The sequence below is a fragment of the Henckelia pumila genome, chromosome 2 (assembly GCF_033568475.1).
Source record: "Henckelia pumila isolate YLH828 chromosome 2, ASM3356847v2, whole genome shotgun sequence".
NCBI lineage: Eukaryota > Viridiplantae > Streptophyta > Magnoliopsida > Lamiales > Gesneriaceae > Henckelia > Henckelia pumila.
Window position 1 is genome coordinate 92,380,178 of NC_133121.1, and position 72,089 is coordinate 92,452,266.

The following is a 72,089-nucleotide window of genomic DNA, read 5'->3' on the forward strand; positions in this document are numbered from 1 at the left end:
AATTGTTATTTCTTTTAGTGGTGCAAATTGGTTTCGTGATTGTGAAATTTAAAATTATTTACATTGAGTTCTTAGTGTTAAATGTTAGATAGAATCCAAAATCAAATTTTCGATACTTTGTGTAGTTAAAAATCAAAGAAACAAATTATTATCGTTTGGTCCCTGAGGACGATACTCGTACTCAGTACATCTTATTATAACTTGAATCGTGCACTTGCGATTAGTTCGACTGGAATTGAGAGATTTTTAGAGCAAATTTAAGTGTTAGTATTCTGTCGATCAAGTTTTTGGCGTCGTTGCTGGGGACTATTGAGATTTTAATTTGTTTTATTTGGTTTTTCTCTATTACAATTTTAATCACTCTTTTCCATCTATGAACTGCAGGATTCTCTTGCAGTGCATGCGACACTCATCTGAAGAATTAGTGCCTTTTGATCCAGAAATCGAGAGAACTTTTCACAGAAGAAGAAGAAGGCAACAAGAAGAAATGGAAGAAGAACAAGAACAAGAACAACCAGTTTACAGATCCATGATGGATCTCGCCTTACCAAACATCAAAAGTTCTAGACCAAGCATCATCAGGCCAACTGTAGCGACAAATCACTTTGAGATAACACCTGCTATTCTTCAAATGATTCAGAACACACTTCAATTTGGCGGGACTGTCATTGATGAACCCTATGTGCACCTCACAAATTTTCTGGAAATTTGTGATACATTCAAGATACAGGGAGTTTCTGATGACGCTATTCGTTTGCGTTTATTCCCTTTTTCACTACGAGATAAGGCGAAAGCATGGCTGACAAATTTACCTGCAGGTTCCATCATGACTTGGGATGATCTGGCAAAATCTTTCCTCACCAAATACTTTCCACCATGTAAGTCAATGAAACTAAGAACTGACATTACAACTTTTTCCCAAGGAGAACAGGAAACATTTTATGAAGCATGGGAGCGCTACAAAGATCTACTAAGGAGATGTCCACACGACCAATTACCAGATGGTCTTGTGGTACAAACTTTTTATTATGGTCTTTCTCACTCTAATCGTACAGTTAGATGCAGCTGCAGGTGGAAATTTACTGCGAAAATCGTCAGAGGATGGTTATGAATTAATTGAGGAAATGTCATCTAGTAGCTATCACCCTTTATCTGAAAGGAGTGCAGCCCGGAAATCTAATGGGATTCATCAGGTTGATGCATTCAGATCAGTGGCCGCTCAACTTGAAGTCATGAACAAGAGAATTGAGGAACTGAGTATAGGAAACTCTGTGATGCGAGTTCAAGAAGTATGGTGTGAAAAATGTGGTGCAGAACATTTTACGAAAGACTGTCAAACATTTTCTCAACCAGAGGGAGTTATGGCAAGTCACATGGGGAATCAAAATCGCCCAAGGAATGACCCATTCTCGAACTCCTATAATCCAGGGTGGAGACAACATCCAAATTTCTCGTGGAGTGGACAGAACAATAAGCCATATGGGAATCAGAACTATGGCAGACAGCCTCAAGAAGGGAAATCGAGTTTAGAGCAGATGATGCAACAATTCATATCATCTACTGAAACCCGGATGCAGAATCAAGATTCTTCGATAAAGAATCTGGAGCATCAGATAGGGCAATTGGCCAAAACAATTTCCAGCAGAGATCAGGGTACCTTGCCGAGTGACACGGAGAGGAATCCGAAGGAGCAGGTAAAAGCAATCGAACTGAGGAGTGGGAAGACAGTAGAGCCTGCACCACAGGTCGAAAACTAGAGGATTCCAGAAATCGTTAATGCAATTGCAGTTGTTAAATAATACAAGGAGACTTGGTTATTACAATTCGTTAATTAGATTAATATAGCTCGAGAGAGTATATTGATAGATTAGGGAATTCCGTCAAAAGCATGATTTGAGAATTGAAATTCAATCATTAGAGAAGAAAAGGGGTAGGTGAACCGAGATCCTAACAATCATTTATTTATTTTCTGAACTTAATTTATTGTTTTGCTTTTAATTTATCTTTTTATTTTAGTTTATTAATTTATTCTCTTTATTGTTTTAATTAACTAAAGAATTATACTTGAGGTGAATTTGTCAAACATCAATCTCTGTGGGACGATACTCGTATTCATGTACACTATATTATTACTTGACTCGTGTACTTTGCGATTTATTCGAGCTTAATTGATAGATATATTTAAGTTGATTTTTAGTGTTAGTATTTGCTCGATCAAGTTTTTGGCGCCAAGTATTCACGAGTTTTACCCAGCAACATGGAGAGCCGTTCTACGCAGCATGAGAGAGATTCAATAATTTGGCGAACACATTCCGGTATCATGATTTCTCCAATTATTTTCTTCTTAAATTTTTTCTTAATGGTTTGGATGCAGTGACAAGGAGATGGGTAATTAATGGAGCTTTGCAAACTGGTTGTCCATTATTTTGCCGAGATGATGACAGTGCGATACACATATTAGATGATATGGCAGAATTTAACTACCACCGGTATTGGGATCTTACACCACAGATTTGGAGCCACCAAGACCCACAAGATACTTGTTACCCAGATTTTTCAGACCAACCATTCGAACTTCAAGAGGAGGAGGTAATTTGTTCTCAATTGATCATGCATTCATTAGAGGATATGGTGAGCAAGTACGTGGCCATGAACGAGCGAGCTATAAAAGATCTAATCAATTATAGATGCCACCTTGAGGAGAAGATAGAGAATCTCAAAATATCAATTCTCCATGAACACCAAGAACATGAAGTGAAGAAAGATACTCAAACAGTGATTCCCCAAATTTGGTTTGATGATGATGACTTAGAGAACCATGATTTGGAATGCGAATCAATTTATGCTGAAGATCAAGATGTGTTTGAGTCTTCTCTTCCCATTGAACCTCAACCGGAAGAAGTTTTGAAGGAGACAATATATGCAGATACACCGCCAACACAAATTTCACAAGAATTTTTTCTCCGAGAACCTACAGAGATGTTCTCCTCCCATGTTTATCAGCTGCTATGGAGTGTTGTTGAGGTGACGAGCATAAACTGCTTACATCTGGCCAAGCTTGAGGGCACATGGAACAAACACCCATTGGTGGTGTCATATGAAACTTACTTTGGGCGTCAATCGCTCTTTGATGAGTGCTTCTGAGGGTCGAGCCGAAGACTAAAAATCAAGCGCTACTTGGGAGGCAACCCAAGATTTTTACATCATTTTTTTAGTGTTAGTTTTTATCTAGTTGTTGTTTTATATTGAGTTGATCATGTTTAATCCCTCAAAATTTTTGATTTGCAAGGTGAAAATTTTGGAATATTGATGGCCTAAGAAATGTGGTGCAGCAGCGGCAGATGGATATACACCACGATGATTGACCAGGGGAGTGTTATTTTGTTTTCATTGCGTTTATTTTTGTTTTGCATTTGTTCGTTCTCATTCTGTTCATTGTTCTAGAGCATTGAGGGCAATGCTTTGGATAAGTATGGGGGGGTGTTATTTAGTTTTGTTTGTGTTGTTGTTTGCATTCATATGGTCTAGTTTATTGCATATAATTCGTATTCATGCATCTCATTATGTTTTGTGTTTATGGTGTGAATAAGTAGAATGATGAATGTTGGCCGATGATGATAGAGTTGTCGAATTTTTTTTTAAATGTTGCTTTTGATTGAACATGAGAAACTTTTGGTTGAATCGTGAATATTTTTAAGCACACATGTTAGACTGGTGTAGTGTAACGATGTAATTGATGATGTTCATATTTTTTTGACCATTGCACGACAATAGATAGTGTCTTTGGATTCTTGATGATTGTTAGACATTGCATGTATGATCTTGGGCATACTTATAAATTTATTTTTTATTTTTGAAAAACTTTTGTTGAAAATTAAGTTAACTCCATCCGGGTTACGAGCAGAGATTGAAATCCTAATCTCTTGTTCTTAACTAAGTATGCGGATTCCATGGGGTCAAAATTTTGAAATTTTTAAAATAACAATTCCATCCGGGCTTGGACAATGATTGAAATGATAATCTTTGTTCCATAGCTAAGTTTGCGGGTTAAATGGGATTGATGCTCCATCCGAGCTATAGACGAGGGGATTGAAATTCGAATCCTATCTTAGTTATAGCTAAGTTTGCGGGTAATTATTGGTTCTTGTAAAAAATACCGGGTGCAAATTTCGGAGGTACGTAATTATTCTCAAGATAATGCATGTTTTGTTTGGGATTGTTGGGATGAAGGAGTGCTGGATTGTGATACTTGCATTGAATTGTAAAAGGTCGCTAAACATTCTTAGGATGGATTCTTTTAAAGTTGCACGAAATTGGAATAACATGGCACACACACACGTTTACGTTAAACTGATAGTGTATTGTGAACATTCAGAAGTTTGTGGTTTTAAATTTTTGAAGTTGAAACTTATTGGAGGCTATGTTGTTCATGATTCATTCTTACTTATGTTTGTGTTTGCATATTGTTTTGCATGTCTTGCTCGAGGGCGAGCAAGATTTAAGTTTGGGGGTGTTGATAAGTGCATTTTGTGTGCATTATTTTATGTCTATTTGGCATGCATTCATATGGTTTCATGTGTGTTTTTATATGTTTTATTTGTAATTAATCTCATGCATGAGCATTTCACTCTCCGGGTTAATTTTGTAGGAAAATGGATTTTTGAAAAATGAATTACGGAGCAGCCTTGGTCAAAAATTCAAATTTAATTCTAGATTGCTCTAAATCCAATCTCCACTGTTCATATTGTAGTACAAGATTTTTTGAAGGTGCTGTCCAAATTTCAACTCAATCCGACGACTAGAACTCAAGTTATGAATTTTACAAAATTGTTGCGCGCTGGAAAAAACAGGGCCGCGCGCGGGCGGCCATTTATTGCCGCGCGGGCGCATGCCTGTTTGAGAAAAAAGTTCAGAACAGAATCCCAGCGCCCGAGCGGTTGTTTTATACCGCTCGGGAGCCCGTGCGTAAGTTGGAAAAAAGATATTTCCGGGTGTTTTACATGAAAAGAACTCTTGGGCACTATAAATAGGTAGAATTGTGACGTTTTAAGGGTTCCAAACCATCATAAACACAGAGAGCAGCCGCCATCAACCAATGAGAGAAAGGAACGTGAGAAGAGGGAGACGGCATGAAGAACTCAAGAACCACAAACTAGTTTTCTCTTTTCCTTTTCTTATATTTTGTTGGAATCAAGGGGATCCAAACCTCGAAACACTGTAGTGTGATTGAATCACCGGACGTATTGAGATTTGATTTATATTATAATTGATTTTATCATGTGTTTTTCTCTATGTTGATGATTAGCTACCCTTAACATAGATTCGTAAATTGTGAATTGCTGTCGAGAGATAGGTTCATAATTAGGACGAATGATAGAATCCATGGACTTAAAATATGCATAGAGATATGGTATTTAGTACATGTTGATAGCCATAGACCACCAGGTTGAAAGCTGTAGAATTCATAGAACGCAAAGCAATCGATCGTGATAAATAATTAGAGAGATTTAATTGTTTCACTGATTTGATTAGTTTGGCATAACCTCGAGAGAGAGTGTCAATATTACAGGGATTTCTGTCAAACTTATGCGCATTAATTAAGTTCCAACCGTCCAGTTCAATTAGGGGGAAGGTGAACCGAAATTCCAAAAAAATACTTTCAAATTGTTATTTCTTTAAGTGGTGCAAATTGGTTTCGTGATTGTGAAATTTAAAATTATTTACATTGAGTTCTTAGTGTTAAATGTTAGATAGAATCCAAAATCAAATTTTCGATACTTTGTGTAGTTAAAAATCAAAGAAACAAATTATTATCGTTTGGTCCCTGAGGACGATACTCGTACTCAGTACATCTTATTATAACTTGAATCGTGCACTTGCGATTAGTTCGACTGGAATTGAGAGATTTTTAGAGCAAATTTAAGTGTTAGTATTCCGTCGATCATGTACATAAGCTAATGCAAAAGGACTTACCCCAGTTGCAGTTCTCTTTGATGTTCTATATGCCCACAATGTTTCGGACAACAACCTAGGCCAATCCCTTGGATTGTCCTCCATCATTTTTTGCAAAATTTTAATCAACACTTTGTTAGAAGCTTCTGCCTGTCCATTAGCTTGAGGGTAATATGGCGAAGAACAGTGTAGCTTAATGCCATAATCTGCTGCAAAATCCTTCACTTCTGACCCTACAAACATGGTTCCCTGATCGGTAATAATGGATTTTGGTATACCAAATTGATATATGATGTGTTCCTTGATAAAATCGATCACATCTTTCTATTCCACCTTTTTCAATGGTATTTCCTCCACCCAGTTAGTGAATAAGTCAATAGCCACAATAATAAAATTATGGCCTTTAGATGAAGACGGATATATCTTCCCGATTAAATCTGTAGTAACCCAGAACTCATTTTAAGATAATAATATGTTAAACATGATTAAGGGTTGATAATTAATCAATTTCGGAGTGTTATTGGACTTTGGAAGAGAATTTGGGCTTTTGACTTTGGGCCGGATTGAAAGCTCCGAACCCAGATCGGAAGCTCCGATCCCAGTCACTTCGGAAGCTCAGCGGAAGCAACGAGATCGGAAGCTCCGATCCTGGAACGGACGTTTCGATCTTCGGCTGCCAGCTTTACCCGATGACTCAGCCACGAGTTTTGACAAGTGTTGATCAGAGGCGAGATCGGAAGCTCCGATCTTCGGATCGAACGTTCCGATCCCGGCGTGTCATGCATGCAAGGCGTGAGCTGGATCGGAAGCTCCCATCCCGAGATCGGTGGTTCCGATCCTGGCCGAAAATTTTGCCTATAAATAGGGCTTCCTAGATTCATTTCTAAATACGAATTCCGAGTTTCCTTCTTCAGTTATATAGTGTGAGATATACACTTGAGGGCCCTATCGGTTATAATAGAGGTTCTGAAATAACCAAGTTGTGGTTATAGTCATCCAAGACTAGCGTCTCCAAAGGGCTATCTACGGACGAAGGTATGGTCCGGGAATCTATTTAAGTTTTGGGAGTACTTATTAGCTTAGTTAAGGCTTATAGAATTTATGTAGTGATACGGTGAACTTTTGAATATAGGCTTGGAACCTAGGATCCTACTATACTTGAACTAGCCTAGAGGTACGTACACATTGACTGAGATTGCCAGCGAGTATACATGTTTATATTTGCATTTATTTGGCATTATTATATGGCATGATATATGATTTACCGCTTTATATATTCATATGTCATGTGCATATACACGTTGAGCCTATACCTTGTTATACCTGACTATAGAGACGCTCAGCTCTATACTCGATAGTCCGTCACTGAGAGTACCGCGATGGCGGGGGCATTTATGTCTGTCTACTCTGGTGTACTTGACGAGTGTGGTTTCACCCAGAGGTTGATCCGTGCGGTGGCAACACTCATGTGACGCCGGTTCTGAGCATGACTTTTCAGATGACCCTTTACCAGTCATCATGTTGCATGCATTATATACATATGTTTACTCATGTCTATGTACTGGGCGTTAGCGCTCACGCCCTAGTTGTTATCTTGGACACCCTATTCCATGGGGAAGGTCGCAGGATGGACAGAGCTGGTGGTTCAAGGCAGGATTAGGGAGCAAGCCTTGAGGAGTTAATTATACAACAGGATTCGATATAGCTGTATAATGTTTACTTTTAAGTATTTCGATATGGTTGTATCACTACTGATGAATAAGCTTGACACTTTTATACTAAGCTGATATGTAATTTATGGTTATGTTTCCGCACGTTTTACTCTGTAAGTTATTTTGCTATATTAAGTTTAATGCATGCTATTAGTTGCTAGTTAGTAGGTGATACCATAAAGGGTCACTACAAAATCCATATCCCAACCTCGGAATAGCCATGGTTTTATAATGTCATACATTTCATCAGCAGGAACCCGTTGAATACTGTCATGTTTTTGGCAAGGTTGACATCATCTAGAATATCTAATAATCCTTCAACATTGATGGCCAATAATACCAATGTCTTCTCATGAGCCACCTGATCTTAATTCCAGACTGATGTGCACCGCATACTCCTTCAAGGACCTGTTTCATGACTTCCATCGCCTCGGGGAACCCAATGCATCGTAGCAGCAACCCACCCATTCCTTTTCTATATATTTTACCCTCAACCAATATATAATAAGGACTTTCATCCTCAACCCATAAGGAACTGACTTCTTGGAAAATTGTAAAGCTTCTTTCAGTTCTTCTCTCCAATCACCTGCCAAATTAGCATCCAAATTAAAAGTTTCTACCTGTAATCCCCTCTGCATAATGGAGGGATGATTTTTCTTCTGAATCAACACCAATCTATGGGTAAGTTCCTCGGAAAATTTCAATCCCAAAGCAATTTGAGCTAATTCATTGGCTTCCCAATTTTGTTGTCTTGGTACATACTGAAAATTTATTTTCTCAAAATCATCAGCCAGCTGGGAAGCGGCTGCAAAATATGGGGCCAATGATAAGCTGGTGCACTTATATTCTCCGGCCACCTGCCGAAGTACCAACCGTGAATCTCCGACCACTTGGATGTTCTTTGATTGCAAATCTTTGAGAATTTCTAAGCCAATCATCAATGCTTCATACTCAGCCTGATTGTTAGTCCAAGGAAAGTCCAAAAAAGATAGAGCTGTTTTTACTCCGGTCGGAGATATAATCACCTACCCCTACACTTGCGGTTCCTTCAGTTCTAGATCCATCAAATTTCAAAATCCATGATGGATCTTCAACCTCATATACTGGAATTTCTATTTCCTCTTGGATTGTTTCATCAGACCCTAAATGGTGAGCTAAAAAATCTATGATAGATTTTCCTTTCATGGTCTTTTGAGAACAATAAACCAATGTAAATTCTGTTAAGGCTAATGACCACTTACCAATTCTACCTGATAATACAGGTCTACTAAGCATAATTTGATTAAATCAGTCTTTGAAACAACAAATACAGTTGACTGAATTAAATAATGCCTCAATTTGGTACATGCATAAAACAAAGTTAAACACAGTTTTTCAATAGCAGAATATTTACATTCCACCTCATAAAGCGAACGACTTAAATAATATATAGCATGCTCCTTATCCTCTTCATTGTTTTGGGCTAGTAAACACCCTATCGATTTCGGAGCGGCTGCAATATATAATTTCAAAGGAACTTCATACCTTGGTGACATCAATATTGGTGGTTTAGACAAGTACTCTTTTATCCTTTCAAAAGCCTCTTGATGGTGAACCTCCTATATGAATTTTTCGGACTCTTTGAGTTTCAGCAGCTGAGAAAATTCTTTAGTTTTACCTGCCAAATTAGAAATGAATCTTCTCAAGTAATTTACCTTGCCAAGAAACCTTTGTAATTCATTTTTACTTTGCGGTGGCTTGGCCTCTAAAATGGATTTGGACTTGTTCTGATCTACTTCAACACCACGCTGGTGCACTAAAAAACCCAAGAAGTTTCCTGCTTTCACTCCAAAAGCATACTTCATTGGATTCAATTTCAGATCATGTTTTCGCATCCGTTCAAAACTCTTTTTCAAATGTTCTACATGATCCTCCGCTTTTTTTGATTTTACTATAATATCGTCGATGTATACTTCGATAAAGTGGTTAATCATATCCTGAAAAATTGCATTCATTGCTCTTTGATAAGTTGCACTAGCGTTCTTTAATCCGAATGACATCACAAGCCATTTAAAAGTGCCAATAGCACTGGGACATCTAAAGGCAGTCTTTGTTGTATCTATTTCATCAATCTTTATTTGGTTATATCTGGAGTAACCATCCATAAATGATAGCAATTCATTGTTCTCCACCGAATCAACGAGCATATCAGCGACCGGCATCACATATACATCTTTTGGAGTGCTCTATTAAGATCCCTAAAATCAATGCAAACTATCAGTTTTCCATTCTTCTTTATCACATGAACCACATTTGAGACCCACTCCGCATATCTGATTTGTCTAATGAACCATGCTTTCAACAATTTCTCTATTTATTCCTTCACCTTTGCTTCCACTTCTTTAGACATTCGTCTTGCTGGTTGTTTATATGACTTGAAATCATTTTTGATAGGAAGACGATGTTCTACCAAATGCCAATCCGACCCAGGCATGTCTTCATAACTCCAAGCAAAGCAATATTTGAATTCTGCCAATAACTCCTTCAACTTGACCTTTAATTCATCACTTAGAAAGGTACTAATATACACAGGCTTTGAATTATCCAAGTCTCCCAAATTCACTTCCTCTAAAGGATCTTGAACTTGAGGTTGGTGATCCTCTAACTGTGATGGTGCAAATGCAAGGTCTTCCAATTTTAATTCTTCAAAATAATCCGGTTCCTCCTCATAAATAATTTCAGATCCATTCACTTCCCACAGTAGACTGTCTCGTATCAAGTTGCTGCACCTGTGCTTTCCTGATATAGGTTGCAACCACCTCTAGTTCCACTTGATGGAACTCAATCATCAACACCTTCAATGAGCGGCTGGATCATCGGCCTAGGAGGTGCAATGACAGTAGTCTTAAGAATTCTATCAAACATTTCATTGGTTTCTAGTGTCTCCATATATACAGATTTGGGTTGTCCACCTTTGTTCTTCCGATAGAATTTAATTGGCCCAAAATCACCATTGTAATATCTGGACTCAAACACACTGGAATTTGCTTGGAAAGGTTGGGAATCTGCTTGTACAATTTCCACATCGTCTCCTATCCAAAACATGAGGAACTGGTGCATTGACGATGGTATGCAATGATTTGCATGTATCCAATCTCGGCCTAACAAAGCCTGAAAATTGGCGAAAGATTTTACCACGAAGAATGCTGAAATCGACGTTTTACTTCCCACCAAAACTTCTGCAGGGAACACTCCAATAGTCTTAGTAGCTTCACCAGTAAATGCTGCTACAGACACCTCTGTATGAATAAGATCAAATTCTTCTTTTCCAAGATTCTTAAACACCCTTAGTGTCAAGATATTTACTGTAGAACCATTGTCAATCAGAACCCTTAAGATTGATTGACCATTCACATGTGCCTTTAAATATAGATGTCTGATGTGCTTGGTCATCTCAATAGCGGGTTTTTCAATAACCACTCTCTTCGGTTTATGTGGTTCCTCTTCAATAGTCACCCACTACATTGTTCCTTAGAAACATCCTCCTGCATTAGTTCCACACGACTAGCAGGCCATTCTTTCGACTTAAACATATCAGGCTAGATCACAAATCCAGTGGCACAATCCACCGATATGGTGAATTCGCCTACTTGGAAACTAATTTTTTTCTTGGTACTCGGTTCCTCTTCAGACAACAAGTCATAATCCTCAAATTCTTTATCCTCGATCGTCTTTCTACCAAATTTGCTTTTGTTTGGTATAAGAGGTTCTTCCTTGGCTCTACATGCCATTGCTTTCTCCCTCAGAAGTCTCCTTTTTTTGTGTTCTTGTGAGTGGCACAAGAAATTTTTTGTGGCGCAGTAACTGTCACTGTCCTTCAGGTTGCACATTTGGTGGAACCACAAATCTAGGCTTCTCTCTTCGTGAGTTTTGAGTTCCCTGGCCATGGTTCACCTGCCTAGAAAATGATCTGTTAGTCTAAGGAGACATTTTTATTGGTTGGGGAATCACCTTGTTGCCCCCTAAGCACGTTCGTCTGGGATTGTCGAAAGAATTCCTTGGCCCATAATCCATGGTTCTTTCTTTATATTCATTCACCTGTCGTTATTTCTGTACCATGTGGGCTTATCTCTGTAATTCTCTGCTTTGACTTCAAACAACATATATTTAGGAACCCAACCTCGCTTCACGGATCTCCTCATATTCATCTCCCTGTCTCGCCGAGACTCCCTTATTTGATTATTGATGTTTCTGAGATCTGGAGTACTGACATTCACTTGCGCCACAAAAGGAAAAGGATCTTCGTCTATCAACATGATATATTTCTTCTCAGGGAACTTCAATACTCCCTTAGTGATTCTATCCTAGACAATGTTCCAGAAAGCCCAACAAGCATTGGTGGTATGATTAAAATAATTATGATACTTACAGTATTCTTTTCCTTTCAATTTCTCTTTTTTTGGGATATGATGATCTGCCAGGAAAGTCACAAACTTCTCCTTGACCAAAAAATCGAAAATCTCTTCTGTTTTTGCCACATCAAAAGTATATTGCATGGTATTTTGACCTTGTATCAGTGAGGAACCTGATTTTGCTGGTTCCCCTATCTTGCGTTTCAAATATGGGCATACAAAGGACCCTGATTTACCAACTTCTGCCAAGGAAACATCCTCCGCATCCTGATAATAAGAACCAACAATAGTTTTATTTCTACGAGATTCCTCCTGCAAGAGCTCCTCATATTCAGCCACCTTCGCGGCCATTTCAAAGAAATCATGGAACTCGGTTCCCTGGAACTTCTTCATCAACTCGAAGTTTAAACCTCGTTGGGCCAATTTTACAAATTCAGATTCTTGAAGGAAAAATTTAAATCGGCTTTTTAACTTCATGAACCGTTCGATGAACAACCATGTTGTTTCTCCAGATTTTTGAGTTAATCTGGACAAATCAGCAATACTAGTCTCTGGTTCAGTTCTATAGAACTGAGTGTGAAACAACTTCTCCAATTCATGCCAGGTGAATATAGAGTTCCTTGGCAGTTGAGTGTACAACGTGAAAGCTGTTCTAGTAAGAGTATTCGGGAACAACCTCATTTTGAATAATGAGAAATTTTCATAATTAGCCAACATGCCACATCGAATAGTAAATCGAGCTATATGTTTTGTAGAAGATTGATCACCATCCCCTGAGAACAATGTAAAATCAGGTACCTTGAAACCCTAGGGATAAGGATTATTAATGTCGATGTTCTCTGGATAAGGCTTGTGGAACTCAGGCCTAACCATTGGCCTAATCTCAGGTCCATATAAATCCTGAACCATTTATCTCAATAATTCCTGATCCACGAGTGCGGGTCCAGTCAATGGATGATGATAAGTGTTTTCCCCCAGAGCATTCAGCATGGGATAAGGGCGAACAAGTGGCTCCTCATACAACCCAGGCCGAGCTCCCGGATTCGTAACTGCAAAACTTTGAACAACATGTCCTATTCCACTGGCTCTATGATTTGGCGGAACTCTACCCCACAGTTCTTCTTCCCTTCTATGAGGAGGTGTATACCTTTCAATTTGGTGAACAAAACAAGAGTGCTCAGGGCGGCGAAAATCACCTGCCGGAGACCCTCAATTTGAACCACCACCTTCATTAGGTTTAGGGCTTTTTTCAGCAATTTTCTTTGGATTCACTGTCGGTTCCTGAGTTACAATGACTTTAGGAAGAGACTCTCCACCAGACTTATTTTTACTCATTTCATCTGGCATAAAACCCATGGCCAATATCACCAGCCTATGAGCCTCTTCCAGACGTTCCATAGTACTAGCAACCATCATATCCATGTCTTCAAACTTTTTCAAAAGCATGGAATAAAAATGCTCAACATGAAACATCAATATTTCCGAAACTTCACCAGGTCCTCCATCTTCGTTAATTTGACGTGGTTTCAACATTTTCACCCTCTATGTGCATAACAATTTCTGCATCACCAACTTGTGAAACAGAACCTCCAGCACCATCTCCTTGCGACGACTTGCCATCGCCTTTCTCTTGGTCTTTACAGGTCTTCGGTGCCATAAGGGTTCCACTGGCGTGCCAAAAATATGTTTGCACACAAAAATTGGGTCGAGCGGGTTGATTGCAGGCGTTCCAGGCACGTGAGTGCCAAATAAGAATGTAAATAAAAATAAAAATCTAACTTCTAAAATTAAGCAAATGATGAGTCCCGATTTCGTCGTCGGTCTCAAGTTTACGGGTAAAACGCCAAAGAACTAAAATAAAAAAGAAGACGAATTATTAATAGCAACAGGATATCAATTCTTTGCTACTAAAAATTCAAATAACAGATGTTTGTCATAATATTCACAAAAAAAAGTGCTGTAAAAGTTCAAGGAACCCAGCAAAACAGGCTGAATATGTACGATAATATTTCTGGATGACTGCTAAAATATGAAGCTGATAAAATATAGAAATATTGCTGAAAAAAACAAAGCTTTTGGAGATGTGTTTGTTGATGAATTGTTCGTGTCCCTTTCCAAGTTCTGTCGATTACTTTTTGTCTCCAATTTTCCATAACTTCCAACTTCATTACCTTTCATCATGGGCCACGTTCACCACTTCCTCTTTCCAAAATTGTTTCTGACTTGGTCTTGAAATTGAATGTAACCCCCAATTTCAATTTTTGTCGTTGAATTTTAATTTCGTGGGCTTCATTTATGATAGGCCGAAATGGTTGGGATGCATGTTTTTCAGGAACTGGGCCAAGGAAGCTCATTATTTTTCGGGCCAATAAAATAATTTATTTTATGGGCTAACACTATCATAATAGGTTGAGATGATTAGAAGATGGATAAACAGCTCACAAATATTTCTTCAAATTTTAAGGGTCCTTGATAGTTTTAGCAATGAAGAATAGATTAGCAAACAACTTTTAATAATAAACGTGGAAACAGTTCAACTGAGCTCAACGAACCTCGTTGTTTATCAGAATCAATAGATCACTGAGAGCTAAAAAAACATAAAATTTGAGGAGGTGTGTACAAGACGATGTGAAAGGATAATAACAGCAATAGTTTTTTGTGGAAGTTCAAATGACAATTTCTATTACGTCTCATCTTTCTTATGTTTTCGGAAAATATCACTAGAAGATTTCGATAATTGCAACTATCTCATTCACCGAAACTTATCAAATGCCTTACTGAAAACTCATGGTACACAACTTCAATACAAATGATAGATTCTATTGAGAAATACTTTTTATTTCCTTTACAACAAGTCAAACTTTTTCCCTGCTTCCATTCACAATCACCATTCACGATATCCCCAACCATCATCGTCACCAACTTCGTCGTCTCCATTCACCAGCAGCCGCCATCGAACCAGACCCACTCACGACCGATCGTCCCAGACCCGAACATCTCTGTCGACGACCCCACGTCCCAACCACTCCGTCCGACCACCATCACCACCACAAATCACCATTTAAAATTCACAAAACTATCATTACCGTTGAGCCGACCAACCCACGGCCGACAAGCCACGTCCAGCCACCCCTTGCTCCACCGATGTGCCCTGTTTTTGTGATTTCTTCTCCCACCCGTCGTAAGAGATTCGACCACCAGGTGTTTGCAATGGGTTGCAGATCGATGCGAAGGTGTTGGATGTTAGCCTTTAGGGTTGAAGAAGATAAACAGGCGTGGCAGAAGGGTGGTGGCGATGATCGATGATGTTGTTTGAGAAAGGATAGAGGACAGTGAAGTGAAGATAAGGGGTGAGAGGCATGAATTGATGGATAGGGTGGTGAGTGGTGGGTGGTGATGGGGTATGGTCGTAGGGAAAGGGATTTCAAATTTAAAAAAAAAAAAAAAAGAAGTGAGAGACACATGGGGCGCTAGCTTCAAGTTCCCCTGCACCCAAACAAAATCGTATGTATATATATGTATATATATATCTATATTTATATTTATATCTATATCTATACTATTATCTATTATTAATGCAAGAATATTTTAAAATAATGGGCCTGTTTTCTTGCCGGTCTTAGGTAAGAAAAAAAAACACGTGTCATGTGCTTTTCTCTACACAGCTAGAAAAATAAAAACGCGCCTAATCACGAGTGGTTGAAAGGATCTGTGATTACCTCTTTCTCCCGCCGTTCACTGCTTTTCATATTTTCCTTCCTCATCCAGTTGCTTACAATTTTTTCGCCTCTCGATCGTTCTGCGCGGTTCTGGTTCTGCTTGGGTTTGGAAAGCTTCGAGTGGGTTTGTTTTCTTCCCTTGTTTTTGTTCTTTTTTTTTTTTCACTTGCAGTCCAACTTTCTCCATGTTCTTTGCTGCACTCGGAGCTGCTTTTGTTCTTGTTGAGGTTTTTTGATTTGCGAGCGTTACTGATTTCCGAACATTTTTTTGTGTTTGTGGATTGTTAGAATGTTGTCGGTCTCTTACGTTCCTCTTAGATCTGGTCTTATTTTCCTGTGGATTCTCTGATTTTTCCTCTTTTTTGACAGGAGTTGTACGATTGTTTGACAAAGGTTGTATGTTTTTTGGTTTCACTTAGATTATGTCTCTTTGGTATTGTGGTTTTTGATTTCCCTTTTGATCCATCCCTGCTACCTTTCATTTCAGCTATTTTATTGTAAGGTATATTATCACTTTATTTTTTGGACTAAGTATTATTAAGAAAAAACACAGAAAATATAGTGTTAATATATTTTCAAAACTGTCGTTCTTCTCCGGATAATAATTGGTTAAAGAACTCATTTTCTTCATGTTTCATTACTGTTTTTAGACACTTACAATTTTTGTGTTTATTAGCGTTGTTTCTCCCGAATTCTTTTGCTGGTTTGCTAATTTTTCTCTCTTCAGACAACCGCTAACAATTAAATATACATTGTTCATCTGTCAATTTTTATCACCACTGTCCAACCATTCATAAAGAAAGTCTATGCTTCATCTTCTTTATATTCATATGATTTTGTTAATTAAAGTCCTATCAGCACGATTTAGTCGGATGATGGCATAAACAGAGCAATAAATACACTTACTTACACTTATATATGAAAATTTATTGCAGATTGTAGAGTGGTTTCCGAGACTTGAACCAGCTTTTTAAAATACAATATTGTATATGATGAAGCCAAAAATCACTTGTGTATGACACGTTGCTTCCGCAAAGTTCGGAGTATCAACAGATCCTTGTATGTTCCCGGTGGAGATCTTCGGTGGGTTGTTCCTACGTCACAAAACAAAATCAGAGGAGCCGGGAGGGTTCCCGGCGAAGGCACTCCGACGCTCAAGTCAGTTATTACTCAAGGAATAATAATCGAGAGTAGAGCGATATAGTGCTTAAGAAACTGTGTACCTTAATAATGAGGTGACTTGAGCTATTTATAGATATTCGGAGTGTTTCACGGGCTCGAGCCTCTTATGAGCTTTTGTAGAATTCAGGGCCTGCTTGAATTAAATATATATAATATTTAAATAATCTTGGGCCTCACAAATATTTGGAGTGGACCTTCATAATTGGGCTCAGGCCCAGTTGAATTTTTAGGTGTAACCTATCATAGGCCCCCCACTCTCGGGCGTGTCGCGCGTATTGAGAGGACCGAGAGTAGATTTTTTATTGGAGTATTGCCAGAAATTTAATTACCGAGAACGAATATTATGAGCCACTGCGAAAATTACGGGGATCGACCTGCCCGGTCAGGTCGGGGGGATCAACCTGGATGGAGAAACCGTAGTAGGACTGTGACGCCATGAAATTAAAATCCTGGCAAAATAATAATAATTACAGTGTAATTGGATAGGAATCAAAATCCTACCAGAATATTAATTGTCGAATCCCAATAGAATTCTAATAATATTTTTAGAAATCCAGTAAAACGCTATCAACTACAGTCATTATAAACTCAGCAGCATAGTATGGTTTCATCATAACCTACTAACGTGAAATTATTTTTCTCTTGCAGTATTTGAGTGCTTGTGTTTGAAAATTAAAGCGAGGGTCAAAATAATCCTATGGCAGGTATTAATCACTTTTCCTTCACGTGCTTTTAATTGTTATATTATAAGAAAAAATTTTATCTCCCTCTCTCCTCTTCCCCTCTCTCCTCTTCCAACGTGAATATGTGTATTTGGAATGTATGAGTCTATGGTGTGTAAATATGCCCTATCTATCCAATCATCCCCACCATCTCCAAGGACCTTCATCCCATCATCGATCGACAGCTAGGTGCGGCGGCGTGGCGACGATGCAGGGCTGGAAAAGAAAAAGCGGCGGAAGGAGGAGAAGAGGCGGCGACGGCGGACCGAAGGATATGCAGGCAGCGGCGCACGGAGCTTGGAAAAGAACTAGTGATAGCCGCGCAGCAGATCTCGGATAAAAACAAGTGACGGTGATGCAGCCGTGACGGGAAGAGGACGGTTGCGCAGCAAATCCGGAGGGGAGGAGACGCAGCGATGCTGATCCATAGAGAATCAACAAATCCGACGGCAACCTAGAGGGATGGAAGGAGGTAGCGGCGCAGCGGCGACGTCGTGGCGGCGCAGCGGCGACGGAGTGGCGGCGCTGGCGACTTAGCGGCATAGAGACGATAAAGGCTTGGGCCGTGAGGGAGATTGGATAGATACATATACATATACATAGACATATGCATGTATACATATATTTCGCTTACTAATTTGCAATTATTGCGTGTTTTAGTGTTTGATAATAATTATTTTACTTTTTTGTTTAAAATCATGAGTATTTGATTTTTTCACTCCAACTTCTCTGTCTAATAGGATCTACTTAATTGCCATGATTGGTAGTTGTATATGATATATATATTTTGTGCAGGGTATCCGCCTCGTGGTAGATAATGTCCTTGTTAAGGGCGAATCGGAGTAAAAATTTATCTCCTTGCACGGAGTATAGTAATAATAGTGATTTTGATGACCGTGTTTCTCCTTTGAGTGATATAAACGTCCCTTTGCCACGTGACGCGGAGATTTCGACTTTCTTAAAAATTGTTAGTGAACCTGACGAATGTGAAAGTAGTAGATCCGGAGGTTCATCGGAGGGGGTTGACAAGTGTGTAGTAGGCAACTCGGAATTTTTAAAAACTCGCGAGAAACTTGATTTATTGTCAAGATATATTATGAAGATTCCTACCAAAGAGGATTCTTGTCAGAACCCGCCCGCGGGTTATTTCACCGTTTACTTGGAATATTTTAATTATGGGTTTTTGCTCCCTCCCAATGCCATTTTGATAGAAATCGTGTGTAGGCTCGGTGTGAGTTTTAGTCAGTTGACTCCAGGGGCTATCCTTGTATTTTCATGTTTTCTTCGTAGAATGAGCGAAATTCAATTGACTCCGAGTACGGAGCTATTTTTCTCGCTCTTCGTGGTGCGTCGTTCCATGCCCGAATCTTATATCTATTTTCAACCTCGTGTGGACTGTAAATTTTTATCCCGTTTTTCCTCTCCAAAGAGTTCGTGGAGATCGGAGTTTTTTTACGTTTGGGATTATAGCGGGGGGGTTCCCACGAGTTGGAGTCCGGGGCCTAGAAAAATCATACTTGGTAAAACTCACCGCACTTTGCAGCTTGACTGTCGATCCTTAGGTATTTTTAATGAAATAATCGATCCTAGGAGTTTGGTTCCTACTGGTAATGCTTTGTCCAAGTTGAATTTTGTTAACTGTAGTTTGCGTCTTCTTGGGATTCTTCTACTCGTGTTAATTTAAAATTTATTCATCATTTTCTCTTTTCTCTCTGTTTTTCTTTTTGTAGGCGATAAAATAAATTTGGCGGAGGTTCGCGCTTGCATAGAGAAAAACGAGGTAATTCTCCCGGGCCATCCGACCGTGTCAACCGTTCTGGTCCTCCATCTAAAAATACTGACACTCGTGACCGAAGGAACGGTGGTAGAAAAGATTATGCTGACCGTGATACCCGTATTAGGGAGAATGATAATGGTAGAATAAATCCAAAAAAAAGACGTGATGATGAACGAACAGTTCCTCCCGACACTCGTGAGAGTCGCCACTTGTTCTTGGAGGGTGTGAATCATAAGAATAATGCTGGCTCTTTTTGGGATTTGAAGGATCCGGAGATTGGTTGGAGAACCGGAGCTAATCTCATTGGAGATCATGACAGGTTGCATCTACTGCCTCAGCCTACCGAAGTATTAACTCGGTCTCTTGCCTCGTCTGTCTTCCAGGTATATTATTATATGTTTGTTACTCGTTATGATTTTTATGTAGTAAACAATACTCTTTATCTATGGGTCTTTGCAGATTTTATCGCTTGCCCAAACTTTTCAATTTCGAGAAGAGAGGTCTCGAAATTCCGGGAAAAAATTTGATGACGAGCTGGCGTCATTAAGGGGTGAGTGCAAAAGACTCGACGAGGAAGGTGCTAAGGCCCGAGATGATTTTCTCAAGTCGCAAAAGGAGCTTGAAGAGAAATCCAAAAAGTATGATGCAATGTGCAAGGATATGGAGCTACTTAAGGGGAAATATTCCCGTGAATCGGAGACCGGTGAAACTTTTCTCAATTCATCAGTAAGCAAGAATCTCTTGCGAAGTACCGGAGAAAAAGCAATTGAATGCTACCGAGAGTCCACAGCTTTTAGAGATGAAGTGATTCAGCGGGCGATCGTTATTCATGATGAATTTGTAGTGGATTGCCGCAAAGAACTACGGAAAACTAAACTAGTTCCAGAGGAAATTATTATGATGATTCACCCAAAAATTCCGGAGCCTAGTACTGCCAGAGTTGAAGATGACTCGGATCTTCCCTTAGGAGATTTACTGGGAGGTCTGGGTGATGAGGAGATGATCGAAGCTTTGCGTTCGAATTTTTAGTTTATACAACCAATAATGACGGTGTGTGTCGAAACTATATGGAGACTACTCTTTGGAGCCGTGGAGCAGTTTATCTTTATTATTTCTTGCCACTTTTGGGCAAGAATTTTTTTGTGACAGAGTCAAAGTCATAGACTTTTTTTGTTCTTTTTGAGTAATTAAGTATTTGTCGATTATCATATCTCTTTTGCATTTTGAATTTGCTATTGCATACTTGTTTTATGAATAAAATATTATCGCTTTAACAATGGAGTACTTGGGAGGGGATCAATCTCCCAAGATTTTGTTTCATGGGGAATTCCTAAACCCACTTGGTGCGTGGTGAGGTATCCCGGGACTTATAATGTTATTATGTCGTCCTGACCTCTTACAGCGTCATAAGTTCAAATGTCCCAAGGGGCTGGCCAAGCCTCTTATTGTTGGAAATTTTTTATGATTGCTAGGGTCTATGACGTTTATGTCGTAAGTAAGCGTTAGTATAGGAGGGGAGATATGATATGATTTCGACAAAGTAATCTGTTTATATAAAAACAATAATCAAATTAGTTGAAAAATGTATCACAAAATTGTAATATGAAAACATAAGGAAAATATGCTAAAAAAGATAAATTTAGCCTATTATTGACGGGAGTTGCAGTTTATGCATAAAACTTCTTCAGGTTGGCCACGTTCCAAGGCCTGGGAAGTATTCTTCCATCTGAATGTTGGAGGCGATATGTTCCCATCTTCACAATCTCAATTACTTTGTAGGGGCCTTCCCATTTCGGATCCAGCTTGCCCACAGACTTCAAGATGTCAGACTTTCTCAATACAAGATCTCCTACTTGGAAAGATCTTGGTTTGACTCTGTCATTGTATGCTTTAGTCATACAAGCTCGATATCTCTCTGCTCGTGTCGAAGCTTCATCTCTCAGTTCATCCACCAAGTCCAATGAAATTCGGAGGGCTTGGTCATTCCCAGATGAAGTGTACTGTTTCACTCGCCATGATTGCTCTCCGATTTCGGCAGGAGCCACAGCTTCCGCTCCGTAGGCCAGGTTGAAAGGAGATTATCCAGTTGAAGAGCGTGGAGTGGTTCGATATGCCCATAGAACACTTGGCAACTCATCCACCCATTTTCCTTTGGCATTGCCTAGGCGTGTTTTGAGGTGCTGTAGAATGGTTCGGTTGGTGACCTCGGTTTGCCCATTTGCTTGAGGATTCCCTACAGAAGTGAAGAACTGCCTGATAGAAAGTCCTTTGCACCAGTCTTTTATCTTCGCTCCAGAGAATTGAGTTCCATTGTCTGAAACCAAGGTTTGAGAAATGCCAAATCTGCATATTATATTCTTCCATAAAAAATTGATTACATCTCTCTCGGATATTTTGGCCAATGGTTCAGCTTCGACCCATTTGGTGAAATAATCCACAGCTACTATCAGAAATTTTCTTTATCCGGTAGCAGGAGGAAAAGGACCTACCAAATCCATTCCCCATTGAGCAAAAGGTAGAGGACTTTCCAGGGGCTGTAAGATTGTAGCCGGCTGGTGATGAAAGTTAGCATGCTCTTGACATGCGTGACAATATTTTGCTAACTCAATCGCGTCTTGCTTCATCGTTGGCCAAAAGTACCCTTGGCGCAATGCTTTCCCCGCGAGAGCTCTGCCAGCTAAGTGATTTCCACATATTCCTTCATGAATTTTACGGAGCACATAGTTTCCCTTAGCTGGCATTAGACACTTTAGGTAAGGTGAAGAGAAACCTCTTTTGTACAGTTCTCCGTCAATGATCGTGAACCGAGCAGCTCTCACTTTAAGTTTTCGAGCTTCGACTTGGTTAGCAGGTAGTTTCTCTTGCTTTAAATAGTCGATTATTTCATCTTTCCAACTAGGCTCTTTGCTGTCAGCACAGAAGATTGTAACATCACTTCCATCAGTTTTTTCCTTGCCATAAGTTAGGAATGTAATTTTCCTACTATCAATGTTGGCCAAAGAGCTTGCTAACTTGGCAAGGCGGTCTGCTGACTCATTTTCCCCTCTAGGTATCTGCTTTATATCATAGCTGTCTAAACGCGAGAGAAGCTCGTTCACTTGAGTGAGGTATTCAAACATTTTATCTTCCTTCGCTTCATAATTTCCCTTAACCTGACTGACGATAAGTTGGGAGTCACTATGTATCGTTAGTCTTTTTGCTCCGACCGACAGGGCCAATTTAATTCCCATGATGAAAGCTTCATATTCTGCCTCATTATTCGTTGCACGGAATAGAAATTTGACAGCATATTGAAATTTATCTCCCTGTGGGCTCTCCACAATTATACCTGCACCGCTTCCTGTAGAGGTTGATGACCCGTCGACATAAATCATCCATGTTTGGGTGGAGCTTTCTTCTTGAGTTACTGTCATTTCTACTAGAAAATCAGCCAGGATTTGTGCTTTAATCGCTGGACATGGGCGATATTCAATTCCATATTGGCTCAGTTCAACAGCCCACTTAACCATTCTTTCTGATGCTTCAGGACTCGAGATAATTTGTTTGAGAGGATGATTGGTGAGTACAATTATTGGATGAGAGTGAAAGTAAGGACGTAATTTTCTCGCTGCAATTACCAAAGCCAGTGCCAGTTTCTCGATTTTTGTATATCTTAATTCTGCTCCGTGTAAAGTTCGACTGATATAATAAACTGGTTTGTGCTCACGTCCTACTTCAGAGACCAATACTGCACTTACCGCCTCCGCAGATATTGCCAGATAAATTAATAGGGTGTCACCTTCGTTTGGTTTTACCAACAACGGCGGAGAGGTCAGATGCACTTTCAACTCGTCAAATGCTTGCTGACACTCTTCTGTCCATTGAAAACCTTTCCCACTCCTCAACATTTTGAAAAATGGTAAACCCTTGTCTGCAGATCTTGAGATAAATCGGTTGAGGGCGGCCAAACGTCCTGTCAACTCTTGGATGCCTTTTACACTCTTCGGAGGATTCATGTTTAAAATTGCTTTGATTTTTTCCGGGTTGGCCTCTATTCCTCGTTCTGACACCATATAACCGAGAAATTTGCCCCCTCGTACACCAAAAGTGCATTTATCCGGATTAAGTTTCATCCTGTATTTTCTGAGTATACTGAAACATTCCTCAAGATCTTCCAAATGATCATATGCTTGAATACTTTTGACGAGCATGTCATCTATATAAACTTCCATGTTACGCCCGATCAAGTGTTCGAACATGGTATTTACCAGACGCTGATAGGTAGCTCCAGCATTTTTCAAACCAAACGGCATTACATCATAACAATAAATTCCCCTATCGGTGATGAAACTTGCTTTTTCCTGGTCTTCTGGCGCTAGGCCGATCTGATTGTATCCTTGATATGCATCAAGAAAAGTGAGCAGCTCGCATCCTGCTGTCGAATCGACTAACAAGTCAATTCGAGGGAGTGGAAACGGATCTTTGGGGCATGCTTTGTTGAGATCAGTGAAATCTATACACAAACGCCACTTTCCTCCAGGTTTCGGTACTAAAACCACATTTGCAAGCCAATCTGGGTATGAAACTGGCCTGATGTACTCTGCCACTAAGAGTTTCTCCACTTCCGCGGCTATATGCCGATTTTTCTCTGGACCAAATGCTCTTTTCTTTTGCTTCACCGGTCTCATTTTCGGATCAACACGGAGGTGATGAAGCGCATATTCATGAGGTATTCCTGGCAGATGCTCATCACCCCAAGCAAACACGTCCAAATTGCGACCAAGAAAATTTTTCAACTTCTCTTCCAGCTCAGGAGGTAATTCGGTCCCGATCTTTAGGGTTTTCTTGGGATCAGTTGGAATGATTGCCACATGTTTCAGAGTTTCGGTTGCTGTTATTCTCTCTTTGCTCTCAGCTTCTTCATCCACCAAATGTATTCCATTTTCACGCAAAAGCTTTCCGGGTTTTGGTGGTTTTTCCTCACTAGAGACTTGTCTTTTCCGATTTTCTGACGAACCCCGCAGAGTCACTACATGACACTCTCTAGCTAGACGATGATCACCAAGGGCTTCTCCTACTCCTCCTGGAGTCGGAAACTTCAGCTTCATATGATATGTCGATCCGATGGCTTGGAATATATTGAGACTTGGTCGTCCCAATATCACATTGTACGCAGATGAAGCTTTTACCACAAGGAATTTCACCATTTTAGTAGACCGCTTGGGGTAAGAACCCAAGGATAGAGGAAGCGTTACCTCTCCCAAAGCTTCAACTATTTCTCCGGAAAATCCGACTAGTGGAGTGTTGACTGGAGTTAACTGTGCATTACTAACACCCAACTTGACGAATGCATCATGAAAAATTATGTCGGCCGAACTTCCTGAATCCACTAGAATTTTCTTTACCCAAAAATTGGAGATTGTGGCTGAGATGATTAAAGCATCATTATGGATACCCCGAGGGTTCTCCAGATCTTTGTCACTGAATGATAATCCATCTTGGATGGTTCCAACTTCACATATTGACAAGGATGTGGGGCTGGATAAATTGTTGGTTCCTTTTGCTGCTCGCAGAAGAGCTTTTCTTGCATTGTTCGAGTCGCCACAAGCAGGCCCCCCAGTGATTACGGCGATTACCCCTCCCGAGGGCAAATTTTCATCCGCTCGTTCATGCTGTTTCCCAGTTTCGTCATGGCGCTTTTGATAGTCATGTTTTGGTTGTTCGTCCCGACGCCTGTCATCTCGTTTTTCACCGCGGGACTTGTCCACGAAATTTCCCAAATGTCCGCGTTTTATGAGTTTTTCAATTTCTGCTCGCAAACTGAAGCAATTTTCTGTAGTATGGCCTTTATCTTTATGAAAATGACAATACTTTTCCGAACGTTGGCGCTTTGGGTTATTCTGCATTGGGCGAGGGGGACGCAACAATCCTTGTTTTTCAGCCACTACCAGTATATCGGTCAGACGTGCATTGAGGGGTGTATTCTGGAGACGGGGGCTCTGTGCTGTTCGCTTCTCGTCTCGCTTTCTAATATCTGGTTTATCTTCTTCTCTCTTTCTTTTATTCAGGTAATGTGGTTCAATAGATTCTTCAACCCGAATGTATTTCTCAGCTCTTTCCAGTAATTCCTCTAGGTTTTTGGGCGGCCTTCCCGCTATTGATTCCTTGAACTTCCGATGACGCAAGTTTTTCTGCATTATTCCAGCTAACAAATCATGGTTCACGTGTAAGACTTCGTGCACCGCATGAGTAAATCGCCGAACATAGTCCCTCAAACATTCTCCTTCTTTTTGAATGACTGTGAACAAATATGCTGTTGTTTTTGGGTATTTTTTGTTAATTGAGAATTGCTGGATGAAGCAGTCAATAAGTTGCTCCAAATTGGCAATAGATCCAGAGGGTAACTTGTTGAACCATGTGAGTGCTCTTCCTGATAATGTTGTTCGGAAAATTTTACAGTATGCAGCATCTGTGATATCATACAAATCCGCTTTCGCGTAGAATTTGTCAATATGGTCTTGGGGGTCACTCGTTCCATCGAACTCAGGTAAGCTGGGGATTTTGACTCCCTTTGGTAATGCTTCAGATAATATGTCATCAGTGAAGGGGCTTCGGCGTGATGGCAAAATTGCGGACATATTCTCTCCAATTACATGTGTGCGAGATCCATCCTTCCGAGCTGGATTAGTGATCTTGTTTTCGCCAGAAATGTCATGAACTGTGTGAACACTTGCTTCACCGTCTTTTTGAGTAGTAATTTTCTTGGTCCCCCCTTGATCTTTATCATTCACTTTAGATTTATCTTTATTTGGGTCTCCGTTATTAGGGTCAAGAGATGACGAGCCTTCAGTCTGAGCCTTTTTCTTGCTGCTTTTGCGCTTGCGGGTTTCTAGGTACTGAGCAACTGCATCTTTTGCTGCGAGTGCGGCTGTGTTTTCCATTAGCGCAGTCAAGTCTTCACGGGTGAGAGTAATACTCGGCGGTGCGTTTCCATTGTTAACATTTCCTTGAGACATTTTTGAAGTAATATGTGTTCTCAATGACGTAGTGAACGGGTTCCCACAGACGGCGCCAAGCTGATGAAGCCAAAAATCACTTGTGTATGACACGTTGCTTTCGCAAAGTTCGGAGTATCAACAGATCCTTGTATGTTCCCGGTGAAGATCTTCGGTGGGTTGTTCCTACGTCACAAAACAAAATCAGAGGAGCCGGGAGGGTTCCCGGCGAAGGCACTCCGACGCTCAAGTCAGTTATTACTCAAGGAATAATAATCGAGAGTAGAGCGATATAGTGCTTAAGAAACTGTGTACCTTAATAATGAGGTGACTTGAACTATTTATAGATATTCGGAGTGTTTCACGGGCTCGAGCCTCTTATGGGCTTTTGTAGAATTCAGGGTCTGCTTGAATTAAATATATATAATATTTAAATAAGCTTGGGCCTCACAAATATTTGGAGTGGACCTTCATGATTGGGCTCAGGCCCAGTTGAATTTTTAGGTGTAACCTATCAGTATAATTCAAATTTGAACGACTTTAATCGTAACAAAACCTGATTAGAAATAACACATATTGCCAATTGTTTTTTGTCAAAAATAGTACGCTATCCTAAATGTTTCTTTTTTTTTTTTGAAACCTAGCTATTTTAAATGTTCTTTTTTTTTTAAATTTTGCTATTCTAAATGTTTATCACTATGATATCAAACTGTCGTAATAAATGTATATTATTCCCAAAACATGAAAGTCATATATACGAACTACAAGACACGAGCATTAAAATTGAGAGACAAATGTCAAAAGATGTTGAAATATAATACCTGCACATTCATATATATTATTTAAGGAAATTAAAAATAGTTGTAGTATTTGCGATGACATAAAAACTCCGAATATAACGTGAAAAATAGGATACTTTAAGGATTTGGATGATGATATGCATGTCATGACATGAATGCATGAGGGAAGTTTGGTCAAGCCCAAAAACATGAGCCCAAAATATTTGTGGCCCAATGACATGATATGCATGACATGAATGCATGGTGAGGTTGGTCAAGCCCAAAAAAGATGCGCCCAAAATATTTGTGGCCCAATGATAAAACAACAGCGGAGTCCACCTCGAGCCCCATTAATCTTAGCTGGAGCATGGAGTGCTCAATTAAATTTCCGAACTGAAGAATGAATTTTCCGGTGGGTTTTGATGCTAAATATCATATTTGTTTTGTGAAAGGTAACCACATGAAATATGTCCAAGCCCAATAAATTGGGTTACGACTAGGTGAGGTCTTTTCAAAAAGTACAAATAGATCCATCTGAACTTGCATTTCCTTCATCATTTTCATCCTTTCCTATTCTTCTCTAATTTTATTTTACATGCAATCAATGGTGGAGCCATAAATATAAATAGCTAGAATTTTAATCTCTCGAATCCTTTAATATCAGCAGACTGGGCAATAAATCTAAGAAAACAAGTCGTAGAGAGAGGAATAAGCCCTCATCGAAGCACTAAAAAATAGCCGTCCACAAAAGGCTCGGGAGCGAGAATAATTTTCGTTGTGGTGGATAAATATGAGAACGTTAATCGATAAGTTTAGTAAATGGTATTTTTGCTGACCGGTAAAATACATATATCGATCTATAGTTTTATCAAGTGAAAAAAACAACGTACATATTATCATATTTGATATATCATTCACACCAAACAACACACTTTTGAAATTTATTATTTAAATTATCCTTTCATGTATCTATACTATTATATAAAAGATGAACCTATTATACTAACTAACTTTGAGGACACCAAAATTTCTTATTCCGTAATTATCCTTAATCCATTATCTCACTAAACCTCCCACTTACTCCATTTTTTCTTTTAAAAAAATATTACATATAAAAAAAACCTATATTTTACACATGCAAAACATGTGCATTTTTCACTAGTCAACCAAATTATCAATCCATCACTTATCTTGTTACAGCAACTAAACGCACCGTAAGTTTATTTGCTTAAAATTCGAATTTTTGATTCAGTAAACCTTGAAATTGGTCTTGTTTCGAATTTCTTAAGCAATCACACTTGAATACAATTCTTTTTTAAAAAAAAAAGAAAGAAAAAGAATTTAGATTTTTAGGCTTTTACTCTTAGAATTCGATATCGGAGAGTTCGTTTACCAAATTTACTACGTTCATATTTTGAGGCTCACAAAAAAATTTGCAGTATTAGAATATGAGTCCGAACTCTTTTCTGAACTATTTCCTTATAATTGTTTCTCACTCCGCATATATATAGCCGACATTTTCTAAAGCCTAACCAACAAATAAAACGTTGGATATTTTGACATATATCACAAAATAATATCAATTACATTTTTTTTTTTTATCACCACAAACAAATTTTAAAAACATATTCTTAAAGATTATCCCAATACATAATAATACATAAAAATTGAAGTCAACCATGGAGATGGAGTTTGATCTCCCCCTTTTTTAACGGCGTGGAGCCCGCCTCTCAATCTACCTCCATTTGACCCACCGACACCAACTTTTATTATTATTATATCCCTTTTGTTGAAAGATGTGTAAGAAATCTAGAGGAGTTTTGATACGGGAGTTACCATCACAGTACAATATCGATTAATGTGACATTTATTTATTTAAAATAAAGAATGAAATCATCAACAATATTTATATAAATGCTTATTATAATTGATCAACATATCAAAACTCTTTGATATATATCTTGATATGGAATGAAGTATAAGTATGTCATCGTCATGATTATCCCAATACACGTTCAATTCACATTTACAAATTAGGCATTTCACTTTTAATAATAATTAATTAGTAATAGTAATATGTTTTTTTTTATATTTTCGTTCTATTTTTTCCATGTGAACACGATTTTAAAAGGATTGGGCCGAGTTTAATTGCAATTCAATTAAGAGAACGGAGAGTAATTACCTGTTTGTTAGCTTTTTGGCTCATCCGAATTTTTTAAAGAAAAATGTTATATGTATATAGAAAGTTACACGTTGGGTTACACATTCTACATGAAATTACAAAATTATCTCTCTATTTTATTTGAAAATATTATTTCCAAAATACATCAAGGATATTTATGTAATGTCAAGTGCAACGTGTAACCCAACGTATACATGTAGCATCACTCTTTTTTTAATAATAAATATGAGATCCGATAGAAATTAATATATTTAAGTGAACATCTGAATTTAAAAAAAAATAAAAAAATTCAACAAATACCATAAAATTATTTTATTTTTTCTTTGTTTTTTAATTAAAATATCTCGTATAAAATACACTTTGGCAGGTGGGGGTGGGGTAAATAAATGAGTCGTTGAAATATATTTATGGCAAGCTCTCTCTCTCTCTCAGCTTCTTCATCACTCAACAGTCGTCCTCAAGTAGAATATTAGATCTGGTTGCGCGTTCAGTTCACAGAAAAACTCTCTTTTTTATGTGAAAAATCTTTCCAAACTCCCGCTTCAATGGCTTCCAGATTGTTGAGGGTTATCGTATTTATTTTCGATTTAATTGCTTTTGGCTTGGCGGTTGCTGCTGAACAGAGGAGGAGTACTGTAAGTTCTTTTTCCCACTTTTTTTTTTTTTATAAAAAGTAAGATCAAGGGTTTTTCTCTTTTGGTTTCCTGATCCGTTTTTGTTGGTTTAAGAACTGAACGTCATGATGTGAATTTCTTGTAATGGGTTGGGAATTCTGAATGCATGTGGTGTGGAGAGTTAAACAGAGGTGAATGCAGTGCTTGATGTTATTTGGCACTTGAAATTGGGAATTTTGAGTATTTGTCGGTGAATGTGGAGTCTGAAGCGCAGATCCACTTGTGGCTAGACCAGAGAGAAACGCCACGCCTTTCAGTTGAAAACAAATTTGAAATAAACATTTAAGTTTGGGATTTTAATATAATGGCATTCTATCGTATTCATTCCATATAATCTTGCATCGATTGAATATGTGTGGCGTATCAGTAATATCTACAAAGTTTACAGTTTATTAATGATTTCTTCAGACATCCGTTATTTGTAATCAAGGATTTTGGTTGCATCTTTGTGTCTGAAATTTGAAACAACACCTGTATATGCACTGTATAGTTGACGATTAGCATAGGAAACTTCAGCAGGTAATGCAGTCTCCTCCTTTATCTTGAAACTGTGGAGTCGAAGGCATGCATTGAGCCACAAAACAAAGAAAACTAATGTTGGCATAAATCCAGTTAACTCGGTTTAAACTTGTTTGGGCATAAATTATCTGCTAGACACTAAAGTTAGGACCTTAGCTGTTGGGGATCAAGCTTGGGAGTTTGCTGTGCTAAGTATTCCAATATGCACGTCTGGAGATCACAGTCGACTCAAGTTTAAGTTAATTTGTTTTGGGTTCATATGTGTATGCTATAACTTTATTTTCTATGGGTTTTTAATAATGTGATAGGAACTCTCTCGAGGTTGATCATTACATTGCAATGTCCAATGACTAATTAAAGGAAACCACTCAACATCATGTGGTGAATTAAAAATGCCAAAAATATGGTTCAAACTGCTTATGCTCGTATGATTGTGCATATTATCTTTCTCTACCTTAAGAAATAAGAAACATGTAGGATAGTTATTCCTCACATCCTAAGAGCTTATGGACACAATGCCTCCACAACATTTGACTTGTAAAAACTTGATCTGAAGTTTGTAAATGATGGTAAATCAGTTATACGTGAACTAAGTTTGGATGTCTGCTCGGCTTCCTTCTATTCATTGATTATAAACTGGCATCTGAGCTTGATACTATGTTACCTTTCTTTCATCTTGTTTTTTTTTCCCTCTAAATTTCAATGTCTTATAACTGTCGACAGGGAGTGGTAAAGGAAGATAGTGAAGATAACTATAAGTTCTGTGTTTATGATTCCGATATTGCAACTGGATTTGGTGTCGGTGCGTTTCTGTTTGTCCTAATCAGCCAGGTAATTATGATGATCGCAAGCCGATGCTTCTGCTTTGGGAAGTCTTTAAATCCTGGAGGTTCAAGAGCTTGTGCATGCATTCTTTTCATCATTGTCTGGTACGCACTCATCACAAGCATATTTGATATGATAATATTTTCTGATGAAAAATGGAAAACTATGAAATGTTGGGAACACTACTGAGGGTGCAGTATCACTAGAACAATTCATGTTCTCTCAGCATCCACTTTCACACACTTGATAAATTATGGAGTGAAAAATGGTTTCCATGTCATATTTTTTCACTTTCATATTGTTAGGCCTTAAATTCAATGTCGAAGCCACTAATCTATTAGATAGAAGATATTTAAGTATCACTGACAATTGATAAAAACCGGCATCAATGGAGGCCTATAATGTATGTCTTCCACCGATATTAGTATCTCATGCATGCGCTTAAAACTCATTATAAGAGCATAACAGAAATGAATATGCTGGTTGATCTGAAGATGCTGTTGTGGAGTCTTCCATGGGGTAAATAGTAGTTTCCGCGTCATTATTGTGCCGATGCTGGTGCATAAATTGTAAAACTGCTGAAACTTTTATCATTGATGCTCTCAAGTGGCATTACATAAAGTATCTCACGAGATTTTCTTGACGTACAGTACAGACTACATTGTGTATTTTATGCTTGACCAAACAGATTAAAATCTTGTGCAGGGTGACATTTTTCATCGCGGAGTCGTGCTTGCTGGCGGGTTCAGTGAGAAATGCTTATCATTACAAATACACTGTAAAATTTTTCGATAACCCTCCCACTTGTGAGACTGTGAGAAGGGGAGTATTCGCAGCAGGTGCGGTTTTTGTTCTGTTGTTTTGCCTAGCATCGGAGTTTTATTATGTCAATTACTCCAAGTCTAGGAAAAGCTACACGCCTTATGGTGGTGGAGAAGCCGGTGTTGGTATGGCAACATACAAGTGAATCCGAAATCAAATAAAAAACTATAAATGTATGGTTCAGCTGCGCGATGGTTTCATGTATGCCGAATGTAGCGGAACAAGCATGTAATATTGTCTTCCTTTTCTTTAGTTTGAAACAGTTTGTGTCCTGAAATGGATTACCGTGTTTTAGATACATTTATTCCAATGAATCTCACTTTGTGTGTGGTATTTGTATGACTGGTCCACAAGCAAAAGATGTGATGTATATACATTTTTATGTGGAAATAGAGAATAGTGTGATGGCTTTTGCAGTTCTCTTTATTGTTAAATTAAATGTATCTGAAAATATTTTAATTGAAAAGAGAACGAGGAAACTAGCGTGGATCAATCTATCTAATTATTAAATTTAGTTGATCTTGACGATATAAGGCTGTGCACGGATCAACGTTCGAAAACAAACTGTAAATTAACCGATAATATGATCAATTTTATTTTATTTTTTAAAAAATGTGCACGTTATAAGCGTAGAAGTGTGATTTGAGATTTAGTCTATGCCAGCACATGGACATTTCAAATGCAAAAAAATGCTGCATTCAAGGGTTCAATTTTTTTGTGAACATCTCAAATGCAAAAAAATGTGGGCCGTTGGATTCCTATTCGGGCACTATCTGAATGAGGTAGCATAGATTAAACCATGATTTGCATGTGAGAATAATTATCCTACATGTTTCTTGTTTCTTATGGTAGAGAAAAAATAATGGTTTGTTTTGATTTTTAATTTTGTGAGACCGAGAAAATATGATTTGGTTCAAAATTTGATCAATCAACCTATAGTTATTAATTTATTATAGTCAAAAGCTTAACGCATTCTAATTTTTGCAAAAACGCCGCGCGATATTTTAAAATAAAAATATTAAACATAGGAAATATTCAATTGTTTAAATGATTACAGATTCAATGTTAGAATAAGGAGAATATTTCATGCTAATGATGCGCTTGGTAGGTGTGATGAGATTACTAATGTAAAAATTATAATATGAATAATAATGTGTTGTATAAGGATATGTTAAATTATATTAACAAAATATACATGTTTGGTTCGTGTGATTATGTCCCGGATAAGAATTATATATTTTTCGAATGTGCCAAATTTACCCCTTGACTGAATCAAATTCACGTTTCACCCTAACTCAACTCATATCCCGAGATACTCTCCTCTTCAAAGAACCCTGCATCTTCGCATCTCTTCCATTTTTACATCTCAAACACAGCGGCTTCACATCTCAAACACAGCGGCTCGCCAACCTTGAAATCTTGCTCCAACTTATGCTTCACCTGCCCTATTTTTTTTCGTATTGTTAAGAGAACGCTCGGAAATGGATGATTCGTGAAACAAAATTTGTGTGGCCAACTAATTAAACACACGGAAAGATCACATTCTTTCCACTAAATTGTGACGTCCAAGAGGGTGAACAATAATTAAAATATGGTAACAAGATCTTACCCACTGATGCGCCGATTTCAGAGCGAAATGGGAAGAAAATTCATTTCGTAACATGCATCAACCCTTCTCCCTTTTGCCAAATACGGCTGAAGAAATGATAGAAGGTAAGTAGGGCGGAGGGTATTTTGGGTAATTGTTTCGGTTGTCAATGTTACTGTAGAATGGAGGATTGGAATACCTTATCTGCAAGCCGGACTTATTTCACCCCTTTTCAAACTTCAACAGTGCACAATCACGGGCTTGGTGGTATCCAGAGTTTTACAAAAAAACCAGTCAAACGCTTGACTGCAACACCAATTCCACGCTAATCCTATCTACCAAACGGGCCAAGGATACTACCTTATGATAGATCTAAGAGTGATCATTTATCAATATATGTGGGGTCCTATCAGGGGCGGAGCTAGAATTTTAATTCAGTGTGGACGATTATAAACTATAAAAAATAAAGCAAAAAATAAAACAAAATATTCTAAAACACCACAAAATAATTACCATAAAATTTTTTCTTAAAAAATTTATCTAAGTTATTAACTATGTGAAAATGACTTTATACTTTCTTCTTAATCTTTGTAATGATAATTTTTTTAATCAATAGTTTATTGTTAAAAAAATTTCAAAATATTTTTCATTTTCAACTTATTTATTGAGACATTAGCTAGGGTCGAAATTCATAAAAAAAACATTAGATTTTGCTCAATGTTTTTTGATCTTTTTTTTCTTTCTTTATTCAGCACAAAACATCATTAAATTTTAATCTTTACATGTTATGCACATATGCCACTCAATGTGATTTAAAACTAATGATTATGTGCATGAAATAAATATGTATCTACGTGGTTTTTTTTTAAAAAAAAATATCTGAAATATAACATAAATCTATGTCGGATATATATTTTTAATTCCTAAATCTTAGTAAAATTTATGTATTTAATTCTCATGTTTGTTTGTTTGTATGATGTGATTATACAAAAATTTGGGTAAGCCTTTCTATATCTCACACATTTGTAAAGCTTATTTCTTTTTTTATGGGTTGAAGCCTTTTTTTTAAAGCCTATTTCTACTAAAACATATTAGTCATTTTATTTTTTTGGGCCAACCTATATGACTATATAGGCTTTTTTTTTGGAGGTCCAGTATGGACAGCTGCCCACACTGGGCCTACACAAGCTCCGCCCATGAGTTTTATAAAAAATAATAAACCTTACATATATTGATAAATGTCAACTCTTAAGGTCCTGTTTGGTACGAATGCTAAATCCTTGATTAGGCCGCAATCCCACGTTTGAATGGATTTTTGTACTTGGACTCTAATTGGGATTGACTAAAATCTACTGTTCAAGCTTGACAGCTACTCAACCACTTCTCGCGTTGATAAATTTTGTCTGTCTACAGTGCCAAGGATTAGACATTGCACTTACCAAAATAACCCTGAATTTAATTTAAATAATAAAAAAAGAAAAATACTACAGCCCGTAAACCTAAATCTCTTCTTCATTCTTGAGTTCTTCAGCGCTGAAGATGATTCATGATTTCAGTCATCATACGAGCCAACTAAGGTGTTGATTTCATTGCGGCATTTGAAGAATCATCCTTCTTGTGTGAGGTAACATATCTGAAAAAAAAATTAAAAAAAAGAAATTCAAAATTTACTGGAAAAATCATCGAGCAAATTCTTGAGCATAGGCGTGCCATGTCCGAAGTATTGTCACCGGCGAACTCAGATTTGTGATGAAAGGAAACGATTTCCAAACCATCCCCTAAACCCAGAAAAAATCTTTCAGAAAAAAACAAAACGAAGAAAAATATCAAGGGTCAAAAAATGCTTACAGCTACATATTGAAGGAATCCGAGATGGAGTGCAAGAAATTGGCTTTCGTCTTCATCTTCTTCAGATATCGAACGGTCAATGTGCTTTCATCATCATTTTCAAATCATTTGTTCTTTTTCATTATTTTTGTGATAGGCGTGCAGTAGGTGGAAATCTAAATATTATTATTATATTAAATTGTATGGGTGAGAGATGAGAGAATTGGGTTTCGGGTGAGGGTATTTTGGGTAATAAGAAATACACACTAAGGTCATCTCCAACCACAAATACCATTTTGGTGCAAATTTTGCACTAAAATAGTGCAATTTCTGCACCAAACACAATATCCATCGCCAACCCATTTACACCAAATCTTACACCAAAAGGAATATTCTCGGAATATTCCTTTTATTTCATATATATTAATTAATTTTATTCAACATATTTTTACAAACTATATAATTAATTTTGCGATTATAAAAAAATATTTTATCGTTAATAAATATTTTTACATATTATCTAAATAATATTTTAATTAATTAAAAAATATTTTATTGTTAATACATATAAATATTAAATTTAAAGTTTATGGTTTAATTATTATTATATAAATTAATTTATAGATAATACAAATTAATATATGATAATTATTAAAATTGATAAATATGTGTACGACTTCAAACATAAGACAACCACAGAATTGATACAACTTAAAAAATAAGACGAATACGAAACGGATACAACATCAAACATAACACATACAAATCACAAACATAATACAAAATATAATTTCAAACATAAATGCTTAGACCGTTCGAGTACAACTTCAAGCATTTGAACTACTATATTCATCTCACAAATGCTCAATTAAAGCATTCCGCAGTTCGTAGTGAGCATCTTTGTCTTTTATTTTTTTATATCGATTGAGAAATTTTTGAAACTTCATATTATCATCGACAATCATTTCGACTTCTGGAGCAGGTGTTTCTCGCGCATCTTGAATAGGTGCACTGAGATCGCGTTCATCTTCGATAATCATGTTGTGCATTATGATACATGATGTCATTATGTCATGTAAATGACATTTTTTCCAACCACGTGCTGGTGACGCCACGATAGCAAATCGTGATTGAAGGACTCCAAATGCACGTTCAACGTCTTTTCTGCAGGATTCTTGCTTCATTGCGAAAAATTTCTTTTTTGGTCCGCGTGGATCATGAATCTTTGCACAATAGTTGACCATTTTGGATAAATACCATCAGCTAAGTAATATCTCATATCATATTATTTTCCTCCAATTTTGTAATAAGCAGTAGGAGCAATACCTTGTGCAAGTTTGGAGAATAAACCAGACGACTCCAACACATTTATATCATTATTTGTTCCGGGCATTCCAAAATATGCATGCCATATCCAAAGATCGTAATCAGCTACTGCTTCTAAAATGATTTTCGGAGAACCACTACGACCTGCATATTGGCCTGCCCAAGCCGTTGGACAATTTTTCCACTTCCAGTGCATACAGTCGAGACTTCCTAACATCCCTGAGAATCCTCGTTGTTCACCTATGTAGAGTAGTCTGGCAACATCATCAGAAGTAGGTGATCTCAAGTATCGTTCTGCAAAAACTTCCACTATAGCACGACAAAACCGTTGCATACACACAATTGCTGTAAATTCTCCAATTTTGATATATTCATCAGTAGCATCCGCGGGTAAAGCATATGCTAGCATGCGCAAAGCGGCTATTGTTTTTTGCAGAGTTGATAGACCGAGCCGGCCCACACCATCAGCTCGTTGAATGAAATAAGAATCATGATTCTTTACCTCATTTATGATACGAATGAACAAGTTTCGAGACATTCGAAATCGTCTTCGAAACATTGTTTCATTATATCTTGGAATTTCAGCAAAGTAATCGTTGAATAAATTACGATTGGCGACTTCTCGATCACGATGGATGACTACGTGACCTGGAATCGAACCTTTGTGTGTGGCTTCTTGATCATTTTGAATGATGTACGCAGCAACCAACTCTTGCTCTTGAGTAATCACATCTAAGACTGCTTTTCTTTTATTTGCAAAACTCTCAACAGCATTCAACCACTCATTTTGTGTTTCATCTTCTTTGTCCGACAACGACAAAGAAGATGAGCTAGTGGAAGATAATTGTAATTCTGATTGAGAATTCATTTTCAGTATAATGAGAATGTGAAATGAGTGGTGTGAGAAAATAATATGATTACATCACATTATATAATAGTTGTGAAGAATGTAACCGTTGGAGAGATCTAAATCACAACCGTTAGATTGATTCTACACGGATCAAAATCTTGACCGTTGAATGTGTGTTTTCAGATCTAAATCACAACCGTTGGATTGATTCTACACGGATCAAAATCTTGACCGTTGAATGTGTGTTTTCAGATCTAAATCACAACCGTTGGATTGATTCTACACGGATCAAAATTTTGACCGTTGAATGTGTGTTTTCAGATCTAAATCACAACGGTTGGATTGATTCTACACGTATCAAAATCTTGACCATTGAATGTGTGTTTTCAGATCTAAATCACAACCGTTGGATTGATTCTACACGGATCAAAATCTTGACCGTTGAATGTGTGTTTTCAGATCTAAATCACAACCGTTGGATTGATTCTACACGGATCAAGATCCTAACCGTTGAATGTGTGTTTTCAGATCTAAATCACAACCGTTGGATTGATTCTACACGGATCAAAATCTTGACCGTTGAATGTGTGTTTTCAGATCTAAATCACAACCGTTGGATTGATTCTACACGGATCAAAATCTTGACCGTTGAATGTGTGTTTTCAGATCTAAATCACAACTGTTGGATTGATTCTACACGTATCAAAATCTTGACCGTTGAATGTGTGTTTTCAGATCTAAATCACAACCGTTGGATTGATTCTACACGGATCAAAATCTTGACCGTTGAATGTGTGTTTTCAGATCTAAATCACAACCGTTGGATTGATTCTACACGGATCAAGATCCTAACCGTTGAATGTGTGTTTTCAGATCTAAATCACAACCGTTGGATTGATTCTACACGGATCAAAATCTTGACCGTTGAATGTGTGTTTTCAGATCTAAATCACAACCGTTGGATTGATTCTACACGGATCAAAATCTTGACCGTTGAATGTGTGTTTTCAGATCTAAATCACAACCGTTGGATTGATTCTACAAGGATCAAATCTTGACCGTTGAATGTGTGTTTTCAGATCTAAATCACAACTGTTGGATTGATTCTACACGGATCAAAATCTTGACCGTTGAATGTGTGTTTTCAGATCTAAATCACAACCGTTGGATTGATTCTACACGGATCAAGATCTTGACCGTTGAATATGTGTTTTCAGATCTAAATCACAACCGTTGGATTGATTCTACACGGATCAAGATCTTGATCGTTGAATGTGTGTTTTCAGATCTAAATCACAACCGTTGGATGGATTCGATTTCAGTATAAATTGGCTACATTACTCTCACACAAACTCAATCCAATCATCCTTTTCAAGCAACACAATGACATCCAGTGCTAGAACTGCTTCTTACACCATTGAAGAAGATAAGCATCTGTGTCATATATACCTTGACATATCACAGAATCCTATTGTCGGTATCAATCAATCAAAAGATCAGTTATGAGCTCGCGTTGAAGAAGATTACAATAGTAGCAAACCAAACACCGTACAAGTTCGTAACAAAAGATCACTGCAGTGCCGCGTGAAAACTATACTCCGTCAAGTTGGAAGATTAAGAGGATGCATTCGCCAAATCGAAATTCTCAAACCAAATGGTGCATCTGACGAGGACATTGTGAGTATTATTTAGATATATTTATAGTTTACTATAAAGACTCTAATATGATTTTTTTTGGCAGTTGCACAGAGCAAATGATCTGTTCATGCAAGATCCTAATTACAGCAAAGGATTCAAGTTTGATCATGTATGGCCAATTTTGAAAGATCTTGAAAAATTTTCTAGTGACATCCATCCATCGAGCTTCGAAACTCAAACCAAATTCACGAACTTGGATTCATCACAGTCAGAAACTCATACACCAGAGACTCAATTATCAGGTTCTGAAGGATTAAACTCTTTTACTATTAATTTAAGTAGTGATGAAAATGTAGGTGACACTTCATCCGACCGACCTATTGGAGTTAAAAAGGCAAAATTGAAGAAAAAAAAAGAAGAAAACATTGCAGAATTGTTATCGACGATGAAACAAGGGCATCGCAACCTTGTTGAGGTCCTACAACAGGGATCTGCTTCACTCCAACAAACTTATGATATGAAAATGCTTGAGCTGCACAATAACGCATTGAAATTAGAAAATCAGAAAAGTAAAATTGAAGCTCGAAAACAACAAGTGGCGTTGGCTGCACTTCAAGAGGAAAATAGAGTTTTGTATATGGATTTGAGCACAATTGGCGATCCAGAATCGCGTGAAATTGTGCGAGCTGAACGAGCAAAAATTATGCAAAAAAGAAAACAATCATCTGAACAACAAGATCGTGACATGCTTGGAAAATATTTGGGTGATATTGGAGGATCTGGATCTAATTTACCACCGTATTGATTATATGTTTCGATGTTGTCGTTTTAATTGTAGTTTGAATTATGTGTTTTAATTTGCATGTGTGTTTCCATCATGGATTTTAATTACGTATTTTTAGTTTCATTATGTATTTCAGTTTGTATTTGTATTTTAATTGTCAACTAGTTGTATTCCTTTATGTATTCGAATTTTATATTTGTAGTCCAATTTATATTTATAGTTTAAATATTTGCATTTTCATTACAAAATACAATTATTTATAAAATAATTATTTAATAATTAATTAAATTTTAAAAATTAAATTAAATTAAATTAATAATAATTATTTATTGATTACATTAAATGATTATATATTAATTTTTTTAAATAATATATTAGTTATTATAATAATACCAAAAACATTTAAATAATATTTAAGTATATTTAAAAACAAATAAATGATAATAAAAAAAATTAAAAAAAAAATAAAATATTTGCGCCCCCCATTGGAGCTCCTTTGCTGCACCATTTTAGCGCAGCGTTGGAGCTGCTCTAACTTATACCACTTTTAAAAATTATATCAAACATAATATTAACTATCAAATATATTATACAACTTTACTTATCAATCACTTAACTATCAACTTATTAATCATTTAATAATCTCATTCTTGTACCAAACGGAGCCTTAAATGTATATCAAGACAATGTCCTAACTAGCCGGAATAAAGCAATCGATGATACAAACAAGGTTAAATGAGAATAGTTTATAGTTGTAGGGAGTACATTGATAATAATTTGTTTTTCGAGGGGTTAAGTGGACAACGATCATAATTCACGGGGCAATAGGTAATTCTAACCCTCATTTTGGAACAGTTTTTGGGCCGGTTACCAAGCCCAATTACATACATGAAGCCCATAAATTCAGGATCCCGATCCAATTTGAGAGGGTTTAGGGTTTAGCCTGAATCCGATTTCCTCTACTTCTCCTCTCAATTACCTTTTCGCATACTCTGTTTCTTGGTATCTTGGAATGGGGAAGAAGCGAAAGCACAGTGAAACGGAGGCTGCCGCCATTGCAAACAACGATGAAATTGCAGAAGAAAGGCCTAAACGGACTCTTCTTGGCTTTAAAGACAGTAATAGGGATATCAAAGAAAACGATATTGCTCCTGCTGGTTTCAGGAATAAGGAGAAAGTATTGGTCACTTGTTCGCGCCGCATCAGTTTCAGGTTTAGTGTATAATTTAAATTCAGTTTTGGGTTATTTGGCTATTTTGTTTGTTTGCTTGATTATTGATTTGCTTGGGATTGGGGTGACCAGGTATCGGCATTTGATGTTGAATATGGTGGATCTTTTACCTCATTGTAAGAAAGATAACAAGGTCGAATCGAAGAATAGCAAAGGCACGGCTTTGAATGAGCTGGTCGAGCTGAAGAATTGCTCTTCTTGTTTGTTTTTTGAGGTGCCAAGTAATACATTATTTTTATTTATACTTCTTAATATTTTTTTTTAGGCTGTGGATTGGGCCGGTTGAGCTATTATTGTCTTGGTAGACTCATTACCGAGCTTGGATGTGTTTGGAGTTGATAACATTTTTGTGTAAAGCTGCCATTTTTTTCTCCTTAATTCTCAAATGTCTTATTTTCACTGGTATCGGCATGTGATTAGAAAATTAAGGTTGAGACTTTGAGTATTAATGTGCCTGTGCTTCTGGTTTTGCATTCACATTCTCGTTTACACTTTTTTCATTATTTTAATTCAGTGTAGGAAAGGTAGAGATCTCTATTTATGGATGGCCAAGTGCCCCAATGGCCCGTCTGTCAAGTTTTTAGTTAATGCAGGTATGCATTGATTGTTTTAAATATTGGACGATTGGTTCATTTTGTAAATGGATGCCACCTCCTTTCCCATCTTATTTTGTGAGTTATATTTTTAAGTGCACACGAAGGAAGAACTGAAACTTACTGGAAATCATCTCAAGGGTTCTCGCCCCATCCTGACCTTTTCGTCGAATTTCGATCAAAAGCCTCACTGGAAGCTGTTAAAGGAGATGATTATGCAGGTTTGACTTCCCATTATATGGATTCGCTTTGTGCACAAAACATTTGACATTTCACATATATGTATTTTGTTTGGATGAATTTGGAAAATGTAAATTGTGTCAGCGTAAAATAGAAAAATTGCTTGGATGATAGTCACCTCAAATGTTAAAATGAAATTCGTTCATTGTGATTACTTTTTGTTTCCTTTCTTTTTTCTTTTTTCTTTTTTGTGTATTTCGGTAGAGTAGGATGATGTTGAAGATTATTGTGGGATAGCTGTAGATTAGATTGTATTGTGATGCTGAAGATTGTTGTGGAATGTGTTAACATTTTATATACATTTTGCAATTGTTTGATATGATGAGTGACATTGGGAGTCATTTGATGTACTTGATTTTTTTTATAACTACTGTCAAGCACAAGTACACTAATTGAACATCGCACAATTGTTCCCTGTTTTATTTGGAATTAATTGGCATTCAGTTGATGGCTATGTTCCTTTTTAAGCCGAAGTTTCTGAATTGTTCCATTTGTTTCTCATTACTTGTAATAAGTTACTTTATAATTCTATGCATGTGCATTTTCAATTTCTTCGGTTTTGATTTCCTTTATTCAGATATTTGGCATCCCAAAGGACCACCGAAAATCTAAACCTTACCACGATCACATCTTTATGTTCTCGATTGCTGATGATCATATATGGTTCCGAAATTATCAGGTTGGTGATACTTTGTTGTGGACAATCATAAGTTGATCTTTTGACGATGTAAAGTAGTGAGGATTGAATATTTTGCGGATGATGAAATGTCCAGCCTTTAGACTTTTTCTTTATTAGGTTATTGCATACGTGATCTCTGTTTTATAAACTCTGTGATCTTTAGCATTGAAGAACATATCCTGCTTAGTTTGATTGAGGATCAGCTTCAGTCTTGTTTGTTAGTCTGCCACTACTACAATTTTCTTTTTTCAGTCCATATTACGTAACAACAAAGTTACATGTTATTCCATTTAGTACTCGAATGATTAATTATCTTTTTCTCTCTGCTTTTCTTTTTTTCCCCTACACAAGTCCCGCAGCGTACTATTACGAATTTTGTACCATATAAGGTACCTTCAAATATTCACATAACAATCTATCTTTTTTGTTCTTTTGAAGATATCATGCCCTCATATTGGAACACAAAAAGTTGATCGCAAGGATTTGGAGAAGATGACTTTAGTCGAGGTTTGTAACAGAACGCCGTGTTTTTGTATACTACATGATACATGTGCTATTTCTATTTGATTATCAAATGGTTCCTCTCTGGTAGGTTGGCCCAAGATTTTGTTTGAAGCCAATTAAGATATTTGGTGGCAGCTTTGGGGGTCCAACCCTTTATGAAAATCCATTTTATGTTTCGCCAAATCAGGTTAGTATTGTTTTACGGTTCTTTGTTTTGCCTATTCAGTATTGTAGGTTGTTTAATTTGGCACTATTTGTCAATCATAACTTGTAAATATGGAATTTCTTGGCATATGATTCTTACCCCTCAGAATTTATTTGGGATGAGTAGCGGTTCCGTTTGGTTGAATAAACTGAATTTATTTCTGAAAGAACCGAACCAGCTGAAATGAACTCTCATCCTAATCCTAAATAATCAAAATGTCAAACGAACCAAGTCGAAACTTGCACCCAAAAAAAGTCCCTCTAAACTCATTATTCAGAAAATGTAATCATCAATTTACTGAAATAAATAAATTGGTTAGTTTGGTTGAACTGAAATTTTACATACTTATAATATTTAATGATCTTTTTACAAACCAATATAGATTCGCTCATTGGCGAAGAGGCAGAAGGCCGGTAAGTATGTGAAGAAAGTTAAAGCCAAAACCCGGAGGAAGATGCACGAGCTGGAGAATCCATTGGAGGTTGACGAGTTTGCTGATATGTGGAAGCAGTGAGAAGCCTACGAGCCAAATGGGACTTGTTTCTTGCTGATACACAACTACCATTACTTTACCTTGTAGCTTCTTTACTTCGACGTTGAAATAGGCCAAATACTGTTACGAGCATGGCAACCGGCATAGATATGGCTTCTTTAATGTGCGAGGAAGTTGAATGCAATCATTGAGTGTGTGGCATATCTTTTCATTTTTTGGAAACCCGATTCTCCACATCTACCATGTGTAGCTCATACTGACCATGGAGCCATGGTTTGTTGTGCGTGAAGCTCATAGTTGTCTTTTCCTGAATATTGAGAATATGAGATGTATGACCGACAATAGTCTTGTTAAAAGTTTTGAGTTCTTGTATCCTTCTGGGATAGAAGTGTGTTCCTAAATCAGGGCATTTCATTGATGAAACCGGCACACATAAGGTTGCATTTTATGCTATTTCCTTGAATTTTACGAGTTTTTGTGGTATATGAAATTTCTAACCACCATTACGAAAAGGTAAAGAACTCTGGAATGGTGTAATTATGGATATTTATGGTCCAAAATCCTGGCGGGAAATGTACAATTCGAGCATTTTTTGGGTTCCAAAAATGATTTTCAGACCAATGATTTAGTCCCATTTTCTTTATTTATCTAAGTATGAAAAGGGGGAAAAATTGCATCGCCAGTCTTCTCTCTCTGCCCACGATCGATCATATATGCTAGCGATTTGATGCATTTGCATACTTATATAATCGTTATTTAAAAGTGTTAATGGAAAATTGGAATGATATGATTATTTAGTTTAAAATTTTAAAAATATAGATAAAAATAAAAAAAATATGTTATTAACATATGATAGATACATACGATGGAAATTAACTGAAATAGATTTAATAACATTTTTTTTTATTTTCTTAATTTTTTTTTTTACTAAATAAAAAATAATAATATTTTGTAATTTAAGAAAAAAATATTTTTGGTTTATAAAAACATACTGTGACATCAAAGTTAGTTAATCTAATCTTTCTCAACTTTAATAATATATTATATGAATATATATACATTTAAAATCCTCGCATCATAAAACCAGTGTTCACTACCAACCTATCCGAAAAAGAACCAGTGTAACAGTGTTCACTAATGCAACACCGAAACTGCAACAGAAGCTCATTTCGAGTTGTTCATTGCATCAATCTCTGCACTTCATTCTGATCATTCAGAGTTTCGATCAGCAACGGGGGAGCGTACTGAGCAGTTCCTTGGTGTTCATCTGAATCTTGACAGAAAGAGAGAATGATTGTATCAATCGACATCTCTACGACCCCGAAGAAGAGAGTGGCAACGATATAGCCAAGACCCCAGCATACCTGTGTAATATGTAAAGTTAGAGCGACTATTCACAGTTTCACACAATAAACTGAAATAAACACAACCACCGGTGGTTAAATTTCTCCCAAACTACCGTTGGATAAAATTAAATACAGCCATCTTTGCGAGCACACTTGTATGATGATTGACACGGATAAACTCCTATTCTTTTCTTAGCACTGCCAAGCCACATATTGTATCATGGGAAAGGTACAAATTAAGTTGAAGATTAAGTAACAATACAGTAGGTTTCTTGCGACCAATGCTTGAGGTGCATGACTGTCAGGGGGCAAAAAACTCCCAGTCGACCATCTGCTGTGCACGAGACCCGCATGATCCAATTGTAATCATGGCAAACATTGACGAAAAATATATTCTACTCCTGAGTTTCATAATAAGATTTGAATCAAGGGTAAGATTTGGCGTGACATACCAGTACAGGAAACAACGGAGACGATATCTTGTTGTGTGATGATTTATATTTGTGCATGTCCAGCATCAGAAACGCAAAAAGCGCACTCATAAGGCTAACACATAACTTCCCAAGGAAGAGAATCACGTCACCAATGACATTCACCTTTCCGATTCGCAGGATGTTACTCATTATTAAGCCTGTCGCAATTTCAGAAGCTTTAAAGAACCCTTTTCCCGTTATTGCAATCTGGAAAAATACTCATCACCATACGCAAAGAATTAAGGTATAACAAAGAAAACAAGTAATCCTTTAAAAAGAACAGTAATAAACGTGATATTTCCGATCAAGCCAACTGCACATTCTTGATGTTTTGTGATCCCCAGTAAATTCTAAAATATCACTCAGATTTAGTGAACTTGTATCACGCATCAGGCCCAAGAAATAAGGGCTAAAAAAACGAGACTCCACATAATGTGTTTTTTTAACAGCCATTTCTAATTTCCTGATGTTTTTGCTTTATCGATAGAAAAGTACGTCCAAGTAAAATAAAGACTATCAAATCTGTCAAATAAACTGAGATGAAAAATTAAACACGGACTCACCATGATGTAAGCATTCCTGTTTACAGATTTGATGATCCATCCAATACACCTTAGGCAACACTGAGAAGAGTGAAATACAACCTTCCCAAACCAGCTTCTTGGTGTAGAATTGATAAGTTTAAGTCTGCGACGGAGTGCTTCAAGCATAAAGCGGACGGATTCAAAGAATGACAAGATTAGAGAACCGAGAGCAATAGATCCAAGGCTGTATCGTGCAAGTCGCTTCATTGAAGAGAAAACAGGGAGAAAGGGTATCTCTGGCTGCACATAAGAAGGGAAAAAAATTTAGCATAGGATAGTATATTTTTTATTTGTTAAAATTCTAGCATCATTACGTGTCTTACCGAAGTTTCTCCACCGACCCAATAATAAGAAGCCACAGATCCCGCAATAACTGTTGAAGAACATGCTATGAAAAATTGGGTAGCCCAGAAACCGCCGAATAGATGGAAAAGTATAGCTGCAGCAATATGAGAAGTATATTGGATACTATATCCACAGCAACTGTTACAGCTCAATCTTTTTGCTTTGAGATCATAAGCACAGCAATTGGCATCACAGTCATTTTGAACAATACTTCCCGAACTAAAAAGATGGAGGGCAGCCGACAGCCAAAACATGTAAAAAACTGCTAAAATGGCATACGGTATAACCGGAAAAATTATCAGTGCCTGGACTTCTCCGATGACCTTTGCAGCAACCTATGAATTTTTTCAGTTAAATAATAAGAACAAAAAGATTATGCTTTACAAGCATTCAGTGCAAAGTTAAAACAAATTATCGTTATTTTTTGCTTTCTATTATACCAAAGGCAATCGTTATGAGAAACAAATGCAACTAAATTTTTTTAATTTGTGCGGCAGCTCTAGTGCCGCCTCTCAGAAAGCTGAACTACAAAAAGAATTGAGGCAATTGTTGCAATCTTACACTTGATATTATGGTCACACTTCTTGAATTAGAGGGAATATTAAAATATTAACTCATCACTTCTTGAAATCTATGACCAGACGTTTACATGTTTGAAATTTTAATCTAAGATAACATTACTTGCCTTGAGGACAGATGTTGCCATGAGGATGCGACGTACTATAGCAATAGAAGATAAGAAAGCAACAATCATCACAACGGTCATGAAAACAGCGGCAACATGGAGATGATTGACTTCCTGGTTAAAGGACAATCCATATAAGAAGATTATAACCAAAAACCCAAAATGTGGGCCAAGAATGGAAGTGAAAGACAATCCAACTTAAACGCAATGAAGCTGGTGTGAGAGCATTTAGACTTCAACATCCTACCCTTGCAGATACATTGTAATACGGGTCGTGCTCTCCGATGATGGGGGAGACAGCATCATTTCCAATCCATCCAGCTGAATATCAACCAAAAAAGTATTTGAATAACCATTTCTCATTTATAGCTTCTAAAACACAGAAAATTTCCAATCACACCAAATCACGAAGAAAAACACACCTATCTTGGTTCACTCCACACAAAAAATTCTAGTGGGGTTAGTATGTATTTGCAAATTTTAACATTCATGTCCTTACAAAATGATTTTTATCACAATGAATCAGATAGACCCAGAAAAGTTAAATCCTGGTAGATTTGGGCCCACGAAAAGATCAAGAGAAGAAATATAACCTTTCAAGTAATTAAACATTGTCACAGATATAGTAAGGATGTTGAAAAGAATGACGGTAATCCACGGCATTCCAGCAACAAAATGACGGATCATCAAAAGCCATAGGATTGATAGAAATAGCGGCAAAAATCCTCCACAAACAAGTAACACAGGCCATGATTTTCCAATATCAGCTACATATCTCTGCAGACAAAGAGAGAGGGAATATATTCTCAGTGTATAAAAAGAGAGAGAATATACTCAGTCCTTAAACACATCAATGTAATGGAAAACATAATCCATAGATTGAGTAAGGTTCCAATCTCTGTTTTTGTATAGAGTTTCAAGTTCAACTTCCCTCTTTGATTTTATTCTTGCTATGGTGACACTGAAAGAAAGCACGGAAAATTATTAAACCTTTAGTACTGATGACCGTGAGTTGACTGATCTGTGAATAGCTTTATCAATTGCAATGTCTTCTATGACTTTCACTCCACCCATCTCCTCCCAATGCTTCAAAGAAATATTTGATGCACGAGCAATGAACTGGCAGGTCCAATACACTGACAATGAATATCAAATAATCGCAGTTAAAAACCCAACCTTTTGGAGCTACTAATCAAGAAAACCCAAACCATTGATTAGCATAAGTAATTGAGAAACATCATTCCAATAAATTGTGATATTTTCTTGGTATTTTCAAATGCAAAAGGGAATGACTGTAACAATCAAATCACCGTTGACACTTGGAAATATAACTGGATAGCATGGACCCTGGAGCTGAAGAGAAGTGTTCCTTAGTTCTGGAGTAAGATCTGCAAAATAATCATAATTTCTGTCGATCCAATCATCAACTGAGAGATGAATATCTCCTTCTGGATAGTCACAGACCCAATTTAGTGAATCTTCAGATGGGATAGGACAATCCATTAGGCAAATACTCCGAGCATTTGAGAGCTGGAATTTGGTATCCTTTAAACCACTTTGGTAAACTTGGTTGGAGTTCAACCAATACCGGAGTTCCAGTTCTCGGAGATCAAGATTACCATGTTTGTCGCCACACACATTTCCTTTATAATCCAGCCCATAATTTAACCTTCAAGCATGAGAGACATATCAAACATATAGAGAGAGAAAAAAAATCAAGGAATTGAAACAAATTTATCATCAACTGATCAATGCGTTGAGAATTTTCCAGCTGATCCTCTGTTCCTCCCAAAGCTCTTACAAGTTAAAACTTAGCAATCTCAGCTCGTAGGGAGGCCACAGATAAGTGAAAAGAACTTCAAGTATTAGAAGCAATATTTTTCCAAAACATAAATTCCAACTAAAACGCATTTCATTGCCCATTTCAACAAAATTCATCTCCCTCCACCACGGTTACTACTTATCAACAAGAAAAGCATCCAAAGTTGGAACAGATCAAATATCAGTAATTACTATAGTCATTACAATATGGTCAGCAAATTCACATTAAAAAAAATCTCACTAAAGTATGCACGCCGCGGCTCCAGAAACTCTTAAACAGGAAGGAAAAACCAAGAATCCAGTCTCAAACCCTACTCTTGAAAAGCTAGGAACCAAAAAGAAAGATCGCAAACTTCCCAGTAAAAAAGAAAACCATACAAACACTGAATAAAACTCAAAGCCATGAAACCAAAATCTAAAGATGCAGTTTTTTGCTCAAGAAGAAGGCAAAAGACGCCATCTTTCGCACAATGAAGACTTAAACACCAGATCAGAACAGCGTAAAGCTAAACAAACCCATCTTTAGAATCAAGAAAATGGTAAAAAGAAACAACTTTTTCCCTCTTTACCTCAATGGGTTTCCTAGATTGAAACCAAAGCTGGAGTTCACAATCATTGCTACCCAAAATCCAATGAACATAAAAAGAAAAACCACATCTCTGCATTTCCTGTTGTGTTTGATTATATCATTCTTTCCATTCCCATTTACTGCATTCCCATCACTTGAGGGGTATCCTCCTATAACCGGCCCCAATGGCCCTCTCATATTTACTCTGCTCAAGTAAAACCTTGCAGCAAATGAACTTTCAGAGGAAAAACGGAGAAATAAATGGGTGTGTATAGAAAGAAAGAAATGGGTGTGTATAGAAAGAAAGAGGAATGGAGAGTGGAGTGAGGAGGAGCAAAAGGGCCGTGCGAAAGGGACAAGAGTTTCAAAGGGGTTTGTGGGAATATTTTTCTGCTAAATTTTCAAGAAATGTATTTCTTTAAAAAAAAAAAAAGCAGCTTTATTGTAATTTTTTTAAAAAAAAGAAAAAAAAAAGGCAGCTTTACTGTAATATTTTTTTGAAAAAAAATTTAAAGACAAAGTTATTATTGATGACAGATAAAACGTTCGACAATATTTAAATGCTGAATTGTTAATTTATTTACTTTGAAAAAAAATTTAAAGACAAAGTTATTATTGATGACAGATAAAACGTTCGACAATATTTAAATGCTGAATTGTTAATTTATTTACTTTTGTGCAATCTAATTACTGGATTATATGATTTACCACTATTTGAGCACTGATTATGACATCTAAAAATTAATGTTAATAGTGTGAGACAAAAAACCAAACTTATTATCAAATTATAAATAAATAATTAGGAAGCCGTTGAAGTCTTAGCACAATAACTAAGGTCTCGAGATCAATTGATTTCGGGTTTCGATCTTACTGATTGCGGATAGTTTTGTTTAAGTTTTGTCAGTAGTGCAGATAGTTACATAAATATTATATATTTGTAATTTGAATTAAAATTATACTTGAACTCTTCAAATAAATAAATAATCAACAAATTTTGTAATTTTGTACTTTTATGAAGACGAAGATGGTGTTTAAAAATGTTTGAAAAAGTACTTATTAGCTTTTTTTTAGTATATAAAATTTTGAATCCAAACACAATTTAATATTGTTTTTTGTCATGTATTTACTATGTATACTAATATCTGAAAGTAAAATCAATTTCAGATATTTCAGGCTGCTAAGTGAAATGCAACAGTGATTACGTTACAAAAATGCATGTGTGTAGATCCGACTCGGAAATTAGCATACTTAACTATGGAAAGAAAATAAAATAAAAATTCAAATTATATTAACCTAATCGTCTCTTTTAATAGTGATATGATGATATAACAATGTTTTGTCATCATTGGATTTTTAAAATACACATATGATAAACCAAAAAAAAAAAAAAACACACACACATAAGTCTAAAATATCATCACAAACACGTTGATGGATATTTAAAAAAGAATGGTCCATGACCCTTGTCCCCCAAGTCATTTACGACTTATCTATGCTAACAAAGTGTTCAGTAGTTTGTTTATGCTACATTAAAAATGTTGTTTCTGGTGTTATTGTAAACATTTAATGTCCATAGTTATTTGTTTTATTTTAAATGAGATATTCACGTGAACATTTTTTGAAAAATAGATCATTAATAGTGACATTTCTTTGCTGTCATATGGTCATAGTCAATGCCTAAGCTAGAAATTGACTAATAAGTGGTTAAAATTAACATGTACAAATGAGAATTGATTTTTGGACTAAAACTTTGGTTAAAAAAATTCATTTGTTCTATGATAGAGGGAAAAAATATTCGTTTTCACTAAGATACCTACCTATTTCCTAAAGCAGACTTGGCTACAACTGTTAATTTAATTACTCACATGGGTTCAAATCAAATTTTATGGACGATGTTTTGACCCAAACCGAAAAATAATATTGGTTCGACATGGATAGTTGGTATCTCACTGTCGGGTTGAAAATCAATAAGTAAATCATATACTTGTGCATTTAACATATTATAGAATATAGAGTATTATTTTCCGTATATAATATTACCGAGTATAAACCGTCCCCAACCAAAGAGACTTTTATTATCATCACATTGATTTGAATTTTATGTTGTCTACAAATGTTAACTTAATAATGTCGATATAAGATTGTTGACAAGACGCATTTATGAACTTCTTGCATTAAAAATCTGGTTGGTTAATTTTTTTTTTTCATAAAGTCACATATTTGATAAAAGATAATAATCTCATCAATTAATAATAATGTAAAACCTAACTATGTGTCTATGTCATTAAGAATTTAATCCACCGGTCAATAGTTTGATTGGAGTTATTCTCCAAAATTTTCCCAATTGGACCCACCACTCGACACAAATCTCAATAAAAAAATGACATTTCGTGTTTCCATTTTCTGTGTTTGTTAATTTTATACATAATAATCTTACATATGGACTAGTGTCTATATCGATTTTTGTTACCATGAAGAGTTGGTTTTTCATGAGATGGTTTTTGTGAGATGGGTTGACCCGAACCATATTTAGATTGAAAAGTAATATTATTATCATAAAAAATAATATTTTTCATGAGTCAATAGAATAGAAAATTCGAATAATAAAATTGACTCGTGAGACGATCTCATAAAAATTTTGTGACGAATAATTTTATTTTCTTCCCAACGATAGGATCATGAATAGTAATAATAAAAAAATTTAAAGAGGGTAAAAAATAAAGAATGTTTGTGATAGATTTTAATTTTAAAAATTTCCCCGTTAGTGATGATAACTGGTAAATGATTTTTATTTTCCGAGCTAAATCATACATTTGGCTGTACGTTTGAATCCAAATCTGTGGAGGATTCAAAAACAGGTCATGATGAGATCAGATACAAAATCTGGGTTAAGTTTAAATTATGAATATAATCTCAAATATCGTTTTGTTTTTTGAATTCAAATGTCTGGACATGTGATAATCAAATGTTTGAAAAATTTCTGCCTCAATTATGTGCTTTAATTTATTGAAACAAAAATACGGGTAAATTTTGTAGCTCATATTTGATGGCAACAAAGAAAAAAAAATCCGCAACAAAACCTTCTTTGTTTCGTAAACTTAATTAGTTAGATGAAGTATTTTTTTTAATACTAGAAAACTTGTAATTCTCATTAATATAATAATTTCAAGTTACAAATTTTCCAACCAAATCAAAAAATTCTCCTCCTCGCTTCTCGCAAGAAAGCGGAACAAAGACGAAGCAAAACAAGCAAACTAAAGCAACAATTTTGTGTATCCTCCAAAAGGTCATGTTCGATAGACAAGGAAGTCCATGCAATGAAGTGGGCTTAATCCTTACCCATTTCATTTCTCGCCCCTTCAAGGGACGAGAAAGTTGCATGAAAATTGCTCCTCGTGCAATGTTGTAAGCAGGCCCGTACGGATTTCTCCCGTGTGGTGAAGTTCGTCTGCCAAATTTTTTGCTTTTTTTTTTTAATAAAAAATTGATCACATCCAACGACTAGATTAATCTGGTCGTTTTAAATTATTAAAAATAATTTTAAAATTAATGTAATCATAAAATTTAAAAAAAAAATAAAAAAAGTAAATGATATGATTTTGTCGTTGTATATCAATGGTCAAGAACATTTAGCTTTTAAAAATTTATAAAAATAAAAAAAATCATTTTAAAAAATTTAAAATCGAAAAAAAAAAATTGCATAAAAATCTTCGACGATTATAACGATTATATTTTTCTATCTACTATAAATTCACTTCATTGTAGCTTCAAAAAAAAATCAAATTTATTCCGCTTTCATTCTGAAAACAATCCAATTTATTTTAAACAATTAAAAAAAATTTCAAGGGCGATTTATTTTTCATGGAATACAAGAGTTTTTCTTCTTCTTGTTTGATCATCACCTTATCCGATGAAATTTTCGATCACACGGTTGATCAATTTTTATTCACGACAAGACGACAACCAAACTATCGATTTTTGGTGCACACTGTTTTTTTGCTTCAAGTGAGAGAGTCAAGCTGCAAACATGGATACAAAATTAAGGAAACAACAAGATCGAGAACTTATTGTCGGGATGAGAGATTATATACTATATATATACTGTATTTTATGTAAACACACAAATATAAACACACACACAAACCTGAAGCGTGAGGGTGGGAGGGAGGCGGCAACGGCGGCGGCGCAGGGAAAGACCCATCACAAAGCTCCAAGGAAGACATTGGCGAAGAAAGTTGCGCTAAAACCGTCGCTATGTGTAACGATTTTTGTGACGGTTTGAAAAAAGCGTCGCAAATATTATAGACGGATTATTTAAACCGTCGTTAATGTTGGTGACGGTTTGTCAAAACAGTCACTATGTAGATCCGGCCTCTACAATCAATTTTGTGATGGTTTTTCTCAGAACCGTCATAAATAACGATTCCTTTTACCTAAATCGTCTCAAATATTTGTGACGGTTTTGATTAAGCCATCACAAATAGCGATGGTTATTTCAAACAGTCACAAATGAGGTAATCGTCTCAAATATTTGTGACGGTTTTGATTAAGCCATCACAAATAGCGATGGTTATTTCAAACAGTCACAAATGGAGACGATTTTAAACCGTCACAAATAGCGATGGTTATTTCAAACAGTCACAAATGGAGACGATTTTAAACTGAACGGTAACAGTCACAAATGGAGACGATTTTAAACTGAACGGTCACAAATATTTGTGTAGCGACGGTTTGTTCAAACCGTCACAAATATTTGTGACAGTTTTTTCAAAACCGTTACAAATAGCAACAATTTTATTCAATTCGTCACAAATAGCAACAGTTTTAACCTAAACCGTCACAAACATTTGTGACGTTTTTGAGTAAATGGTCACAAATAACGACGGTTTTTTCAAACCATCGCAAATATTTGTGACTGCAATATCGTCACAAATAGCGATGGTGTTAAAAAAACCGTCGCGATTGGCTAATAAACCGTCGCAAATATATATTACCGACGGTTTAATTAAAACCATCGCTATTCATCTCGTTTTTTTTAGTGCACCAACCTATTTCCCAAAGCAGACTTGGCTACAGCCGTTAATTCAATGGCTCACATGGGTTCGAATCAACTTTTTTATGAACTATGTTTTGACCCAAACCGAAAAATAATTTTGGTTCGACGTGGATAGTTGGTACCTCATTGTAGGGTCAAAAATCAATAAGTAAATCATGTTCTTAACATTTTACATATTATAGAATATAGAGTATTATTTCTCGTGGATAATATTACCGAGTATAGACCGTCCCCAACCAAAGAGACTTTTATTTATCATCACATTGATTTGAAATTTATGTTGTCTACAAATGTTTACTTAATAATGTCGATAGAAGATTGTTGACGAGACACATTGTTGAATCCTAACTTTTGATGATAACAAAACAATACTTCGTTGTTTTAGTTCGGCCGTCGCTTACGTGTAAAACAGGAGCTCTAGAGAAGTCTACTGACAGCTGACCAAGAGATATCTACTAGAATGAAAGGTATCAGCTGATCTTAGCACGCCAGCCGTTATCTATCAACCGAGCTAAGAACATCAACCGACGTATGCACAACTGATCTGGGTTATCAAAGCAAGGATATCTACTGAACTCACAAGTTGACAGGATATCTATCGTACTCAAGAAGTCACGAATTCCCAGTTTATCAGAAGGTTGACAAGACAACTTAAAAGCAAAGGACGAAGCATTTAAGGAGCCGTATGATAAAGTAAGGAAAGCCATAAATAATATTTAATGTGGACGACACATTGAATAGAAAATTTAAGGCGCTCCTAGTACAAATATTCAGAAGATATTATCGCATATCACAAATCAAGGACTGATATCTGACACTCTAGACGTTTTCCTATCGTTGTCAAAAGAAAAGAGACGTTGAGCAAAGCTACTATAAACATCAAAGTCTACTCAGATAAAGGAGAGCCATACTTACAAAGATTTTCATACTTGAGCACTTGAAAACACTTTTTGAATACTCGACTGCTCACTCAACCATTTGCTAAAAAGCTTATCCGATCTACAAAGAGATCTTTTTAAGGGTTACTCAAATCCAGCCGTTGTTTGAATAACACTATCTTCTACAAGGATGTGAGATTTTAAGCATTCAAGAAGCTTAGAGCGCTATCATCATCAACTGAAGAAAGTTTGATAAGAACTTAGAATCTTATCAGTGTGAATCTAGGAGTTCCATCTTGGGCATTTGATAAGTCCAAACTTGGATGTGGTGTATTGCACGTCGTTGTAATAACCAAAGTCTTCTAGTGTTTCCTTTCCGTGAGGAAGAAGGGGTGACGTAGGAGATTGAGCTCCGAACATCCATAAGCATATCATTGTTCACTTACGCTACTGCATTACACGATTCCATCATTATCATCTAGTATAGCAAGAGTTGTTTCCGCACTACTTTCAGTAGCTCTTATATCTCTAGAAAGTTAAAGAAAAATCGATTGAGTGAACTAACATTTGCTCAACCATATTGCATTAGAGTCAAATATTTTTAGAGTGTGATTCACCCCCCTCTACACACACACACGATCCCCAACAAGTGGTATCAGAGAGGGTGTTTCTTTTAACTGTTGATACTCATCATGACTTCACTAAACAAAATCTCTATGTTTTCTAAAGAAGATTATGATGACTGAAAAATTCATATTCAGTCACATCTTTTTGTTCAAGATGTTGATATGTGGTACGTCATCACTGACGGACCCATGAAGATTCTAAAAGTCAACACTGTTGTAGCCATATCAGGAGGTGAACCACAGATGGTTGAGAAACCCAGAGCAGAATGGAGTAATGAAGACAAAAAGAAAGCAAATTTTGACAATATGGCTAAAGATATACTGTACAAAACGCTGGACAAAAACATGTTTAGAAAGATCAAGACGTGCTCAACAGCCAAAGAAATTTGGGAGAAACTTACTCAACTGTGAGAAGGGAACGATCAAACTAAAGAAAACAAACTCACTGTAGTCATTCAGATGTTTGACAACGCCAAGATGAAACCAGAAGAAACAATGACTGAGTTTGATGAAAGATTTAGCAATATTATTTGTGAATTAATTGCTCTTGGAAAAATCTACACTAATCGTGAAATTACCTTGAAGGTTATGCGAGCATTACCCAGAGAATGAGATGTCAAGACCATAGCTATGAGAGAATCAAGGGATCTAAACAAACTGGAGCTTCATGATCTATTTGCAGTTCTCAAGCCATACGAGTTTGAACTCGAAATCAAAAGAGAGGAAGATGCATCTGTCTCAAATCCCACCAAAGCACTGACATCAACTATCTCACCTCAACCGACCGAGGAAGCATCAAAAAAGAAGACAGCTGAGCAGATGAGTGGAGAGGCGATGTCTCTCTTCATTAAAATGTTTGGTAAATTCATGCGTAAGAATAACACAAAGTTTAACAAATCATATTATAAACAAGACCATACATAGGATGGTCCTGCATGCTTTAACTGTGGCAAGCAAGGCCATTTCATTGCAGATTGCATTAGGCCTAAGAATGATGAAAGGAAGCAGCATGTTGAGAAGAAGAAAAACAAGGAAGGAAGAAGAACATTCCGAAAGAATAATGAACAAAAAGTGCTAGTTGCAGACGAAGGAAAAATTAAATGGGCAGAAACAGAATCTGAGTCATCTGATACAGATAGCTCATCCGAAGAAAGTGAAGAAGAACAAGTACAATGTCTTATGGCTAATTCTCAGAGTGAAGAAGACAATACTGAGGTATTTAACTTTAACTCGTCTGAATTTACACAAGAAGAACTTGTTCAATCACTTAATGAGATGGTCACTGAGTATAAGAAGCTTTCTACATCATTTGAGGGAGTAAAAACAGAAAAGGCATGTCTTATTGATAAGTCAAGGGAATCTAGCTGTTTACAGCAAAAAGAACTTGACGGTCTAAGGACGAAGCTAAACCTGTTAGCAGCTGAGAATGATGATATGAAACGAGTATTCCAAGCTACTTTGTATGAAAATCAAAAGTTGCTTAAAACAATCAACTCTTGGAATAAAGCTTCTACCTCGTTGGATAAGATACATGAGAACCAGAAACAAGCAGGTGATAAAATCGGTCTTGGATATGGATCAAATGAATGTATTCTTACGAAGGAAAATACTCAATCGTATTTTAGTGGGAACGGTCCTAATGTAATAAGATTTGTTCGATCTAGTACGATATATGAACATGCTGAACCTAAGATCTATGATGGATAGTCAAGTCGATATGAGAACAAAGGTAAGCATAAAGGACTTGGATATGTGGAGCCCCAGAATCCAAGGAAAAGAGAGACATGGAACAAATCTAGATTGAGTGAACAAAGAAAGGGAAACCAATCTAAGTTCAGGCAATCAAGGTTTGAACCAAGTCAATCCAAGTTCAGGCAATCATCGGGTGACACAAAACCAGTACTTCAATTGCATGTCTGTTCAAAAACGATACAGACTGGATAAAAAAGATCAAAAGTTCAAACAGCACACTGTAATATCCAGACCACACACCAGTACAAATCGTACACCTCGACCGACTCACTTTATAGATGCACATACGGGTAAAACCATTAGAGTAATTTAGGTGTGGGTCCCGAAAGGACTAATCCAGTTCGGACCCAAATATATAAGGGTACCATGGTTATATATTCTTCTTGCAGGTACTATCAGTAAAATCAGTCGAGAAGAATAGTTCAATGGAAAAGACAACGTGGTATCTTGACAGTGGATACTCTAGGCACATGACTGGAAATAAAGAATTGTTATCCGAAATCATACAATACAAAGGGCTTAAAATTATTTTTGGTGATAATTCAAAGGGTAAGAGCGTGGGTAAGGGTAAGATTACTCATGGTAACATTATCATTAATGACGTTTTGCTTGTTGATAACTTATGTTATAATCTGATCAATATTAGTTAACTATGTGATAATAATGGTTACATTTTTGAATTTCACAAGCATACATGCATGATCAAATCTAGTAATGGTGAAATCATGTTAACCGAACTAAGAGAACAAACCACTTATAGGCAAAATTGGCAAAGTGAACAACCATCAGTTCCTACGTGTTTTGTTGCTCAAAATGATAAGCAGTGGTTATGGCATAAACGGCTCAATCATTTAAATTTTAATTTCATTAAACATCTGAGCAAACATGATTTGGTTCTTGGTCTGCCCAAAGGTGATTTTAAAAAGAATAAAGTTTGTTCGGCTTGTCAGCAGGGCAAACAAGTGAGAGCTACTTTTAAAACCAAAGGGTGTATATCTTCTTCTAAATGCTTAGACCTATTACACATGGATCTATTTGGTCCTATACCGGTCAGAAGCCTAGGGGGAATGAGATATACCTTAGTGATTGTGGACGATTACTCTCGTTTCACTTGGGTAATTTTCTTATCGTCCAAAGATCAAACAACTACTCACCTGATAAAGATTTTTAAACGTTTGCAAAATGAGAAACGTACTGGGATAGATCGGATCAGAAGTGATAGAAGCAATGAATTTTTAAACAAAACCCTCGAATCCTATCTAGATGACCTGGGAATCAAGCATGAGTTGTCTGCTGCTCGAACCCCACAGCAAAATGGTGTTGCTGAGAGAAGAAATAGAACTCTTAAAGAGGCAGCTAGAACTATGATTGCTGATTCCAATGTATCTCGAAGACTCTGGGCAGAGGCAATTAACACAACATGTTACACTCAAAACAGATCTATGATTAACAAGAAGCACAACAAAACTCCATATGAGATCTGGAATGACACAAAACCCGATGTTTCATATTTTAAAAGTATTTGGCTGTACATGCTTCGTTCATGATAACGGAAAACACCGCTTAACGGCCTTTGATGCAAAAGAAGAAGAAGACATATTAATTGGATATTCCTCAGTCAGTCGAGCTTACAGAGTTTTTAACAAAAGATTACTGACGATAGAGGAAACTATTCATGTTATTTTTGATGAAGCTACTATATGTGCAGATAAGTCTCAAACCAATATCAAAGATCTAGCAAACAGGCTAGAATCAACTGTTCTAGATGATGAAAGTGACAGTGATGAACTTCCCATCATAAGGGGTGAACCAGAAGAAGTAATCATCCAACCCACTAAAGGAAGAATAGATCAAGATCATGGAGAATAGAGAATCAGAGAAGAAATCATTGAACCCGATAACACAGTTAAGAATGAGGATGACACTCCAACAAACCAAGGCACAAATTCCCTTGGACCAGATCTTCGGTGGAGTAAAAGTCATCCACCCGAGCTGGTCATCGGTAACCCTATTGCCCCTCTCCGTACACGTAATCAAATGATTAACAAACTACTGCATGCAGCTTTCATTTCACAGCTAGAGCCTAAGCACATAGATGAAGCCTTACAAGATGCTAGCTGGATTGAAGCAATGCAAGAGGAGCTAAATCAGTTCACTAGAAACAAAGTTTGGAATTTAGTTCCTCGACTGGAGAACCAAAACATTATAGGCACCAGGTGGGTGTTTCACAACAAACTAAATGAGGATGAGACAGTAATTATAAACAAAGCCAGACAGGTTGCTCAAGGATTTAGACAAAAGAAGGGTATTGACTTTGACGAATCATTCGCTCCAGTAGCAAGGCTTGAAGCCATCAGGATATTTCTTGCCTATGCTGCTTACAAAAACTTTAAAGTTTATCAAATGGATGTTAAGTCAGCTTTCCTCAATGGGCTACTTCAATAAGAAGTGTATGTTGAGCAACCACCAGGTTTTATCAGTTCCTCGACTCCTAATTATGTTTTTAAGCTTGATAAAGCTTTTTATGGTTTAAAACAAGCAGCAAGAGCTTGGTGTGACACCTTATCACAATTCTTATTAAATCATAATTTTTTAATAGGAACAGTCGACAAAACTCTCTTTAAATTTGTTAAAGGAGATCATATTTTTCTTGTTCAAATCTATGTCGATGATATTATATTTGGATCAAATAATCCTGTTTATGCGAGAAGTTCTCTAAGTTAATGCAGGAACAATTTGAGATGAGCATGATGAGCGAATTGAATTTTTTTCTCGGGCTACAATTAAAACAGCTTGAAAATGGCATCTTCATAAATCAGGCTAAATACACCAGAGAACTCATCAAAAAGTTTGGCATGGAGAATTTCTATGCCATATCTACTCCTATGAGTTCTTCCATAAAGCTTGATAAGGACGAGGCAGGAGCACCAGTTGAGGTAACAATGTATCGAGGTCTCATAGGTTCATTACTTTACCTAACGACCTGTAGGCCTGATATTATGTTCGCTGTATGCCTTTGTGCAAGGTTTCAAGCAACACCAAAACAATCTTATTATATAGCTGCTAAACGGATTATTAAATACCTTAAGGGTACTACAAACGTGGGTCTTTGGTATTCCAAAGATTCAGAATTTAATCTTGTTGGTTATTCAGATGCAGATTATGCAAGGTGCAAGATTGATAGAAAAAGTACTAGTGGATCTTGTCAATTTCTGGGAGATAGACTTATTTCATGGTTCAGTAAGAAGAAAACGTCAATTGCCACTTCTACAGCCGAAGCAGAATATCTAGCAGCTGGTAGTTGTTGTGCCCAAATATTATGGGTACGACAATAGCTTCAATACTATGGAATACAATCTAGTGAAGCCCCCATATTCTGCGACAACATTAGTGCAACTGCAATCACTCAGAATCCCGTGATGCATTCAAGAACAAACCACATTGATGTACGACATCATTTCATACGAGAACATGTGCTAAAGAAGGAGATTCAGATGATTTACATATCTACTGACCAGTAGGCAGCAGATATATTCACCAAGCCACTACCGGACGCTAAGTTTTCTTATTTTCGTAACGTACTTGGTTAATAGAATTGAGTTAAAGATAAGCATGAATTTAGGGGGAATACTGCATTTCATTAAAATAACTTTATTACATCGATGCATAGAGCAGTTTACATTAACCCCCTAATGCGTCTATATTCATAATGAGCCACAGAGATCCTGCTCTTCATCTCATGACTCTACTCAATCATCCAGCGAGTGAGTGAACCTTGACCATTGCAGACATCATCCTCAAAGCAGATGTTCTGCATTTCATCTCTCTCCGCCAAGAGCATCAAGAGTCTCACAGTAGAAGACCTCGGCACATCTTGAGTGCTCTGGGTATGCAAGGTAAGTTTGCATCACAGCAACCCCTCAGCAACGCGTGGATGCATAAGAGCTAAGCCAGTAGGCAGGTCGCGACGTATCTCCTCCATAAGAAACCAGATACGCATGCCTCTCGCAATTACCCTATTTATATACACGATTTTTTTTTCTCTCGAAATCAGACTCATCCATCGTGATTTTCTTTGATTAATCTAAGTTGTGTTTTTTCTTTTGCCTGAGGCACCATATTTATAGGCGAGAAAATCAGAAGGCCAAAGGTCCAGTAGTTCAATAGTCTCCTACACTGAACCGTCAAGAATATCTTTACAGGATATTGGCTCAGACCTTTGATAAGCCTACTTTACCGATATTCTTGCACTAGGCATTTAATCAAAACTTAAAATAGTTACTTTTTGCACCGTACTTTTCTGATTATTGTTTCATCTTTTAAGCTTATTTTATCTGCAATTCATACTCATGAATATCCGCCTTTTAGTCGTATCACTCTTAATGTTCAGACATCGGCTACATGAAAAGGTGTGATATCAATATTTCTTTTATGAATGCATTTGTTACTTATATCTTTTTTGACAGTGAATCATTCCGAGTAAGATAAGCATATGCAAAATATTTTCATTCCTACTAATATAAGTTTTACAGGAGAATTTGATTACATAAGAGCCTCAAAGGCTGACACTGCCTTAGCAATCTCTTTCTCTACTGCATTCTTCCACGAGAGCATGAAGAACGTAAGCTCTCTGGTAGGAGAGCGAACTTAGCCAATGTCCTCTGGCCGGATAAGCTCCAGTCCTTCAAGCTCCTTGTAGATCAAGATCAAGTACAAGCCCTCCGGACTGAAGATCTTCACCGGATCAGTCGACCCCAGATTTTCTTCATAATTCCGCATCCGGACAACACAGTCTCTCTTAGGGTCCATCGAACCCTGTGGATGAACAGCAGAGAGATAAAGACGCAGCTCTTCAAATACATCCCATTCTTCAACAACTTGGCCAAGCACCGTATCCTCATACTCGCAAGATCTAACCTTGGTCAAAGCAGCGTTGAACTCCACATCCAAATCTCCTCCTGGACCCGACATCCTATTTTTTTCTCTATTTTATGCGTATATTTTGATGCCCTACTAATTTGTTGATCATGTATTTATAGGAACCCAAGGAAGGTGAAAGGTCGGCAGATATCAATTGTATCTGTTCATTATCCACTGATATGCTTAAACGTCAAATCATATTTTTCGGACCTGACGGCGTATCCGAAACACCACTCACTGATGTCAGAAGATCAGTCGCATACAGATATTGGACTTTGGAACCAACCGCTTTATTATTATATAATATTTATATATACACTTTTTGCCTTATCCTTGTTTTACCGCGCGTTTGTTTTTCAAATTTCAAAATTAAAAATTTAGGTGACGTGAACACCGCGGCTACCCACACACATAACACAAACATATATATTTTTCGCAACAACTCGAGTATCGATTTCTTTACAAATCTCTTCCACTAATACTAATCCTATTTCTTGATTTCAGAATTCTTCAACATGTCTATCCAAAAAACATGCTTGAGAATCAACTTTGACGAAATCCACTCCATCGAAAATGCAAAAATCTCTGCAATGTTATACATTATTGAAGCGTCAGGGCTTCGCAAATTTCTCAGCTCTAGCTCTATCGTGGACTACGATCTAGTCGAAGAATTCTTTGAATCCGCCGAATTGCATCATGGAAGCATCGTTTGCATCATCAAGGACGGAAAATAGAATTCAATCAACACTTCTTCGGTGAAACTTTTGGGTTGCCCACCAGTAGTTTGATGAAATATGCAGATCTACCCGACGGGAATGCCTCTCATTGGGCAGCTCAGTTCACATTGAATGGCGCACCTATTAAATTTAATGGTCTCAAACAAAGCATGAAGCCCGTATATCGACTGCTAGCCAACATTGTAGCAAAAACACTTTTGGTCAAAGCTGGATCTTATGACAAGATCACTCTTGAAAAATTTCAGTACATGGCCTCCATTGCCTCTCAGCTGACCTTCAACTGGTCATCCATTCTCTACTCTACTCTTTGTGAGATGATTCGAGGCAAAGGAAAATCCGAAAGCTTTGTACTACAAATTTGCCATCTTCTTGCAGCCTTAGGTGTGGAATCCTCCAGTTTTGAAGCCTTTCATGTCTCCAAATGGCTCAATGCGGTTACCATCCCTTTGTTCTTGCAAAAGAATCAAGTAACTACTGATCAACTAAGGACCATCAAACGGAAAATCGGAGCAGAAAAACAACAAGTTGCTGTGGGAACTACAACTCTTCAACATAAGCGCTCTCGAACTACCAGACGCACTATAAATGTTGACTCAGATCTGGATGATGATGCAAGTGACAATGCTCCTTTGATTCAAGTCTTCGGTGGCTCTTGTCCTTCACCAAGGAATAAAACGACTCTCAAGCCATCTCAACCAAAACCTAAGAGGATAAAGTTGCTATCAACTATTCACAATCCAACCTCTTTTGTGACAGCAGACCCGATAGTAGTCTCCGCATCGATGAATCTTGCTACTCAGACAACTTCTATCCCTCAGCTGACATCCGAGCCAGCTGAAAGCACTACAGTTACTATTGCACCAATCTTGGTGGCAATATATTCTTCATCAGTCGATGCAATCTCCATCTTCAGTAATCAAATCCTCAGGGCTCAAGATCCAATAGTCAGCACTCCAGTTCATTCACTAAAAGGAATCACTCTCACTGAGCCCTCAACCTCAGCCTTCAACGGAACCTCGACCGACGTTCAAGGAAAATGCAAAGGCATCTTCATACCACCTCCTAAAGCCCAATCTGTTGGAAAAATGGAAGTCTTACTCATCATCTCCGGCATTCTCAGAGCTGTGTGATTTAGACTTCAAGAATTTGATGAATGGATGAACTATCGCTTCAACGTCTCATACTCTCAAATTCTGCACGAGAACAAGTTGGCATAACTCTCCAGGTTAGAAGATAAAATGTGCATCCTTACAGCAACTCCTCATCTTGAAACTGCTCTTAGCAGATATAAGTTGGTTGATGTTCAACTCCACGATAGCCTCGCCCGATACATTCTTTTTCAAAGAGACCAACACTATCAACCGATGAGCAAGACATCCAAGGATGACAGTGAAGTCATCTTGCATCTCAAACAGTCAGTAGATGTCACTGAAACCTTCTTACGGGAATATCGGCTGAAGCACTCCATTCCTCACCCAACCGAAGAGTACCAGCACATGTACCGTGAAGAAGTTCAGGCGATGATTCCAATCTTGGATTCTCACAATAACTCAGAACCGCCCGACTTCATCTTCACCTCAGAGGAACAAGACTTCATTGCACCACAAGAAGAATGGCCTTCGACATATTTTTCTTTTATTTCAACCTCTGACGAACCAACGACATCATACACTGCTACCGCTTCAGAACCTCCACTGATCCAACCAATTTGTTACACCTTAAACGCATACAAATCTCGTGTGATGAGATTAATGTTTTTAATACATTAACAAGTCTCATAATATTATGTTTTGATGATTACAAAACTCGGTTAATTGTTACTAACCATTTAAAGTGAGATTTTGCAGATTAGATTTATTGACAAATAAATTATTGGAAGTTATTTTGAAGCTATCAATGTATTTATGAAGTCTCATATTGCTCATATAATGGACACAATGTTATGTGGATGCCATGAAGCATTGTTATGAGGATATGAAGAAAGGGACAAGAAGAAGCCAAAGTATGGAATAGCACATTCCAAAAATTACTGGGCATTTTCTAGGCATTGAAATCCGATCTCCACCGGTCATAATCTTGATGAGGAATTTTTACATGTACTGTCCATATTTGAGAGCAATCCAACGGCTAGATATGGAGGTATGATTTTTCCACAAAAGTTGTGCAGTACCTATTTCTGCAGAACTTGAAGCGAAGGATGAAGAATCAACTTTTGAAAATTACTGGACGTTCTTGAGACATCCAAATCAAATCTCCACTGATCAAAATCAATATCAGGAGGTTTTCAAACTTATATCAAAATTTCATATCAATTCAACGGCTAGATATGGAGCTATGATTTTTCCACAAAGGTTGCACAGTACCTATTTCTGCAGAACATGAAGCAAATGATAAAGAATCAAATTAAAAAAATAACTGGGAATGATTGAGACGTCTAAATCAAATCTCCACCGATCAGATTTTAATTAAGGATGGTTTACAATTTATGTTCAAATTTCAGATCAATCCAACGGATGGATATGGAGATATAAATTTTTCAAACTTGTTGCACAAAACAAGTTCGAAAACTTGATGAATCGACTTCCGAAAATTACTGGAAATGTTTGACTCTTTAAAATCAAATCTCTACCGTTACGAATGAATCCAACGGTTAGATTATGTGATATGATTTTTCCACAAAATCCGCTCAGTGCTGGGAAAAAGTAGGCAGCGGCGCCGAACACTTTTTGTCACTCATTGACTTCTCAACACATGCTCCATGCACTCAAATCAGATTCAAATCTTTGCCAACTATAAATAGAGGTCATCCAAGGTCATTTGGAGACATCCCAACTCATCTCTTCTCTCCTTTGCAAGCAATTTCTCACTATCAAAATATTTGTGTGATATATTTGAGAGTGTTTGTAAAAATAGTTTGTGAGTTGGTTGTGCTATTGTTGTAAACACTTGAGTGTGAAGCCAAGTGTGTTGTGCTATCGTTGTAAGCACTTGAGTGTGAAGCCAAGTGTTTGTATTGTGGCTATCATTGGAGCCCTTAAGGCCAAGAGTATCGAGTTGTATCGGCGCGGTGATCGTGTCAAGTTTTACGGCTATCCTTGGAGCCATCAAGGCCAAGATGTTGAAGTGCTAGTGGATCCTTGGTTAATCGATCTTAACCAAGAAGGGGAGACGTAGACGATTTATCGTCGAACTTCCATAAACATATCCTATCTCATTTATCGCTTTATTTCTTTTACGCATTTATTTACCGTATTTATTTTTTATTGCTTTAAGTCTTCCGCTTGCGTATTTTCATAATCGCTTTAAATTGCTAAAGTTGCCAGTAGAACCTAAATTCCCCCCCCCCCTATTAGGTTCTAACAAGTGGTATCAGAGCCACACTTTTGAAAAATATTTCAAAAAGGCTCTATGGCAAATCTAGCGAGCGATTATGCTCAAGGGTAATCAATCAATCGTCCTCCTCTTTTCAATGGCATAAACTACGGATATTGGAAAAATAGAATGTCCCTATATATTCAATTCGTAGATTATGATCTTTGGAAAGTTACGGTAAAAGGTCCATACAAACCAATGAAAGAGGTTGAAGGGATTAAAATTTCTAAGCGAATGGATGACTTTACCAAGGAGGACATGCGATTAATTTCTCAAAATGCTAAAGCTATGAATATTTTACATTGTTCTTTAGATATGAACGAGTACAACCAAATATCAATGTGCTCCTCCGCTAAAAAAATATGGGATAAATTGGAGATATGCCACGAGGGAACCAACCAGGTCAAGGAAACAAAGATTGACCTCCTAGAGCTCAAACATGAGACATTTGAGATGGAAGCCTATGAAGATAGAGATGAGGAGGAAGCCAACATATGTCTCATGGCCAAGGATGATGACATCGCCTCCGACGATGATGATGAGGTACCATCTTACGATGAATTACTACAAGCTTATAAGCTTATGTTTGACATGGCTAAATCACTTAGAAAAGAAAATAGAAACCTCAAAAATGAATTAGAATCTAAGGAGCTTGAAAACCTAAGATTAAAGGATGACATAGCTACCTTAGAAAAATCATTTTATAAATTCAATGTTAGTTGTAACAAGTTGAATAATTTACTAAGCATGCAAAAATGTAGCTTTGATAGAGGCGGTTTAGGGTATGAAAAGAAATCAATAGACTTTACTAGCCTTATTGCTAAAGCAAAAATGAGATCACCCCCTACATGCTCTTATTGTTGTAAAATTGGTCATGTTAGACATAAATGTAGATCTTTAAGATTTCAATATGATCAAAAGAGCTATATGAAATGGAGGCCTAAGAGTACTTAACAAATCATCAGTTGGCATTATGAGATCATGATCTAAGGGAGTTCATCATAGACCGGTTTAAACTGCATTGACTTGCAACTGGTCTTCCTGATGAATGTTGCTCTGTCCAAGGAAATAGGTTTTTAAAGAGGCCATAGCCCTACCTACTACTGGGAGCACTCTTGGAAAGTGGCGATTATGTTGCTATGAGAGACTGAACTCTTAGAAATCTATTTTGTATCTCTCTTTTCTAACATTGTGGACCCAAAAGAACTAAAGGGTAACAAAATCAATTCTTGCAGGGAAATAGGAAAACTGTTTTTCCAAGCATATGGTATCTAGACAGTGGATGTTCGAGACATATGACGGGGAACAAGGAGCTACTCCAATCCGTCAAACCAAAGGAGAAGGGAACTGTCACCTTTGGAGACAACAACAAAGGAGTTATTGAAGGAATCGGCTCAATAGGTATTTCTAAATCCTCCTTGATTGATGATGTACTCCTAGTGAAAGGACTTAAGCATAACCTACTAAGCATAAGTCAATTGTGTGATAGAGGTTATGAAGTCAAATTCACTCCCCAACACTGCACTATATCACTCACGACTGACAAATCCATAAATTTCAAAGGATATAGAAGTGAAAATGTATACAAGGTTTCTTTAAATAATTTATCTTTATCAAATATCAAAAGCCTTGTATCCTTGAATGTTGATGACAACATTCTTTGGCATAGACGACTAGGTCATGTTGGTCCTACTACCATAGAAAAACTTTTTAAACTTGATTTAGTTGTTGGTATGCCAAAACTCAATTTAAAATTAGATTCTGTTTGTGATGCGTGTCAACTTGGCAAACACACAAGGGAATCTTTTAAAAGCAAAATTTTTTTATCATCTTCTATGCCCCTTGAACTTCTTCACCTAGATCTATGTGGTCCCTCGAGGAACGCTAGTCTAGGAGGAAAGCTTTATGCATTTGTCATTGTGGATGACTTCTCACGTTTCACGTGGACATTGTTTTTAGCCCACAAAAATAATGCCTTTGATTATTTTCAAATTTTTGTCAAACGAGTTGAGAATGAGAAAAATCTTTCAATAAAACAGATCCGTAGTGACCACGGAACTGAATTTCAAAATGAGAGTTTTACAAATTTTTGTGAAGAGAAAGACATCGGTCACAATTTTTCTTGTCCTAGGACTCCTCAACAAAACGGGGTCGTTGAGAGGAAAAATAGGACACTTGTGGAGATTGCGAGGACCATGATATGTGAGCATTCTCTACCAAAATATTTTTGGGTTGAAGCAATGAACACTGCCTATTACATTATCAATCATGTATCAATAAGGCCAATTCTCAAGAAAACTCCATATGAATTATGGAGAGGGAGAAAGCCTAACATTTCTTACTTTCGGGCTTTTGGATCAAAATGCTACATTTATAATAATGGTAAGGACAACCTTGGAAAATTTGATGCCAAATCCGAAAAAGGTATTTTTCTTGGGTATTCTACTACGAGTAAGTCTTTTAGAGTATTTAATAAACGCACTTTACTTGTTGAAGAATCAATGTATGTTGTATTTGATGAATCTATGTCTATAGTTTCTCGCACTAACAATGATGATGTAGAATTACTCGAAGAAGAGATGACTTCATCAAGCTTAAATGATATTGATATTTCTGTTGAGGAAACACCACTTCCGAAGGATTGGACGCTTCACAAAGATCATCCGATGGATCTTATCATTGGTAGTCCTTCGAAGGGAGTAACCACTCGCTCTTCACTTAATAATATTTGCAATCATCTTGCTTTTGTTTCGCATGTTAAACCTAAGTGCATTGATGATGCTTTATTAGATGATTCATGGATTATTGCTATGCAAGATGAATTAAATGAATTCAAGCGCAATGATATTTGGAATCTTGTTCCTATGCCGCATGATAGATCTATTATTGGTACTAAATGGGTCTTTAGGAATAAACTTGACGAGCATGGTACTATCACTAGAAATAAAGATAGGCTTGTAGCTAAAGGATATAGTCAAGAAGAAGGCATTGATTATGATGAGACATATGCTCCTGTTGCCCGACTTGAATCTATTCGCATGTTGCTTGCTTTTTCCTGCTCTAGAAATTTCAAGTTATTTCAAATGGATGTTAAGAGTGCCTTTCTTAATGGTGAATTGAAAGAAGAAGTTTATATTGAACAACCTGATGGCTTTGTTGATGCATTATTTCCTGATAATGTGTTTAGACTTAACAAAGCATTGTATGATTTGAAACAAGCTCCTCGAGCTTGGTATGAAAAACTATCAACTTTTCTTCTCTCAAATGGTTTTTCGAGAGGAAAGATTGACATTACTTTATTTACCAAAAATGTCAAAGATGATTTATTGATTGTGCAAATTTATGTTGATGGTTCTACTAACGAAACTCTCTGTCAAGATTTCTCCAAGCTTATGCAGGAACACTTTGAGATGAGCATGATGGAGGAACTTAACTATTTTCTCGGATTGCAAATCAAACAGTGCAAGGATGGGTTCTTTGTGAACCAAAGCAAATACATCAAGGAGATTCTGAAGAAGTTTGGGATGAAGAACACAAAATCATCATCCACACCGATGAGCACATCAATCAGACTCGACAAGGATGAAAATGGTAAATCTGTAGATCAATCTTCCTTTCGTAGTATGATTGGCTCTTTATTATATGCTACTGCTAGTAGACCGGACATTATGTTTAGTGTTTGCTTGTGTGCACGATTTCAATCATGTCCAAAGGAATCACATTTGTTCGCCTTAAAATGCATTTTCAAATATCTTTCAAATACTCCAAATCTCGGCTTGTGGTATTCGAAAAATTCTTTCTTTGATTTAAAATCTTACTGTGATGCCGACTTTGGTGGATATAAGGTGGACAGGAAAAGCACTAGTGGAACCAGTTTTTTTTTTTAGGAAACTGTTTAGTTTCTTGGTTTTCCAAAAAGCAAAATTGTGTTGCGTTGTCAACGACCGAAGCCGAATATATGGCTGCCGGTAGTTGTTGTGCGCAAATTCTTTGGATGAAGCATCAATTGCTTGACTATGGTATATCTTTTTCAAAAATTCCTATTTTTTGTGATAATACTAACTCATATGTCTTACAAAGAATCCAATTCAGCATTCGCGCACCAAACATATTGACATTCGTCATCATTTTATTCGTGACCACATCGAACGAAATGAAGTTGAACTTCAATATGTTGACACGACAAATCAAATTGCCGATATTTTTACAAAACCACTAGATGAAAATACTTTTATTCGTTTGCGTGGTGAACTTGGCATGATTGAGTTGTAATCGCTTGTAGACATATTTTAAATGTAATGTCATATTAAGGGGGAGATTAATAACAAATTCGAGCAACTAAATTTTGGATAATACAAATTAATTGTATTTATTCAAAATTATAAAGCTCACATTTTATGTGAAATTTATGTGTTGCATTTTAGAAATAATATTTCAATTCTCTTGTTTTGCATTTACTTTTTCAGTCTTTTTGATTATCACAAAAAGGGGGAGAATTAGTTTGGTTAAATACTTTAACTAAGGGAGAGAATTAGTTATTAGATGCTATAACTAAGGCGGAGAATTAGATGCTTAAATGAAGATATAATGGGGAGAATAAAATTGGTTATTTGATAAACAAAATCTTCTTAACTAATTGTTTAATTTAGGGGGAGTTTTATTCATGCAATTTTATTGTGCAAATTTAAATTGTTTATTTAACATTGTACATTTATTTCTCCTATTTAACTAAGTTTTG

General features: G+C 36.8%; 5 protein-coding genes, 1 non-coding gene and 1 pseudogene across 6 annotated transcripts; 2 read left to right on the forward strand and 5 right to left on the reverse strand.

Annotated features, from left to right (window-relative positions):
• Positions 1 to 889: 889 nt before the first annotated feature.
• LOC140885842 (small nucleolar RNA R71) lies at positions 890 to 996 on the reverse strand. Its single transcript, XR_012151255.1, has one exon. It is a non-coding gene; the product is annotated as a small nucleolar RNA R71 (small nucleolar RNA).
• Positions 997 to 5,919: 4,923 nt separating this feature from the next.
• On the reverse strand, positions 5,920 to 9,865 carry LOC140877921 (uncharacterized). Its single transcript, XM_073281524.1, has 5 exons — positions 9,322 to 9,865; positions 8,694 to 8,914; positions 8,251 to 8,620; positions 6,286 to 6,389; positions 5,920 to 6,201 (listed from the first exon to the last, which is right to left on the reverse strand). The coding sequence occupies exons 1-5, from the start codon at positions 9,863 to 9,865 to the stop codon at positions 5,920 to 5,922; spliced, it is 1,521 nt and encodes a 506-aa protein (XP_073137625.1).
• Positions 9,866 to 21,914: 12,049 nt separating this feature from the next.
• Positions 21,915 to 26,450, reverse strand: LOC140877923 (uncharacterized). Its single transcript, XM_073281525.1, has one exon. It carries the CDS (start codon positions 26,448 to 26,450, stop codon positions 21,915 to 21,917), a length of 4,536 nt encoding a protein of 1,511 aa, XP_073137626.1.
• A 3,342-nt stretch (positions 26,451 to 29,792) lies between these two features.
• LOC140883357 (uncharacterized) lies at positions 29,793 to 32,646 on the forward strand. The gene is made up of 3 exons (XM_073289792.1): positions 29,793 to 30,025; positions 31,307 to 31,512; positions 32,114 to 32,646. The coding sequence occupies exons 1-3, from the start codon at positions 29,936 to 29,938 to the stop codon at positions 32,373 to 32,375; spliced, it is 558 nt and encodes a 185-aa protein (XP_073145893.1). The 5' UTR covers positions 29,793 to 29,935; the 3' UTR covers positions 32,376 to 32,646.
• A 3,853-nt stretch (positions 32,647 to 36,499) lies between these two features.
• LOC140877924 (uncharacterized) lies at positions 36,500 to 37,839 on the reverse strand (annotated as a pseudogene).
• Positions 37,840 to 41,191: 3,352 nt separating this feature from the next.
• LOC140882534 (ribosome biogenesis protein BRX1 homolog 1-like) lies at positions 41,192 to 44,560 on the forward strand. The gene is made up of 8 exons (XM_073288594.1): positions 41,192 to 41,455; positions 41,547 to 41,688; positions 41,989 to 42,067; positions 42,164 to 42,288; positions 42,885 to 42,986; positions 43,425 to 43,493; positions 43,579 to 43,677; positions 44,078 to 44,560. The coding sequence occupies exons 1-8, from the start codon at positions 41,256 to 41,258 to the stop codon at positions 44,207 to 44,209; spliced, it is 948 nt and encodes a 315-aa protein (XP_073144695.1). The 5' UTR covers positions 41,192 to 41,255; the 3' UTR covers positions 44,210 to 44,560.
• A 646-nt stretch (positions 44,561 to 45,206) lies between these two features.
• On the reverse strand, positions 45,207 to 50,361 carry LOC140882409 (choline transporter protein 1). Its single transcript, XM_073288398.1, has 10 exons — positions 50,012 to 50,361; positions 48,932 to 49,290; positions 48,612 to 48,757; positions 48,215 to 48,398; positions 47,869 to 47,942; positions 47,622 to 47,735; positions 46,915 to 47,271; positions 46,571 to 46,831; positions 45,987 to 46,214; positions 45,207 to 45,552 (listed from the first exon to the last, which is right to left on the reverse strand). The coding sequence occupies exons 1-10, from the start codon at positions 50,206 to 50,208 to the stop codon at positions 45,367 to 45,369; spliced, it is 2,106 nt and encodes a 701-aa protein (XP_073144499.1). The 5' UTR covers positions 50,209 to 50,361; the 3' UTR covers positions 45,207 to 45,366.
• Positions 50,362 to 72,089: the final 21,728 nt, after the last annotated feature.

Bases quoted from the DNA above. Each gene is read 5' to 3' on its own strand.
- LOC140877923 (XM_073281525.1), bottom strand. From the start codon at position 26,450: ATGTCTCAAGGAAATGTTAACAATGGAAACGCACCGCCGAGTATTACT.
- LOC140882534 (XM_073288594.1), top strand. From the start codon at position 41,256: ATGGGGAAGAAGCGAAAGCACAGTGAAACGGAGGCTGCCGCCATTGCA. The intron at 42,289-42,884 runs GTTTGACTTCCC...TCCTTTATTCAG, and splicing joins TAAAGGAGATGATTATGCAG to ATATTTGGCATCCCAAAGGA. The intron at 43,494-43,578 runs GTTTGTAACAGA...CCTCTCTGGTAG, and splicing joins AGAAGATGACTTTAGTCGAG to GTTGGCCCAAGATTTTGTTT.
- LOC140883357 (XM_073289792.1), top strand. From the start codon at position 29,936: ATGGCTTCCAGATTGTTGAGGGTTATCGTATTTATTTTCGATTTAATT. The intron at 30,026-31,306 runs GTAAGTTCTTTT...AACTGTCGACAG, and splicing joins CTGAACAGAGGAGGAGTACT to GGAGTGGTAAAGGAAGATAG. The intron at 31,513-32,113 runs GTACGCACTCAT...AATCTTGTGCAG, and splicing joins ATTCTTTTCATCATTGTCTG to GGTGACATTTTTCATCGCGG.
- LOC140882409 (XM_073288398.1), bottom strand. From the start codon at position 50,208: ATGAGAGGGCCATTGGGGCCGGTTATAGGAGGATACCCCTCAAGTGAT. The intron at 49,291-50,011 runs GTAAAGAGGGAA...TCATGCTTGAAG, and splicing joins AATCTAGGAAACCCATTGAG to GTTAAATTATGGGCTGGATT. The intron at 47,736-47,868 runs GTAGGATGTTGA...TCCTTTAACCAG, and splicing joins ATTACAATGTATCTGCAAGG to GAAGTCAATCATCTCCATGT.
- LOC140877921 (XM_073281524.1), bottom strand. From the start codon at position 9,865: ATGCCGGTCGCTGATATGCTCGTTGATTCGGTGGAGAACAATGAATTG. The intron at 8,915-9,321 runs GTAAAACTAAAG...CTGTATTATCAG, and splicing joins ATTCATTTCTAATTTGGCAG to GTAGAATTGGTAAGTGGTCA. The intron at 8,621-8,693 runs GTAGGTGATTAT...ACTAACAATCAG, and splicing joins AAGGAACCGCAAGTGTAGGG to GCTGAGTATGAAGCATTGAT.